Below are 72,089 nucleotides of genomic sequence, written 5' to 3'. Positions count from 1 at the left end.
AGGGAAGGAGAAGGCGGCCTCCACAGCCGATCCAGTGCTCCTATCTGACACTGAGTCAGATAGTGAAGAGGCGGGGGGGAAGCCCGGTGGTGAGAAGACCACTGTTCCGGAGGCTACAACTGTTACCTCTGGAGAACCAATGACAACCACTGTGACCGGCATCAAGAGACCGGCTCCATCGGGTTCGTCCCCGCCCGTCCGTACGTTCAAGCAGAAGAAACCCTGTAAGTACAACTCTCTTAGCTTTTATCTTCATAGTTTAATCTTCAAGTCTTTTTAACACTTTCCTTCTTTACGCAGGTGTGGATGTTGGCGCATTCCAGGGTGAGGGGCCGAGTACAACCTCTCCGCCAATGACGGTAGGCTTGGTCAGCCTACCTGAGGCGTCGACCCAGGCGCCTGCGCCTGCTTCCGCTGGTTCAGTTGCTCATTCTGAGCCGACTGTTCCAGCCGAGATGACGTCACCGCCGGCGGTGAGTGCAATTTTTACAGCATCATTCACCGAGCCGGCGGTTACTGTTGCTGCTGACTCTTCGGCGGCGTCCGCGACGGACACCATGCCTCCGCCATCGACTGCGGCGGAAACCATGCCGCCTCCGCCATCGGCCTCGACGGCTGGACCTTCAGGTACGCGCGGGGCTTCTCGCCGATCTTTGTCACCTTCCCATCTGCCTGACCTTTTGGATGGATTTCCCTTAGGTTCAGGTGATGGGTTCGGTGGCTATCGGCCTGTGATCGACCCTACAGGTGCGTAGGGTTCCTTTGTTCTTTATGTAATTTTTATCATCTTTTCCTAACTGCTTTGTTTCTTTTGCAGTGTCGGATTCCAATGAAGTGTATGTTCCAAGATGGAACATACGCCGAGGAACAACCCTTCGTACACCTGTGGAGTGCGTGGACTGGGCTCGCCACGCTGCTCCCCATGGTGCGTTGGGGGAAGCCATGGTTAGCTACCAGGAGGGTAGGTTAACCAACGAGCTTCGGGTTCTCCTGGCCCGGATGCAGCCACGCGTCGAGCTGCTTTGTCGTGAAAACGACAAGTTGAAAGCAGCTCGTGTTAAAGAAATATCTCAGGCGCGTGCTCTCCGGGAGGAGAACCAAAAACTTACCGCAGTATCTGCGGAGAAGGAGAAGGCCTTCAAGGCCCTCGAGGCTGAGGTTCAAGCGCGACTCGAGGCCCGCTCCAAGGCTGCCCAAGCTGTTAACGAACAGCTTCGGCTAGCTAAGGAGACTGCGAGGAACGCGACCGAGAGGGCCACCAAGGCTGAAGCTGTTGTTGAGCCTCTCCGCCTGGAGAATGAAGAACTTAAAGCTAAGTTAGAGGCTCTTCAACAGGCTCATGATGCCTTGGCTATGGAGGATGCGAAGAAGCTTCAAGAGATCCTGGACCAGAGGGGTGTGCTTGCGCAGACCGAGCGGAAGCTTAAGGGCGTTGAAGAGGCCGCTGCAAAGGATGTGCTTCTCGCCAATCTTAATAAGAACGAAGCTGAACGCGCCTGCACCCAAGCTCTGGCTGCCAAGGAATGGCTTCTTCGAGAAGCGTTGCCTCAGGTATTTTAGCTTTATGTCGTCACGCTTTCCTTTGTAGAATAGAAGTTTATACTTGTACATTTTTTGTAGGTTGTGCATCGGGTCTTTTCAGAGACATCTTACGACGATGCTATGAGCGCAGCCCTCAACGCTTCTCATGAGGATGGGGAACGGACCGGCTTCCTGCTTGGTCTAGGGTTTGCTGAGAAAGGCGTCCCGCCTTCCAACTTCACTCTGTATAATGCGGATACCGAAACTATTTATGACCAAGCAGTGAACCATTATGCTGCCTTCCCGCATCCGGTGGTGGAGAAGGTAAATGAAATTGCTGCTGCTGATGATGGGCTTGCTGTCCTTAGAGCTTTCCTTGAACCGTCACACTCTGCTGATGGTGCGGGTCCAAGTGGGAGTGGTCCTGAAGCATGATCCAAAAGATCCCTTTCCACCACTAGCGTAGATATTTGCTCTTACTTCTTTTGTATGTGGGTATATACCCAGCAATGTTTGTAATATTCAAGTTGAAATAAAGAATGTGTTTGTCCTTTCCTTTATTTAACGCATGTTTACACTTGGCAATTTCTTTAGTACTTAGATAAGTTAACTTTTTGACATGGTAAATTATAAGTTTATTTTTTCTTCCTCTTTCATGATTGTGCGGGTAAGACCGTCACTTGCACTTAGTAGGATGGCTAAACTTACATTTATCCTGCGTGGAAGTTTTCCTTATCTTTTCCTTGAAATTTTCTAAGTGTTCAGAATAAGTTAACCCTTGAACGTGGTAGATGATAGGTTGAAGTTTTGCTTCCTTGTTTGTGATTGTGCGGGTTAGACCGTCACTTGCACTTACAAGGATGACTAAACTTGACGTACATCTGACCTGCGTGTAGGTTTTCCTTATTATTTTTTAGTATAAGTTAACCTTTGAACATGGTAGATGATAGGTTGAAGTTTTGCTTCCTTGTTCGTGATTGTGCGGGCAAGACCGTCACTTGCACTTACAAGGATGGCTAAACTTAACTTACATCTGACCTGCGTGTAGGTTTTCCTTAGAACTTTTTAACATTTTTAGCGTTGTGTTTATGCGGGTTTTGCCGCCTTCCACACGCACCTACTTACTTCTTCACGCATTGGTGCGGTGAATACCGGCACATGGGAAGTTCATAAGTTAAAGGCAAGGCTATCAACACATTGTGTAAGGAGAATCATTTCCATTAGAAGTGGCTCTAGGCCTTTTCTTTACAAGTTTGGAATTGATCTACATATAACATTTGCGTAATTGAGCTCCATTCCATGTTCTTGGGATAGGAGTGCCATCGAGCCTTTCAAGCCGGTATGCGCCTTTTCCCAGGACTTCTTTGATAATGTATGGCCCTTCCCAGATCGGGGCCAGCTTTCCTGAGCGCTCTTGGTTTGAAGCCTCGTTGTTACGCAGTATGTAGTCTCCTTCCTTGAAGTTGCAGAGTTTTACCCGCGTGTTGTAGTACTTTTGCATTTGTCGTTTGTAGTTCTCTTCACGCACTGCGGCTAAGTCTCTGCGTTCCTCGGTTAGCATAAGATCCAACCGTCTTTCCGCATCATTGTCTTCTGGCTGACTCAAGACCCTTGGTGAGGGTAGACCAATTTCGACCGGGACCATGGCTTCAGTGCCATAAGTGAGGCTGAACGGGGTTTCACCCGTACTGGCCTTCTTCAGCGTTCTGTTTGCCCAAAGGACGTGCGGAAGCTCGTCCACCCAGCCGGATCTGTGCTCCGAGAGTCTTTTCTTTATGCCATCAACGATGCTTTTGTTTGCTCTTTCCACCTCACCATTCCCTTGCGGGTGTGCCACTGAGGTAAAGGTGTGGGTGATTTGAAGTTCTTTTAGCCACTGTTGTAGCTTTTTGTCAGCAAAGTTGGTGCCGTTATCGCTCACCAAATTCTGTGGAAGTCCAAAACGACAAATTATAAATTCCCAAATAAATTTTTTGATATGCTTTGCGGTCGTTTGGGCTAAAGGTTTTGCTTCTATCCACTTGGTGAAGTAGTCGATGGCTACCACTAGGAACTGAACATTTCCTGCTGCTGTAGGAAATGGGCCTGTCACATCGATGGCCCACTTCTGAAATGGCCACGAAGAAGTGACTGGAACCAGTTCGTTTTTTGGGAGATGCGTGTTAGGTGCGTAAAGCTGGCAAGACCTGCATTTTCTGATGTATGCCAGTGCATCCGTATGCATCCCCGGCCAAAAGTATCCCGCGTTGTTTAGCTTGGCTACAACAGCGCGGGGACCTGCGTGTACCCCACAGATGCCTTCGTGTACTTCCCTTAAGAGGTAGTCGGCATCTTGGTTGTCCAAGCATCTCAAGAGTGGGCCAAGAAAGTTACGTCTGTAAAGGATGTCATTGACGAGTTGATAATTCAGTGCTTTACAGCGTAGTTTTCTTGCCTGTGTTTTTGACTCTGGTAGTATTCCTGCTGCAAGGTAATTTATTATTGGTGTCATCCACGTTTCTGTACTGGTTTGGATGACACAAATTTCCTTGTGCGGGACTGATGGTGCTTCGAGGAGTTCAATGCGGATGTCCTTTCCCAAGTGGGTGAAGGCTAGTGATGCAAGCTTGCTTAACGCATCCGCAGATTTGTTTTCGCTGCGCTTGACGTGTATGACTTTACAATCACTAAAATCACGTATAAGGGTTTTTCCCTGGGCGAGGTACAGGGCCATGGTGTCGTTCACAGCCGTGTACGTCCCATTTATTTGGTTGGCCACCAGCATGGAATCCACGTGGGCTTCCAAGTTTTTCACTCCCATCTTACGCGCAATTCTCAAACCGGCCAAGAATGCTTCATATTCGGCTTCATTATTCGTACTTGGAAAATCCAACCGAATAGCGTAAGTATATTCTTGGCCTGCTGGGTTGGTTAATTTTAACCCTGCGCCTGAACCCTCGTTACTGGCTGCTCCATCAGTGTAGAGTCGCCAGACATCATTGACGTCTTGTGCTGGGGAGGGTTGAGCCTCCTCCTGGCACTCTTTCTCCCGCGAAGCGGGGACTTCTGCAATAAAATCGGCCAGGACCTGGCCTTTTATGGCTGGTCTTGGCTTGTACTTAATTGCATATTCTCCCAATTCAATTGCCCATTTGGCTAGACGTCCTGATAATTCGGGTTTGCCTAGAACGTTTGAGAGTTTGAAGTTGGTGAGAATGGTGATTGGGTGGCCCTGGAAATATCGTCTTAACCTGCGTGAAGCGTGTATAAGTGCTAAGACTAATTTTTCGAGGGTAGAGTACCGGGTTTCTACGTCTGTTAGTACACGGCTAACATAATAGATTGGCATCTGGATGCCCTTTCGTTCTACTAGCAGGACTGCCCCGGTTGCTCTATCTGTTGCGGAAAGGTATAGGATTAACTCCTCTCCCGCTTGTGGTGCTGTAAGTGTTGGGAGTTCGATCAGGCGTGACCGAATCTCCTGAAAAGCTGCTTCCGCTTCTGGTGTCCAGCGGAAGTGCGTTTTCTTCAAGCAGTTTCTCAATGTTGACACAAAAGGAAACGACTTATCCGCATGGTTTGCCAAGAAGCGATTAAGTGCGACTAGTCGTCCATTCAGTGTCTGAGCCTGTTTGATGGTGGTAGGTGATTCCATTTTAACAATGGCTTCGACCTTTTCAGGGTTCGCTCTAAAGCCATCTTTAGTAACAATGACTCCCAAGAACTTCCCTTCTTCCATCCCAAATGAACACTTGCTCGGGTTGAGCTTCATGTTTATCTTTCGGAGCGTGTTGAAAGTTTCTTCAATGTCTTTCAACATCGCCTCTGGCTCGAGGCTTTTGATGACCAAATCATCCATATAGACTTCCAAGTTTCTCCCGATTTGGGCATGAAACTCTTTGTCCATTAGTCGTTGGTACGTGGACCCTGCATTCTTAAGTCCGAATGGCATCATTTTATAACAAAATGTACCATCGGGCGTCCAAAATGCGGTTTTGTCCTGGTCATCAATGGCCATGTGGATTTGGTGGTACCCCTTATACGCATCCAAGAAGCATTTAAGGTGAAATGGTGCCAACGAATCCACTTTGAGATCAATTTCTGGTAACGGATAACAATCTTTGGGGCATGCTTTGTTCAAATCTTTGAAATCTATGCACATGCGCCATTGTTTGTCATTCTTCGGTACCATTACGGGATTTGCAACCCATGTTTGATATCTACTAACGCGTACGATGCCTGCGTCAAGGAGTTCCTTGACTTGGGTTCTACACGCGTTAGTTTGTTCAGGCCCCATTACTCTGCGCTTTTGTACGACTGGCGTAACAGCTGGATCGCACTTAAGCTTATGCTCCGCCTTACTTCGGGGTACACCAGTCATGTCAGCTGGTGCCCACGCAAAGATGTCAGTGTTTTTCTGCAGTAAGCGTTTGAGTAAGGTGCGGGTGGGATCAACGATTGTTGGTCCAATGGTAACGGCCTGGTCGGGGTATTTGCCATTGAAGGCCCATTTTTCTGGTTCAGTGATGGTTGGTTTAGCCTTTTTCGGTTTGGGTTTAGATGAAACAGATGCAATGCATACCTGGGGAATGCCAGAGATCATTGCTACACCCTCAGCTGTTGGCGATCCCATCATGCCATGGACTGAAGATACCACGGCGTTGAATCTTGCCATCCCGTCTCTTCCGAATAGGATGTCGTAAGTATGATGTGGCTTTTTCATCACGACAAAATCCACGTCTTCTGTGCGTGAATGATTCCCATCAGTAAGAGTAACGGGGAAAGATAGGATACCCAGGGGTGTTTCTGTACTTCCGTCAAACCCTTCCATTGAAGCGTAGACCGTTTCCAAGCGTTCTTTGTCTTCGTCATCCAGCTTATCAAAGAACTGCCTGTACATCACTGTCGACGAAGCGCCGTTGTCAGCAAGAGTGTGTGAAGTGATGTAGTGCCCCAGCTGGCTTCTGATGACGATGGGGCCTTCTTTGCTGGGGCCTCCTGGCACTCGCGGGAAGCGCACCTCAGCTTCCTTCCACGCGCATGGTTCTGCCACCCGTCTTTTTCTTCCTCTGACCTTGCCATGAACCATGTTGATGCTGATATCGACGGGCTTTCGTCCGTTACCTCTGTACCGGTTGTCATTCCTTCCTCCCTTCCTGATCGATGCCACAAGATGTGCAAGCCTTCCATCCTTGACAAATGTCTCAATAATATCCTTCAAGGATGTGCACTCTTCAGTACCATGACCCTTTGTCCCGTGGAAATCACAGGATTTGCTTTGATCCGCATTAGGTTTCTGCCGGATCAATGGGGCTTTAGGCCATGGCAATTTTTCCGTGGCAAATATCTCCGTGGCGCTCTTCGTGAGTGGCGTCCACCGGTGTTTTCGGCTTGAAGGGTGTGTGTTGTCCCTCCGCCAACAAGAGGGCGAGAGCTGGATGAGGTGTCAAAGTTTACCCTTGACTGCCAAATACCTAGCCTCCTCTTTTTGTTCTGCCGGGCGATCCGGACATTGTTCTCTCTGGTCCTCTGCGTGTAGAGGTGTGTACTCTGGGGAAGATCCCTTCCCAGTTGCTTTTCCGTCTCGGCAAAGCGCTTTGCCGCCGTCATGATGGCATCCCAAGTTGATGGCATGCCATCCTTACCCGTCAATGTGCGGATAAGTTCTGGGTATTCGGCGCCTTGGATGAAGGCGGCGCGAACCAGATCTTCACTTATGTTGCCGAGACTAAGCTTTTTGGAGTTGAAGCGAGTGATGAAGTCTAGTAGAGATTCATCCTCCTCTCTCACGCAGTTAAGGATCGTCCACTGCTCTTCAGTGTACTTCCTCTGTTGGCTGAAATGCTGGCTGAACTTGTTCTGAAAGTCCGCCCAGTCATATATGTGGTGGATCGGTAAACGATCGAACCATGCCCTGGCCGCTCCGACCAGATTCATCTGGAACATGTAGCACCACGTGGGTTCCGTCCAGTTGCTGACGGTAGCCCCCGCAATGAACCTGTTCAAATAGTCGTCTGGGTCGGATAGACCATCATAAGTGCCAATGTTGGACATTTGTTTGGCACTTCTCGGGGCGATTGCTTCCGCAATGTCCCTTGCGAACTTTGACTTCCCTGCATTTGTGGCAGTTGGTCTAAAGGTTTTGGAAAAGTCACGCGGGTTTCTCTCCACGATTGGTTTAAAGGCTTCCCCAAAATTCCTTTTTGGTTGGACGTCCGTTTCCTTACGCTTCCCTTTCGCCTTATGGCGAGGGTTCGCGTCGGTGTCGGACTCCAACTCGTCGTCTGAGTACTCGCAGTCACTGCTCATATTGAGGTGTTGGCGAGTACTGGCGAATTCGTCAGCCTGTTGAACTGAACGCAAGCGTTCGTCCAATTCGGCTTGGAATTCTCTTTGCCGTGCTTCGGCCCACGCCTTCACTTGATCTAGTGTTTGGCGAGGAACCTTCGTTCGTTTTTCCAGTTGGGTATCGGAGAACCCCAATGGAATATTTACTCCACTTGCCCCGGCTTGGGTAGTCGGGGTAGTGTTCGTAAGGATTGTATAACCGCCGGTGTTCCCCCCAGTTGCTGGGGTTGTTACCGGGGTTTCTTGGTCGGTTACTGGCCTTTGAACCGGAGTAACGTTAACCATTTCTTCAGAAATTGTGAAAAAACTAAAATAGTTCTAGCTTTTATGCACGGATGGCGCCAATGAAGAAACACTAAGTGACCCGGTACAGATTATAGATAATCTGGGGGTTAAGTAATGTTTCCCACGGATGAGGTCTGGCTGAGAAGGCTGTTCTTCAGGAGACCTGCAAAACAAACACCGTAAGCTCGTCACTGAGAAGGGGGGGTTCCTCCTTGTGACCACCCTCCGGCGTGAGAATCAGACTAGGTTGCTCTGAATATAAGTGTATATTAAGAGATTGCTAGATAACTGGATAGCAGATGATCTTACCATTCCAAGATGTTGGAGTATTTATAGCCGAAGGTAGGTTTCCAAGCAGGTACAGCCGGCTGAATAGTATTCCTGTTCTACCAACAGTGGACTATGCACAGGCCATACTGGTTGGTGGGTAGGTTACGGCCAACAGTGACAAAGTCGGCTGCACTATTCCACCAACTGTAGATTATGCACGTCCCACCTACTGTGGATTGTACGCAGGCCATACTGGTTGGTGAAAAGGTTACGGCCAATAGTAACACTATTCCACCAACTGTAGGCTGTGCATGTCCCACAGTAAGGGTTGGTGAGTAGGCAGCGGCTAATAGTGACAAACAGTACTAGAGGGTGCTCCTCCTCGCACTATTGTCGGTGAGCTGTCACCATGTGATTGGCTCATGGGTTGTTCTGGTCAGATCGTCTGTCCTATCCATACCTTGGTAGGTATAGTACAAAAGATCTTTCAGAATCATAGACTGGCTCATTTAGGCGGGATTGTTCCCGCCTTGCTCATTCCTTCATGTGACTACTGAAGTATCTATTGTCTTGTGCGTGTAGCCCTGCTGTCTGCGGGTAGCCTTCCCTGATGGCTTGTATCCGCAACTGCGGGAACAGGCGGGGTACTTCACCATTGGGAGGCTTTCCCTGCGTGTACAGCTTGCGTACTGCGCGTAAGGTTCTATGAGCATGGTGGGTCCTGCGGGAGCAGATGGTCTTTGCGCAGATGTCCCTGTTCAAGGTGAGTCTTGCGGGACCAACTGGGCTCTGCTGGGACCTGCCTCTTCAGTAAGAATCTTCTTAACCAAATTGCATGACAAGTGGCTACAGTGGAATCAATATATTCTGCTTCTGTATTAGATATAGCAACGGTTTCTTGCTTCTTGGAGCTCCATGCTACTGCACCACTCCCATGGGAGAACACATTGGCTGAAACACTTTTCCAATCAAATCAACCTTTGTACCTTTAGCATACCAGAGACCAAATGAGGTAGTGCCTGCTACATATCTGAGAATCCTTCTTGCTGCTCCAAAATGGATCTTAGATGGTGACTGCATAAACCGAGCAACCATACTAACAGCATAGGCAAGATCAGGCCTAGTGTGAGTTAGGTATATCAGTCCACCTATAAGTTAATGCGTTTGCTTTATCTGCTAGATCTTCTATCATCAACTTCTCACAAGTATTCATTGGAGTATCCTCTGCAGTGCAATTCATCATACCAAACTTCTTTAGCAAATTTTTAGCATACTTCTCTTGACATAAGAACAAGCCATTTGTGGTTTGTTTCACTTCCAGACCTAAAAAGAACTTCAGTAGCCCCATATTTGTCATTTAAAACATTTTATTCATGCCATTCTTGAATTCTACAATAAGATTGGAACAAGGAATGGTGCAGATTATATCATCTACATACAAGCACATACATATTATTTCTTGATTATCACCAGTCTTAACATATAACGTTGGCTCACTTTCACTTCTCAGGTACTAATTATTGATGAAGTAACCATCAAATTTTGGAGTGCCACACTCTTGGAGCTTGTTTAAGACCATACAAAGCTTTATGTAACTTGAATACATTCCCTTCCTTTCCTGTGACAGCATACCCTTGAAGCTGCTCAACATATATTTCTTCAATCAGATTTCCATTCAAGAATGTGGATTTAACATCTAATTGATGCACCGTCCATCCCATCTGAGCTGGCACACTCAGAACTGTTGTGTGTGAAACCTACAACTAGTGTGCAGCCACTCTTGTGGTTTGTCGAAAGTAGCAGCAGAAAATGTGTGTGAAACCTGCAACTATGTTTTGCAGCCTGTCAACATAAGTGGCGGAAGACAACAGTGTGTTGATTCATTTCTTCTGTTGCATTAATTTCTTTGTTTGACAAAATCTTACTTAATCTCTATATAAGAGATTCATCTGTATTGAAAATAAATGCATCACAAGAAGAAAGAAATAAAACATTTCTAGTTACCCACCATGGACGTAGGTCAGAGTTGGATCGAACAACGTTAAATCTTTGTGTTCTTGATTGTGAGCAGAGTGTGTGTGTGATTTGTGTTATGTGTGACCCGTCTGATCCTAACAACTGGTATCAGAGCGTAGGCTCTTTGAATCACACGAACCAGGTAGGAGGAGAAGGTGAAGAAGAAGGACACGTACATGAGGGATTCGGAACCAAGGTTCTGAACCAGCAGCCGCTGCCGCTACTCGCTAGCACCGCCACCGCCTTTGGTGCCGCTATCCGTTAGCACCGCCACCGCCGTCGCGACTGTTTAGGGTTTCGACGAACCCGTCGCCTGCTCCCCTCACCGGAAACCGTGCACGCAACCATAGCCTGCTCGTTTTCTTGGGAGATCGCCAGAAGGAGTTTCTTGTTGTCTGCTCTTTTTTTGTTGTATGCTCAAAAAAGAAAGAAGAAAGGTCTTCTTGGAATTTGGGAAGAAGAAAGGATTTAAAAAGAAAAAAAATAATTTTCATATTTATCACAAGGCCCCTCAAGTTTGAACAAGATCTCATTATCCATCATAATTTATTCCTTGCCAATTAAAGCTTGAAACAAAGTTAATTTTTTGTTTCTGATTATTGCTTTCGCTCGTATAAATTACCACTTAGCACTATGAACCCGTTTGGTTAGTAGTAATTTGGTAATTTTTTTAATGGCAGAGGACGGTAAAATTAAGATTGATAAGTTTGATGGAAGTGATTATGGATTTTGGAGAATGCAAATTGAAGATTTGTTGTGTCAGAAAAGTTTGCATTTGCCTACGTTGGGTGAACAAACGGATGAAATGTATGATGAAGAATGGAAGTTGTTGGATAGACAAGCTTTGGGTATGGTTAGGCTTTCTTTGGCAAAGAGTGTTGCATATAACATTGTCAATGAAACAACCACATATGGTGTATTGAAAGTTTTGTCCAACATGTATGAAAAACCATCCGCTTCAAACAAAGTATTCCTCATCCGACAATTGGTTAACACTAAGATGAAGGAAGGCATGTCGGTTACCACTCACATAAATGAGTTCAACTCGATTATCTCTCGTTTAGCCTCTGTTGGAATAAATTTTGAAGATGAAGTACAAGCGCTACTCCTTTTATCATCATTGCCCGACAGTTGGTCAGGCACAGTCACAGCTGTTAATAGTGCATCCGGCAGCACCAAACTCACTTTCGAGAGTATTCGTGACTTGATAGTGAATGAAGATATTAGAAAGAGAAGCAATGGTGAGACTTCTAAATCTAGTTCTTTATTGCATACAGAAAGTAGAGGAAGAAGAAATGAAAGAGGACGTAGTCGAGGCAGGTCTAAGTCCAGAAAAAGGCGACAGTCAAAGAACAGAAAAGACATTGAATGTTGGAATTGTAAAGAAAAAGGTCACTTTAGAAGCCAATGTACAAACCCAGCTGCAAAGAAAGAAGTAAACAGTGTATCCTCGGAAGAATTAGGTGATGCTCTCATCTGTTCTTTTGAAGATTCAGTTGAATCTTGGATTATGGATTCGAGTGCTTCTTTCCATGCTATCTCATGCCCAGATATAGTCAAGAATCTACGAAAGGGTAACTTTGGTAAAGTTCATTTAGCGGATGATCAAATGCTTGATATTATAGGTATTGGAGATGTAGACTTGAAGACTTCATTAGGAACTATATGGACATTGAAAAATGTCAGGGTTATTCCTAACTTGAGGAGAAAGTTGATTTCAGTTGGAAAATTGGATGATGAAGGGTTTAATGTTCACTTTGGGGGTGGACAATGGAAAGTGATCAAAGGCAATTTAGTGATTGCCAAAGGGAAAAAAAAGCACTCTATACATGACAAAAGTTTCTGCTGAAGGTCATGCAATGACCACCGGTCCGAGTCCATCAAATTTATGGCACAACTGACTCGGACATATGAGTGAGAAGGGATTGAAGATGTTGGCTCTGAAAGGAAAGTTTCCAAACTTGAAGAAAGTGGAAACTGAATTTTGTGAACCTTGTGTTCTTGGAAAACAAAAGAAGGTTACCTTTGTGAAGACAGGGAGGACACCGAAAGCCCAGAAGTTGGAGCTTGCTTACTCAGATGTATATGGACCAACATCAGTTTCATCTCTAGGAGGCGCAAGATACTATGTAACCTTCATCAATGATTCAACGCGCAAGGTGTGGGTCTATTTTCTTAAACATAAATCTGATGTATTTGATGCTTTTAAGATATGGAAATCTGCTGTTGAAAATGAAACTAATTTGAAGGTAAAGTGCCTGAAGTCGGATAATGGTGGCGAATACACAAGCAAGATGTTTGTAGATTATTGTGCCGATAAAGATGATCAAGACAGTTCCAGGAACTCCTCAGCAGAATGGTGTAGCTGAGAGAATGAATAGAACTTTAAATGAGAGGGCTAGAAGCATGAGGTTGAATGCTGGGATGCCTAAGACATTTTGGGCAGATGCGGTTAACACTGCAGCCTATTGATTAACCGTTCCCCATCTGTTCCTTTTGATTTCAAACTGCCAGAAGAAATGTGGCAAAGGAAGAAAGTAAGTCTTAAACATCATAAAGTCTTTGGTTGTAGTACTTATGACTTGTTGGAAAGTAGTGACAGAGATAAGCTGGACTCAAAGGCCAAGAAGTGTACATTCATTGGCTATGGGTCAGAAGAAATGGGTTACAGACTTTGGGATAATGAAGGCAAAAAATTAATCAGAAGCAAGAATGTCGTTTTCAATGAAAACGAATTATACAAAGACAGAAACACCAAGATACAAGAAGTTCAGAAAGAAAGTGTTAAGTTTAAAAGTGGTGGAAAAAGAAAAGAAGCTTCAGTCGACATTCCAGAAAATGGGAATGAGTCAAGTGACGGTGGGATCTTAGGGAATGACTCTAGTAATGATTATGAGGAAGAAGAAGTTGCTCCTCAAACTCCAGAAAAACCTCAGAATCAACCAAGGAGGTCGTCTAGAGTCACTAGACCACCAGAAAGGTACTCACCATCAGTCAACTACATACTCTTGACAGATAATGGTGAACCCCAGTGTTACTCTAAAGCTATGGGGTTGAAAGATTCATTGCAGTGGGAGCTAGCAATGAAAGATGAAATGAAGTCGCTTGAGAAGAACAAGACCTGGCACTTGACAAAACTTCCATCTGGGAAGAAGGCTCTTCACAACAAATGGGTTTTCAGGGTCAAGGAAGAACATGATGGTGGTAAAAGCAAGATTAGTAGTCAAGGGTTTTCAACAGAAAGAGGGAATAGATTTCAATAAAATATTCTCTCCAGTAGTGAAGATGTCTACCATCCGGCTCGTTCTCAGTATTGTAGCCGAAGAAGGCTTGGATCTAGAGCAGCTAGATGTCAAGACAACTTTTCTACATGGTGACCTAGAAGAAGACATCTACATGACACAACAAGAGGGTTTTCAAGTTAAAGCTAAAGGAAACCTAGTGTGTAAACTGAAGAAGAGTTTGTATGGTCTGAAACAAGCACCAAGACAATGGTACTTGAAGTTTGATAACTTCATGGGAAGAGTTGGTTACAAGAGATGTGACAATGATCCTACGTTGTTACATTAAGAAGTTCAAGGGTTCTTATATCATTCTACTACTTTATGTAGATGATATGTTAATTGCAGGTTCAGATTTGTCATAAATCAAGAAATTAAAGAAGCAAATGTCTGAAGAATTTGAGATGAAAGACTTGGGAGCTGCAAACCAAATACTCGGGATGAGTATTCTCAGAAACAAAGACTGCTCTTTGACACTCTCACACGAAAAGTACATTGAGAAAGTGTTAGAGAATTCAGTCATAAAGATGCCAAGATCAGAAGCACACCTTTGGGAAGTCACTTTAAGCTTTCTAAAGATCAGTCACCCAAATCAGATAAAAACAAGAAAGAAATGGCTAAAGTTCCGTATGCATCTGCAGTTGGTAGCCTCATGTATGCAATGGTATGCACGAGACCAGATATTGCTCATGCAGTGGGAGTCGCTAGTCAGTTTATGTCTAATCCCGGAAGAGAACATTGGGAAGCAGTTAAATGGTTGCTGTGATACTTGAAGGGAACCTCAAAGATGGCATTGCATTTTAAGAAGAAAGATGCTATTCTGAAGGGTTTTGTAGATGCAGACCTTGGTGGGTGTAAAGAGTCATTCAAGAGCACCACATGGTATATCTTTACAGTGGGAGACACTGCAGTAAGTTAGATGTCCAAACTACAGAAAAGTGTTGCCCTTTCAACCACAGAAGCAGAGTATATGGCAGTTGCTGAAGCAAGCAAAGAACTTATATGGTTGAAGAATTTTCTCAACGAACTTGGCAAAGAACAAGATGATTGTGTGCTATTCTGTGACAATCAAAGTGCAATTCATCGTGCAAAGAATCCTATCTTCCATTCGAAGACGAAACACATATAGCTGAGATATCACTTCATCAGAGAGCAAGTTAGTAAAGGCACTCTAAAGTTAGAGAAGATCAAAGGAAGTGAAAATCCATCTGATATGTTGACTAAGGTTGTCACCTTAGAGAAGTTGAAGCTTTGCATAGCTTCAACTGGCCTTCAGGATAATTGAAGAGAAGGACGGGTAACTAGGAATGCGCTAAGATCAAGAGTTTTTTACAGAAATACAGATGCACAGTTGAAGCACAAGTGAAGATTGTTTCGTGGCTTCAAGTGGGAGATTTTTGTGTGTGAAACCTGCAACTGGTGTGAAGCCACTCTTGTGGTTTGTCAAAAGTAGCAGCAGAAAATGTGTGTGAAACCTGCTACCATGTTTTCCAACCTGTCAACATAAGTGGCGGAAGACAGCAGTGTGTTGATTCATTTCTTCTGCTGCATTAATTTCTTTGTTTGACAAAATCTTACTTAATCTCTATATAAGAGATTCATCTGTATTGAAAATAAATGTATCACAAGAAAAAAGAAATAAAACATTTCTAGTTACCCACCGTGGACGTAGGTCAGAGTTGGACCGAACCATGTTAAATCTTTGTGTTCTTGATTGTGAGCAGAGTGTGTGTGTGATTTGTGTTCGTGTGACCCGTATGATCCTAACAAGAACAACTCTTATAGTTTTGAATCGAGCCACCGGAGCAAATGTCTCTTGGTAATCAATATCATGTTTTTGGGAATAACATTTAGCCACAATTCTTGCTTTGTGCTTAAGGATATTCCCATCTGGACCAACTTTGGTTTTAAATAGCCACTTTAAACCCACCAGATTCTTACCTTGGGGCTGTTTTACCGATTCCCATGTCATGTTTCTTTCAATTGCATATAACTCTGCAGCCATTGCTTCTTGCCATTCTTTCTTCTCTGTTGCCTCGTCATAGTTAGTTGGGTCTGTTACATTCAAGGCAAATTGGCAATTATAGAAGTCTACATCAACATCTATCTTTTTAGCATCTGCAATGACATCTTGCAGTTGTCTAGTTAGGGGCCTGAGTGGTGGAGTGCTAGTGTTGCTTTGATTAATTGTGGCTAGGTTGAGTGTGTTTGAGATGGAGTTTGTGAATTATTTTGGTTTGGAGTTTGATGGCTATTTTGGCTTAGGTTTTGAAGATCGTTTTAGTTTGGTGTTTGGTTAGACGTATGAATTGGTGAAGAGTATGTAGAACTGTTAGGCTGGTTATTGGTTTCAGGTTCAGTTAGAGGAGGAATGGGAAATGGATCAATGTAGGCTTAAGGGTGTTGAGTCGGATTGGTACTCCATTGCCACTTTTCTTTTTGTTGGTACATGTGTGTCAGTAGTTCATAGTCTAGCATTTGTAATCGAGTCTGTAATGTAATTATGTTTTTGATTATGTTTATGTTATTGTACGTGCGAAGTTGTCAACAAGTTCGCTCAGGCGAACTTGTTGAACTAGCGAAGTTATTGACAACTTCGCCTGAGGCGAAGTTGTCGTGTATATAAACTGTTCAGCGGAACAGTTTCGTAGTTGGTTTTTTTAGGGTTTCGTTTCAGCTGTTTCACTTCGAGTGTTACGTGTCAGTGTCTGTAATAGTGACCTCGAGTCACGTGTTCGGTTATCAATATAACGTGTTCGTTCATTGCTCGTGTGTTTGCTTAATACATATTCTGCACTCGTATCTACCTACGCAGGGATTCCGCACCTGCGTTGTTAGCGACATCCCGTGTACGATCCGTCCAGGAACCTACACTTTTTCAATGAATGTCACATCCCTTCTAGTCAAAAACTTCTTTATAAGAGGATTGTAGAGTTTGTACCCTTTACTTTGATAAGAATAGCCAATAAACACACATTTCTCTGCCTTGTCATCTAACTTCCTTCTGAACTGAGATGCAATCAACCCATATTCCACACATCCAAACACTCTTAAATGGCAAACAGATGGCTTTTTATGGTACCACGCTTCCTAAGGTGTTTGGTTTCTTACAGCTTTAGTAGTGGCAATGTTTATAAGATAGAGTGATGTAGCCCCTGCTTCAGCCCAAAAGCAGTTAGGCATGGACATCTGCTTCAACATACTCCTGGCCATTCCCATGATCGGTTCTTCCTTTCTACCACATCATTATGCTCAGGGGTATAAGGAACTGTAAGCTCTCTTTTAATGCCATGATCTTCACAAAACTTGTTAAACTCAGAAGAGGTGAACTCCCCCCTCTATTAGACCTGAACACTTTGATTGTACCTTCACATTCTTTTTCAACCATGAGCTTAAACATCTTAAACTTAGCAAAGGCTTCAGACTTGCTAGCAACAAAGTATACCCAACACATTCTTTGTATAATCATCAATAAAGAGTAAGTAATAGTTACTACCTCCTAGGATGGGAACTTGCATGGCACCACATAGATCAATATGAATCAATTCAAGTCTCTTGGTTTCCCTCCATGAATTGTAGGGAAATGATTCTCTAGCCTTCTTACCAACAACACAACCTTGACACTTCTCAGCATGCTGTATGGTAGGTAGGCCAAACACCATCAGTTTATCATGCAATAGCTTTAGACTTTGAAAGTGATAATGCCCATGCCTCTTGTGCCATAACATAGAAACATCATCAATTGCACAATCATTATTGTTGCAGTAATCATAACTTGAACTTGACTTAGAGGCATCTAAGAGGAACATGTTGTTACTTTGCACTGGAACAACCATTAGAATGTGACCTGCTATTTTACTCTTAATGACACATTGCTCATCATCAAATAGTAATGAGTACCCCTTTTTCATTAACTGACCCACACTTTACAAATTATAACCTAATTGTGGTGCATAATACACATCATCTACAAGTCTCGAGTTTCCATTTGGAGTGATGATCATAATAGTTCCCTTTCCTTGAACTGCTAGTTCTTTCTTGTCTCCCATCCTAACCACCACTTTGAATGACTCATCAAGATGAGTGAACCCTTCCTTGTAGCATGTCATATAGTTGGAAGCACCAGAGTCTACAAACCATAGGTGAGTAGTATTATCGGTTTCTGTAGCCTCAGTCATTAGGGAATAGTGGTATTCTTTGATTGCCATGAAAAACCTTTCATCATCCTCATTTTCTTTATTTTCTTTGGCGACATTAGCTTTTGGTTCATCATTGTACCAACAATCAGGCTTGAGATGCCCATACTTATTGCAATGTGTGCAATCAGGGATTTTGGACTTGTCTTGACTTCTCCCTCGGCCTCTCCCTATAAATGAGAGACGACCTCTGCCTTTGAATGAGTTGTTTCTTGCTGTATCTTGCATGGCCTGTAAGGCCTGTTCTTCACCACCCTTTGGTTTCTCAGGGGTTCGGATATTAATTCTTTCCTCTTGGGATTGAAGGCACCACATGAGTTTAACTGGAGTGAGGCTTGACAGATCATATGCCACTTCAATAATAGAAGGTACCACAAAATCGAATTTTGGTGTAAGGCTTCTTAGGATTTTCTCTACCACTGTTTGATCGACAATGGTTTCCCCATAGGATCTCTTTTGACTTACAAGAGCTGTAACACGCCCAAAATAGTCTCCTATAAGCTTACCTTCTTTCATGGAGAGATTCTCAAAATCCCTCCTAGGACCTTGTAGCTTAACAGCCTTGACCTGTGAGTCACCTTCATACTCCATCTTTAATATTTCCCACGTTTCTTTAGCCGTGGAAGCTGCTGCAACTCTTGAAAATAGATGATCATGTACAGCCTACTGAATTATGGCCATAGCATGAGCATCTCGTTTTTGGATATTCTGGAGTTTGGTTTGACCTTTCTCTAATACATCAACACCGTCTTGAGTTAGGTCCCATAGATCACGGGATCTGAGGATGGTCTTCATACATATACTACAATATTCATACCCTTCACCTTTGAACACAAGGATTGGTATGAGGGCAGTTGGAAGTATGCTGGTTTGTTCGGCCATAAGGCAATTAAGGTAATTAGGGTTAAGTATGTATGAAGAACGGGATCGAAGGCTGGTGCTCTGATACCAAATCTGTCAAATCTGTTGGCATCAGAAGATTAATAATAAAGAACAAACACAATAAGATGAAGGCTATTGATTGAATTGATAAAAAAGTTGCGTACATGAAAAATAAATACAAACTCTCTTTGTATACAGAGGATTACAACGGCTAGAAGCTAAAGACTAGGACTTAATAACTGCTCACAAGAGAACCGGACTCTACCAGACTTTTGACCTAGTGAACAGCACTATTATTCAAATTAAATAAATCAAGATAATTAGATAAATAAAATAGCCTCCATGCATGCATCTCACATGAGTACGGATCACTTTTCATTAGAAACTGTCTGTTCGAATACGTCCATATATTTTAAAGCACTAGCTGTCCAAAACCCATTATAATAGTTTTTCCATCATTTGAAACACGATTTTAACATAAAAATAACTCTTAAAGCTGTGCAGGCCCGTTTGGGTAGCAAAAATACGATTTCGCACCTTCAAATGCATTATACGTGTTCATCACTTAAAATCTGTCTAGGCCCATTTGGAAACAAAAGCCCGTATCTGCTCTCTTAAACGCGTTAAACATGTTCTTAAACGTAGGCTTATGCAAATATCGCCTCGACCACATTATTTGATAAAAGTAAACTGCATATCAAATAATGCTAGGTAAAACGGTATTAACTAACACGTTTGTCACGTCAACACAGGTACTGCTTAAATGCCATGATCACCGGTGATACATGCGACATAGATGCCGTCATCAACGATGAAACAATGACAGACATGTTGAAAACTGAGTGACGTGCTGTGATTCTGGATGAGGGATACATTGGCCAGAAGATTCTACCACCCTAATTCTCTGCAATGTTAAATGTCCCAAACTTACTAAACCCAGACCTGATAGATCGGTGACCGTCAACACTAATATAAATCAAATTATCTCGTAATATATGATGGTATTTGGTTGTAAATAAATTACCTTTTATGTTCTTATTTCACATACCTTTAGAGTCTTGCGTGGCTTTATCAAACGTACCCCCGCAACGCGGGGGTTTACCAACTAGTATAATAGCTATTCTTAACATCATTTTAAAGAAATAAAATGAAATTAATCTTTGGTCACAAAGCTAATGTAAAATGCGGTCGCAATTTTTTTATTTTATTTGAATTAGAAAAAATTGTGGTAATATTATAAAGTAAACAAAATAAAATGTCTGTTTTTATTATGTAATTTTTATTTTTTAAATATTATCCTATGAAAACATTATGACCGTTTAAAATTCTTGACGGAAGCTAATGAAATCAAAGTAAATATATGGGTCAAGATGAGGCAAAAGTGTTAGAGCATTCACATCCCTTTCTTTATACTCGTTCTAAAAATTATACTAAAAATTACTATACTTTATCTCTCAAATTCTAGTTAAATAATATTTTTTTTACCTTTATCATTACCATTTCGATTTCCACCTCCCACAACTACAGACTAATAGTAACATTTCTTTTTCATCAACTTATCACTACTCCCTAAATTATAAAAACCACACTCACAATATGTAGGGAAAATGATGTGAATGCTCTAATTAGTAATTAAATAATTAAAACTAAGGTAGAGATGAGGAGATAAAATTGTAAGTATATTTTAATTTGTTGGATGCTGTAGCTAAAAAAACAAATTTACCCTTACAAGCTCTTAACAAGATGCATTAAGTGTTGTACTATTAGCATTAAATGTTGCATTAATTCAAATATAAAATGTTCATGGATCATGTATCTATATTTATATCGATACTATATTATAATAAATATAGGAAGGCAAAACCGTCTTTTACTCAAAACTCTTAAAATTAAGAGTTGTACATTTTCTTATGCATGTAGTACAACTCAAAATGCATTTCTTCCTCCCCCTAAACAGCATCTTATCCTCACTTTTTACCAAAATTCAAAACTCTTTTCATAAAGTTGTACATTTTCATCACTCATTTTTTAATTGATTTCTCTCTCTTGGCTTTCTCTCATCGCTCATCTACGACGACTCATGAAAATATGTGTACAATCTCTTGGCTTTCTTTCATGGCTCACTTTAATCAAACAAATAGTTTTGTTCATTTTCTCTGCTAATTCATATTCTTCTTTTGAGTCGTGGTGTACCAGCGTAGTTAAGAAGGCATCATTTTCGTGTCAAAAGGGGGCGTTTTAAGAGGTATCAGTTTGGTTCATGTTAAAAGAAACCATTTTAAAAAGGTATTGATTCAGTTATGGTCAAACGGGCTATTTTAAAAAGGTATTAGTTTGGTTCGTGTCAAGGGACCATTTTAAAAAGGTGTCGCTTTGGTTCAGGTTAAAACGAGCCATTTTAAAAAGGTGTCTCTTTGGTTCTGGTCAAAACGAGCCATTTTAAAATGGTATTAGTTTTGTTCGGGTTCAAATAGGCTATTTTAAAAAGGTGTCTAGTTGGTTCAGGTCAAAATGAGCTTTTTAAAAAGGTATCGGTTTGGTTTGGTTCGGTTCAACCCGGGTCGATCAGGAGGTCTGTCAAAACGTAAGTCAGTGATACCCTGCAAACCGAACCATTTTCTACCATTTGAAAATTTTAAAACCGTGCGACCGAAAGTAAAAACAAAAACCGACCGTAAAACCAAATCGATGACCGGTTTTATGGTTTTAAACTAAACCGTGAACACCCCTAAAAATGAGGAATATGTGTATTTGATTTATGCAACTTTTACCCCTTTTTTGTTAGGTTCTTATAAGATTCGTTTATAAAAATTAGGATACATTATCTTCTGATATATCATTATCATTTTCTTTCATCATCACTAGAATATATTTTTTGTGTTTTAGGTTTTTCATTCAAAAAGGATGTGAAAACAACAGGCTAATTGCTCTTCAATGGTTTTTTCGGTTTCTTTTTGTTACCCTGCTTTCTTTTTCTTACAAATCATCATAGTAGTTGGAAGTTTTCATTTTTATTGTCTTTTGTTTAATTGTTACGATGGTTGTTTTTTAAATGCTTTATGGTTGTAAATAATGTGCGTTTTGAAGATGCTTTATGGTTATAAGCAATGCTAGAATATTTTTTAAATTCAAGGGCATAATTGGTATTTTGGTAAATTTTTAATTGCAGCATCATGAAAAGTTTGATATTACAATCTGATTTGTATTGTGCTATTTTCAGATTTGTTTTGTATTTTGGGGTAAACTAAATGGTCTCTTTTGGATATTACCATTAAAAAATGTTGATTTGACTTTAACTTTAGAAAACACAGTTTGACTTTGTCTTTAAACATAATGGCTAAACACTGGCTACGTTTCATTAACAAAGATGTAGTACAAGATTACATCATTTGCAAAACCAGCTACATTCCTTTAACAAAAATGTATTACACGATTACATCATTTCCTTGCAAACATGTAGGGTCAATTGGCGGAAAAAATAGATGGAAAACAACCATATAACACCTATAGTAAACTTCAACACATTACTATGATTTGCAGCATTTCGAGCCAATTCGTCATGACTGCTAATGGCTCGTAGAAGGCCGCTAATGATTTCAGCAGATCTCTTGCATAAAGGAGAATAAACCCATCTAATAAACCACAGTTTGGTAATTCATGAATTAGGTCAATACCACTCTTTCGCGAAAGAAGAATTGTCGACGGGAAAATTGTCGTCCCCGCTGCATCACGCGAACACCTAGTAGTTATAATATAATATAGATAAAATAAATTACACAAATGACCCCTCTAATCAAATAGATTTAATTACATAAATGTCACTTTAGTAATAAAAATTTATTTGGGTTATTTCATCGTAATTTAGCAAAAAAGTAAATGTCTATTTCAAATTCGTTAAAAAAAATAAAAATACAAACCTCAAATGTGTTGCCCATTTTTACTATTATTAAAAAAATAAAAAAAAGAAAAAAAGATAGCAATATTGTTTGAAGGGTCAAGTTATTCTACAAAAAGAGACAAAAATTAGAATGATGAAAAGGATTTATAGTCACACAAAAAAACCTTTTAAAAAAATAAATAAAAAATCATAACACAAAATTTAATAAAAAAAAGTAAAAACACAAAAAATTTTCCACCGTCTTTCTCGTTCTTAAAAAAAACAAAAAAAAACATAATGTTGAGAGGAAAAGGCCGGTGTGTCTTTTTGTTTAGCATTGTGTTTTTTTGTTCATTTTCATCGCAAGTTCCTTCCTACGATCCTATCTTCAAGACCACAAAAGGTATATGTTTTCCTGTTTTACATGATCGTCGTAGTTGCTTTTGGTTAATTGCTGATTAGCAGATCATTCTTAGCAATCATACCTGATGACGAACCATAAAGTTGCCCACCAAGTGTTTGATTAAATGTCTGTTAGAAGGAATACATATTTGAAGTTAACAGACACTAAAACAAAGTTCGGTTAATGATGTTTAGTTGCTATTTCCACTCACATAATTGTTGTTTTAGCCTTTTAGATTGTTTACCGAGTTGTATTTCTTTCGTCAAAAGGGCATTTTGATGGGTTTCTTGTAATGTCTTGAACCTGACGTGGCACTCAAAATACTCGCGTGTCTTGATGATTCAGCTGATCTTGTTCGTGCATCTGCTGTTTCTCGGTGTGGGCAGAACATTGGTACGTATTGCGCTTTGTATATTCGTTTCATTAATGATGCATCTTATTATTAATAACTTGGATGTATGAAAAATATAGTGGTCTCTAACGGATTAGTAAGCAACTCTGTATGAGAACATTTCCCCAACTCGCTAGTATCACTCGTGTAGTTGAACCGAGTTTTCATGACAACTTGGGTGAGGCTCAGAGAGATCACCGAGCCTATGCTTCTCTTTTCCGGGCCATCACAGCATTTCCTCTAACTTATTGCGTTGCGAATCCCGTGAGTGCCTCGAGCACCGATCGCTATCCAGATGAAAGCATCATAAATACTATGGTCCCGATGAACTCTAAAATAGGTCGGGGTTCTTATTGGTCGAGCCAAGGAACTGATGATCCAGACACTCCCGAGACACTCGTATATAGTTTGACTGCTAGTTTTTGTGTTATAACAGAAATTAACTTGCATCCATTTAAAGGTTTGTTTTCTTTCTTTTGTCGTCATCTTTTTTACTTTTTGTTCACACCATCTAACTGCATTCATAAGCACAGATTTGCGTGATTGGAATTTCTCGATATACTCATCTGAATTTGTGCGGTTTCGAATGGGTCGCCCAAAATCTTGGAAAGAGTTAAATTATGATTTCATTGAGGCACAAGAATGTGCAGATGACAAGTTTATTTGGACATATACGTCACCATTGTTCCCCGTGGCACAGGTGAGTCGTGTCTCATTTATTATAACTCCCCATAATTGTACTGATATTTTCATGGCAACAGAAAAATCACTTACAAAGGTTCAAGTTGTATTGGTGGTTATTTGCAAATTGAGCTGTCGGGTAGGGTTCAGAAAGCATGGGATGACAAATATTATGTTTGGTGAGTAAAATATTCTTAATAATTTAAATAATAAGTTCTTGCAGAGCAGTTAGTAAAGTTACTTGTTTTTACAGTCTGTCTCATGTTCAAGCAATAGGGCGCAAATTATCACCTGCATTTAGTGTTGAGTTTTCTGAACCATCAAACGGTGTGTCTCTCATGTATGATGCTGAGGAATTTGGATCTGTTCTTTTGTACGCGTAATAGCATCAGTCGATTGCAACCACAACACAAGCTTGGTGGAATTTGCAAGACCTCACCTTCAAGGTTGTTTTTTTGTTTTTTGTGTGTGTGGTGGATTTTAGCTATATCCTTCGTTTTCACTTTCTACTCTTTAATCAGTTCAATTTATAATTACAGTTTTGTTCTTTCAAGTTTGGTTGTTGGAGTAGTAAAAAATTGAACATGTAGATTACATATAGATGCTAATATAAAATTTTGCGAGTGTTGATTCTGTTTTGGCTCTGTTTCGTTTCCATATTTGCTATCTTTGCTAGTGCAGATAAAAACAATTTGTTGTTTCGATGAATATTTTAGTTAGATCTGCCTTTTAAAATCATAATTCTACATCTTTTATGTTTGATTCAATTACTAATACCAAGTTATATTGAGTTGTTGCAAATCACTTATAGTGTTTGCGAACACAAAAATCAAGATTATTATCGCTTTAGTCTATGTTCATTCTGCTTCAATTTATGTTTTTGTTATACTTTCGAGTTACAGTTTGGTGCTATCCCCAAATCACACAAACTAAAAAGGGATTTGCAAATGTCTTTTGACAACGTTGTACATGATACTCTTGATCAGTAATACCAATTGGGTTGATTAATTAACAAATATGAATGTAAATGTTTTTGCAAAGTATTTGTAATGCAGTGGGTTGAGCTTTACATTCACTTGGGCTGCAGACTCATAGAGGCTACAATTCCCAACCCATTTACCTAAATATGGTATCGGTTAGTCTGATGAGTTGGGCTTTACCTTTAGAGGGTTGGGTTCCAGAACAGACCGCGCTTTCGATTTCCCTCTTTACCTCCCTTCTGCCGGTAAAGGGTGAAAGATAACTTCTGTAAATTGGGAAGCAAAGATAATGGTGTTTAATACATTTTGCAACCCGAGAATGCAAAATCTCAAAAGACAATCATGAGGCTTGAACAAGCTACTGATGCATTTATGAAAACATATATCAAATCACATGGATCTAGCTTTTGCTATTTTACAAGGGAGGCATATGAAGTATTATGTTTAATTAACAAATAACCTGATTTCTTCTGTTATGCTTGCGCATAGACCTAAAGTATCTTGTGTATTTTTAAAAATAGTCGAAGACCGTATATATTATCAATTTATGTTTAATTAGCAGATAACCTGATCTCTTCTGTGATGCTTCATAGGCCTAGAGTATCTTGTGTATTTTTAAAAATAGTCGAAAAGACTGTGTATATAATCTATTTATGTTTAATTAATAAGATACCTGATCTCTTTGTTATGCTTGCATATAGACTTAGAGTATCTTGTTTATCTTTAAAAATAGTCGAAAAGACTGTGTATATTATTATTTATGTTTAATTAAGAAGATGACCTGATCTCTTCGGTCATGTTTGCGCATAGACCTAGAGTATCTTATGTATATTTAAAAATAGTTGAAAAGACTATGTTGTTGGACTCGGTATGCCCAAGACACATATTATTATTGATGTGGCTAGTATGTCATGATCCAAGTCGGGTCATACCCAATAACAAGCTAGACAAACACCGATAATATTTGTTTATATATGATATGATCATAACAAATGAATATTAACACTTGAGTTATTTGGATAGGGGTTTCTAAATAATATGCACTTGTGAAATAAATAAATCATGTGGATGATTTATGATTTGAGAAAGAGCATTCCATATTGTTATTTAAAATGGTTAAGTAACAATATGTTTAACATGTTGCCTATATATTGTGTTACAATTTATATGTTATAAAGTTTTATAACATAAATATGTAAATAAAACTTCGAAATAATAATAATAATAAAAGAGAAGGAAGCCCCCCCCTTCCTCTCTCCCTTTGTATTATTTTATTATTATCTCATTGTTAGTGGGTACATGCAAGTAACTTGATTGGCTCCATGGGTGGTGTATTTTGAATTACCACTTTGACTCTCTTCTCTTCCATTTCATTCTAACACAACACAAGTAACACACTAGAGGAAAAATCCTCTCTATTCTTCTCTTCCTCTCTTTGGACGGCCAAGGAAAAAGGAAACAAAAAGAAGATACAAGTGTAAAATCCTAGCTACAAGGGTGTATTGTCGGAGGCTTGGGGGTATGCAAGCTTGAGGGAATACTCATTGAAGTTCTTGCCTTCCAACCATCCTCTCCTTCATCCGGGTTTTACCTCTTGAAAGGTAGTTTGACATGCATGAACTTTTAGTGTCATGCATGTGTTAGATAGTATGTATTTCGTATTTGGATCCGGACTTGGGTTTTGCATGTGTAAAATTGGTTTTATACATATCAAATTAAAAAGATTTAAAACTATTTCCGTTGCGTTTTTCATAAAATTGGGATTTTATGACTTTGATAATCTTGTTAAAACCCAACAATGGCATCAAGAGCCGCTTATACGGATGCATGAATGCTTCATTAGACCCAAAAATTTTCGGGTTTATGGTGGGGTTTACCATATGGCCGAAAATTTTAGAGGTTTTGGTTACCCCATGTTTTTTTAAGGTTATATTTTACATGCATGTAGTAATCTTGAAAAACTAAGTCATTTGGATGATTAATTGTGTTGTTTGGACAAAACCCGGAACTTTCGGTTTTTGTTTGTTTTGGCCGAAAGTTTCAAGGGTCAAGGGGAACCATTTTGGGTCTTGTATTATTGCATATATCGATATGTATTGGATGTTCATAACCTAGCCATGGCCTTTTGTTTGGTTGAATGTTTGTGTTGTTTGTTTGTTCATTCGATATGGTTGTAATATTTATTTGGGTTTGTAATCTATTTATTCATTTCAATTGGTTTGTAATAATAAGTAGATTAGATGCATTTCTTTTACTAGAAAAATGTATTAGGATATATTTTGTAAAAGAAGATGCAAGGAAGGAAGCCCAAATAAAATGATGGAGACCACAACACAGGGGTGAACACTTGGAGCATTTGGATGCAGGATCAAGTGGGATTTCACCGACACAAGCTCATGTCCTTTTGAGTCCCTTAGGAGAGACCTTTTGACACACTTGTCTTTGGTCAACAAGTGTGGTCAACATTAGGAGGCTATGGTTATGAACTTGTGGTTGTGTATGTTTTATGCTTGTGTGGTTGTTTTAATTTTGTTTGTGTTATTGCAATGTGGTTTGCTAACATCTTAAAATCAACAACTAAGCATAAAATTGGTTCCTTAGAAATCATTAGGTAATAAAATTGGTTTTATTAAAGGCCAATGATTTCATAATAAAATGGGTTTTATTAATAGGAACTCTGAAAATGGGTTTTTCAACTTAGTACCATACATTTGAATGCATGCAAATGGAAGGTATATAAAAGGTTTTCCAATCTAGAATTTAGAAAACTAAAATCCCTTTTTTGAAATAAGTTGAACACCATCCTTTTATACAACACTCGAATCACTTGGGAACTCGATGTGGGATAAAGGTCACCTAACCGCATTGGAGGAAACTTGTGAGTTTGAGGTGGATTTACAATATTTGATGGATAAAGGTCACATAACCGCTTGTATGTGTAAACTCACATGTGTGTATAAGTAGGACGACTTAAATTGAAACCATGTGAATAGGGTCACCGAAGCATGGCGTACAATGGTGTTGATGGGATTAAATGTGACGACTAAACATGAGATGTTTAACCGATCCCATAAAACTAGAAGTTGCAAAGGGTTGCAATCGTCAAACGTTGACTACCTTGTTAATTTAAATAGTAGGATAAAGGTCACCTAACTACTATTTGAATGTAACGTTGGGTTCTAGATTTTAATCATTAATTGTCTTGGAGACATAAAGGGTATTAACGATTAAAATTAATTGATATCGAAAATACTAAAATTGAGCTTTGTTATATTTGTAGATGGCCGCAATCAACAATCCACCTAACGTTATTATCCCACCCGTTAATAACCTATCACTAAGATCTATTCTTGATAAGGATCGTCTAAACTATACCAACTTTATGGATTGGTATCGAAACTTGAGAATCATTCTCAAGCAAGAAAAGAAATACTACGTATTAGAGGATCCTATTCCCGATGAACCTAGTGTTGACGATGTCCAAGACCATAACGATTGGGTTAAGCACAATGAGGATTCGGTGCAAGTTGCTTGCCTCATGTTGGGAACTATGATTTCCGAGATTCAAAAGGATTTTGAACTTCATGGATCATACAACATGATCAGCCAACTTAAGGAAATGTTCCTTACACAAGCTAGGGTGGAACGCTTTGAAACTGTTCGAGCGCTTCATGCATGTCGTATGGAAAAAACCCAATCGGTCTCATTTTATGTGCTTAAGATGAAGAGCCACATTGATCGTCTCGAACGGCTAAAATGTCCCGTCTCAAAAGCGTTAGCCACGGATTTGATCCTAAATGGCTTAACTAAAAGGTTTGAGACATTTGTTATGAATTATAACATGAATGGGTGGGACAAGAGCATTGGTGAGCTTCATGCAATGCTCAAGACGACCGAGACGAGAATGGGTAAAAAGGTTTTACCCGTTCTCACCATCAATGAGGGAGACAATAGGAAGAGGCATCACCCGGAACCAAAGGTAAAGGTTGCCAAAGGCAAGGGACAACACATGGGTAAGTTCAAGGGAAAGTCTAAAGTGGAACCACCCAAACCAAAGAAGCTAAAGGTTAGCTCGGAGGATCCGTGCTTTGAATGTTGGGAGATTGGGCATTGGATGAGGAATTGCCAACCCGTCTCAAAGAGTTGAAAGCTAAGAGGGATGCGGGGCAAACCTTGGGTACAACTTTCATGATTAATGTTGATCTTAATATTATTTCCTCTAACACATGGGTATTGGATACCAGATGTGAAACTCATATTTGCAATTTATTGCAGGGGTTCAAGGGAAATGAAGGATTTAAGAAAGGAGATATTAGTCTCTTCATGGGCAACGGCGCAAAGGTTGTTGTCGAAGCCTGAGGAGACTACACATTGAAGCTTCCAAATGGTTTGGAAGTTATTTTGAAAGACATTTTGTATGCTCCTAGTTTGACTAGGAATATTATCTCCGTTTCTTTGTTAAGACAATATGGTTATGATTTTAAGTTTATGGATGATTGTATTTGTGTTTTCATGAATAATGTCTTTTATTTTAAAGCAATGCCGTCTAATGGCATTTATGAATTAGTTCATGATAACACATCCTTTGAAAACATGTTGTACCAATCAAGCACCAAGAAACTCAAAATGGATTTGAGTAAGACTTATCTTTGGCATTGTCGCCTTGGTCACATAAACAAAGATCGCATACATACACTTCAAAAGAATGGAATCAAGTGGAGATGATTCATTTGATAAGTGTGAGTATTGCTTACTTGGAAAGATGACCGAGGACCCATTTAGTAGAACAAATGAAGGGGCAAAAGACTTATTGGGTATCATACATTCGGATGTATGTGGTCCCTTTAAGGCAATGACAAGGAATGGTGAAAGATACTTCATTACCATTATCGAAGATTATAGTCGTTATGGGTATGCGTACTTGTTAAGACACAAAGATGAAGCCTTTGAAATGTTTAAAGTCTTCCAAAATGAAGTACAAAATCAACTCGATAAAACCATCAAAGTACTTCGTTCGGATAGAGGAGGTGAATACCTAAGTGATGGTTTTCAAGATCATCTTAGAAGTTGTGGGATTATCTCACAACTTACTCCACCCGGAACACCATAACACAATGGTGTGTCCGAAAGGAGGAATCGAACCCTATTAGATATGGTTCGATCTATGATGGTTAGAAGCACATTGCCTCTATCATTTTGGGGTTTCGCTTTGCTCTCCGCGGCCCGTATTCTAAAAGTGGCCCCAACCAAGAAAGTGGACAAGACAATTTTGATATATGGCATGGAAGGGCTCCATCGTTATCATATTTAAAGGTATGGGGTTGTGAGGCTTATGTCAAGAACAACACCCAAAACAAACTTGAAAGTCGATCCACTAAGTGTATCTTTGTAGGATATCCCAAGGACTCTATGGGATATTATTTCTACAACCCAACCGAGCAAAAGGTGTTTGTTGCTCTAAAGGCCAGGTTCATGGAAACTAAGTTCCTTATGGAAGGTACTAGTAGAACGGTGGAACTCGAGGAGGATCGAGAACCACAAGTCGATACACGTTTGGTTGGTACTAGCAATCAACAAGAGGTTGTTGAAAATGATCAAATGGTTGATCAAGACACACAAAATGTTCGCAAATCCGGTAGAATTAGTCATCCACCAGAAAGATATGGATTTTTCATGGATGGGAGCTATGTGGTAGATTCGGATGAACCCACCACATAACGTGATGCAATGTAACAATCTGATTGTGACAAATGGCTAGAAGCCATGAACGTTGAGATGCAATCCATGCATGATAACCAAGTATGGGACTTGGTTGTACTACCTCTTAATTCCAAACCGGTTAAAAGTAAGTGGGTTTTCAAGAAGAAAACCGATATGCATGGAAACTTGGATACTTATAAAGCTATACTTGTACCAAAAGGTTTCACTCAAACTCAAGGGGTTGACTATGATGAAACCTTTTCTCCCGTAGCAATGCTAAAGTCTATTAGGATATTGTTTGCCATAGCCGTATATTATGACTATGAGATATGGCAAATGGATGTCAAAACCGCTTTCCTAAATGGGAATCTTGAGGAAGATGTCTATATGGTTCAACCCGAACGTTTTGTCGATCCACAACATCCTAATAAAGTATGCAAGTTAAAAAAATCAATCTATGGATTGAAACAAGCATTTAGAAGTTGGAATCATGATGAAGAAGTTAAGAAATTTGGGTTCGTCAAGAATGGTGATGAAGCTTGTCTGTATAAGAAAGCTAGTGGGAGCATCATTACCTTCTTAGTATTATATGTTGATGACATACTACTATTTGGGAATGACATTCCAACCATGGAGGGTGTAAAAGCATGGCTTGGAAGTTGTTTTTCAATCAAGGATCTTGGTGAAGCCGCTTATATTTTGGGAATAAAGATCTATAGGGATAGATCAAGGCGGTTGATAGGTTTAAACCAAAGTGCATACATTGACAAAATCTTGAAAAGGTTCAAGATGGAGAACTCTAAGAAAGGTTTGGTATCTATTCAAAGAGGAACGATATTGAGTACATCTCAATGTCCAAGCTCAAAGGAAGTGCAAGATAGAATGAATGGAATCCCATACGCATCGGCTATTGGATCCATCATGTTTTCAATGGTATGCACTAGACCGGATGTGTCATGCGCTTTAAGCATGACAAGTAGATTCCAACATAATCTGGGAAGTAGCCATTAGATGGCGGTTAAGAGTATATTGAAATACCTTAGAAGGACTAAGGACATGTTTCTAATATACGATCCGGGTGAGGAGAAACTCGTAGTAAAGGGTTACACAGATACGAGTTTCCAAACCGATCGAGATGATTCTCGATCACAATCGGGATATGTTTTCATTACGAATGGTGGGGCAGTCTCTTGGAAGAGCTCGAAACAAGATGTGGTAGCCTTATCCACCACAGAATCGAAATACATCGCCGCCTCATTGGCAGCTCAAGAAGCTGCGTGGATAAGGAAATTCATTGCCGACCTAGGGTGGTCCGTACCATTCAGGACCCTCTAGAGATCTTTTGTGACAATGAGGGTGCGATTGCTCAAATCAAGGAACCTTGTGCACATCAAAAGACGAGGCACATTGAGCGGAGGTTCAACTACATAAGGGATGAAGTTGAGAAAGGAAAGATATGTATTCGCAAAGTTCACACTGATCAAAACATTGCGGATCCACTCACGAAGCTCCTTGAAAGGCCAAAAGCATGAGGGTCATACTTGTGCCTTAGGACTTCGATATTCTAGTGATTGGATATGATCGAATTTTGTATTTGGATATCAGAACAATTGTTATTTTGACTCATTCATATGATTATGGTTTATGATTATGACATTTTGAGTTATGTTCCATTTTAGCATGTTTAAATCCATGAATAAGTTACTTATTCTAAATGTCCGTAGTCGCTCATATTTGTGGGAACAAATATGAAGGTAAGACTATTATCAACTTGGATTGGTGGATATTCATAGGGTATGAATATAGAGCAAGGGTTGCTGCCAAGGTTGATAGATATTTATGGGATATAAATATTGGACTGGCCGCTCTCAAATGTTACTACATGGAATCCTTGTGATTGATTATAAGTAAATTTTAGTAAAGGCGAGTATCATTTTATCCTCCGACCTAAGATACATATTGGGTCTTGATATTCACCAAATATTATACTTTGATTTAGTTCTTCGCTACTCTAAAACATGACAGTACATAAGGCTAAGATCAGGTTTAGTACAAGGTGATTGTGAGAGACGTATGTAGTCAAAAGAGGATTTGTCCCTCTTATTCGTTGAGAGTAACATGTCTAAGGCCTGATAAGTTAAATCAACAGAGAATGATCACTCTGTGTCTCTGGATTTGACATAACATCTGAGGCAAAAGGATAAATGATAGATGTACCTAAATCATTTCAAGTAAGAGACTTGAAGGGGATGATGTTATTGAATGGCACCTCGTCATGCGTATTAGGGGTAGTAAACCGTAGTTAGGCGGTATTTGCTACTTGCATCAATCTTCTATGTATCTTGTGCAAGTGGGAGATTGTTGGACTTGGTATGCCCAAGACACATATTATTATTGATGTGGCTAGTATGTCATGATCCAAGTCGGGTCATACCCAATAACAAGCTAGACAAACACCGATAATATTTGTTTATATATGATATGATCATAACAAATGAATATTAACACTTGAGTTATTTGGATAGGGGTTTCTAAATAATATGCACTTGTGAAATAAATAAATCATGTGGATGATTTATGATTTGAAAAAGAGCATTCCATATTGCTATTTAAAATGGTTAAGTAACAATATGTTTAACATGTTGCCTATATATTGTGTTACATTTATATATTATAAAGTTTTATAACATAAACATGTAAATAAAACTTCGAAATAATAATAATAATAAAAGAGAAGGAAGCCCCTCCCCTTCTTCTCTCCCTTTGTATTATTTTATTATTATCTCATTGTTAGTGGGTACATGCAAGTAACTTGATTGGCTCCATGGGTGGTGCATTTTGAATGACCACTTTGACTCTTTTCTCTTCCATTTCATTCTAACACAACACAAGTAACACACTAGAGGAAAAATCCTCTCTATTCTTCTCTTTCTCTCTTTGGACGGCCAAGGAAAAAGGAAACAAAGAGAATATATAAGTGTAAAATCCTAGCTACAAGGGTGTATTTTCGGAGGCTTGGGGGTATGCAAGCTTGAGGGAATACTCATTGAAGTTCTTGCCTTCCAACCATCCTCTCCTTCATACGGGTTTTACCTCTTGAAAGGTAGTTTGACATGCATGAACTTTTAGTGTCATGCATGTGTTAGATAGTATGTATTTCGTATTTGGATCCGGACTTGGGTTTTGCATGTGTAAAATTGGTTTTATACATATCAAATTAACAAGATTTAAAACTATTTTCGTTGCGTTTTTCATAAAATTGGGATTTTATGACTTTGATAATCTTGTTAAAACCCAACAATGGCATCAAGAGCCATTATACGGATGCATGAATGCTTCATTAGACCCAAAAATTTTCGCCATTGTGTTACATTTTGGGGTCTTAATTTTTGGGTCATATTACTCAACATTGTGTCATATTTTGTTCGCCATTGTGTTACATTTTGGGGTCTTAATTTTTTTTCGTTTTTTATTCATATATTGAGTTATGATTTTTTTTTATTATTTTTTTAAGGGTTTTTTGTGTGGTCGCAAATCATTCTCACACTTCTCATTTTTGCCTCCCTTTGCATTTTAACTTTACCATATAAGCATGATCTATGTATCATCATAATGCAACGAACCCACAATTTCAATATACAGAAATCTTGTTTGATCAATTCGTGCTAATATCGATCTTGTTTATCAATTTATGTCAAGAACTGGTATCAGAGCTCAAGGATTTAAACGAATTAATTAACCCTCATCGTTCATGTTTATTATGCAAATCAGATTGTAGATTTAATCCCCTATCCCAATTGATCTCAATCAAGTTCATCAATTTCTTATTGGAATTCTCACAATAGTCTAGAGACACTAATCAATTGAATAGATTGAAACAATGAATTCAATCGGGACGGTTACTGTTTCAAGAATTCGTTTCAATTTACTGTTGGAGTGAAATCCTACAATCACGGTTAATTAGAACAAGGAAGCATCAAATTAAAACCCAAAAGAAGCAAAGAACCAGACTTGGCATAACCCACTGTTCATCGTTTTTTTAAGACAAGTAAACACCATCCAGAATCAACAAATTGAAAATACATACTCAGCGGTTTTTATCCCCATTAATCACTTGTTATTTTTTTGGAAGTCAGGGTATTGCATTCAAGATCAAAAATGGAAGTTAGAAATTTATCAGATTCAAATTTGTTGAAAACAAGTTCAGGAGTCTGAATCATCACAATATGTTTTTCTTCCATAACCTGTCGTCATCATCCAGGTTTATTAATCTTGATTTTTTTTAATTCTTTTGTCACAAGATTGTATTAGACAATAGAATTCCGAATTAGCGTTGGATTATTGCTGAGACAAGAAAGTTTGTTGAAAACATAGTGATTATTAGGTTTCCTCATTTAGAACTGAATTGCTGCAAATAGTTAGTATGGCAGACACTAATCAGAATGTTGGTACCGTGATACAATACAAGGAAGTGGAAATACTTTCAAATTTCCAATGACCTATACTTAAACCAACAAACTATACAATATGGGCAATTCGTATCAAGACCATATTAGAGGTAAATGGCCTTTAGTGTTGCAAAAATGCAAAAGTGCAAAGGAAATATATGACACCGCCTATCTTTTTCAATCATTACCTGGACCTTTAGTGTTGAAAAAAATGCAAAAGTGCAAAGGAAATATAGGACACGTTGAAAAAACTAGACACGCAGGAGTAGATCGTGTGCAAAAGGCACGAGTACAAACCCTTAAATCCGAATTTGAATTGTTACAAATGAAGGAGGATGAATCTATTGATTCATTCACTGCCAAGTTGAATGCTATTGTTTCTAAAGCAAATGGATTAGGATCCACGTCGATGAATCAACCCTAGTATGAAAGTTACTTAACTCTGAGCCTGAAAAATTCATCCTAATAGTATCATCAATAGAACAATACTCGGATTTAGATGAAATGACTTTAGACGAAGCCAGTGGAAGACTTAAAACTTTCGAGGAACGAATCAAGTCAAAGAAGGGAAGTCTAGTTAAAAACCAAGATAAGTTGTTCTCACTGCATGATAGTAATCATGGTCGTGGACAATCAAATGCAAGAAGAGGGAGTTCGAGGTTCAATCCACGAGGTCGAGGCCGTGAACGATTTACACCATCATCATCCCAGGAAGATTCCACTCAAGAAAATTCACCAGTGGCACGAGCAAGGTTAGATGTTACAAATGTAACAAACTTGGACATTATTCTTCAAATTGCTCTCAAGAGGATCATGCACAAGATCAGGCGAATCTAGTACAAGATGACGAAGAGCCATCCCTTTTAATGGTTATCCATAAAGACGTAAGGATCCCCATATGACCGGTTCACGGGAGCATTTCACTGAATTAAATGAGAAGATCACCGGAATGTTTGTTTTGGTGATGGTCCATATGTAGAAATAAAAGGTGAGGGCTCAATATGGTTGGAATGTAAAAACAGCGAGTAAAAAGTTGTAACCAATTTTTATTACATTCCCAGTCTTAAAAGCAATATTTTGAGTCTAGGGAAACTAACAGAAATCAGATGTAAAGTCGTTATGGAATACAATCAGTTATGTTCGTATGACATAGAGGAAACACTTCTCATGTAAGTCGAGTGTCACACCCCGGCTTAGGGCCTAGGCGTATGACCAATAGTTGGTACCTGTTTTGCAAATATATCAGAGTTAAGTTCTTTTAGCATAAATATTTTGAATAAAATATTATTTTATAGAAAACTCGGGCTTTAATACCCATTAAATATTTCAAATACCTGTCATTAGAAAGTATCATTCTTTACAATATTTTGAATAAAATATCTGAGCCATCAGATAACGCTTAATGACTAATCCACCAATCTTCTAATCTGTCTTGCTTGTTTGTTCTAACATTTACTGTTTTCCTGAAATGTGGGAAAAAATACGTCAGCTATATGCTGGTGAATAACACTGACTCAATAAAAGGTCTCATAATTCATCATAACATAATTACATTCATTAATACAAAATCACCTTCATTATGACACAACACCAATAGCGTTCAACGACTCGGTGGGTCTTAATCCCATCTCATCGGAACTAAAAATACCCATAGAACACATAATCGGACTTCACTCGCCCTAGAGACAGTCACTTGCCTCATGGTCAGTGTGTTTGTAGTGTGCCCACTACAAATCATATATGTAAGGATCCAGACACATGTGTATTTTAGTTTGAGTGTTTAGTACTACCTTGTATCAAAATGTTTTAGAGGATTTGAACCAACCCTCATGTAAATACTTTCATAAATCTTTACATATGGATAACCGTCCATAATCTAAAAGAGTAAGCATTTCATAAATATAGAGGATTCGTACCAACCCTCATATAAAACCTTTTCTGACTCTTTATATATGGATAACCCTCCATAATTTAAAAGAGTAAATATCTTAAAAAGATAGTACATAGACGTATTCACGTCATAAAACATATTCATACTATTAAAAGGTTGAGTGTATTCACCTTTGTTCTTGATCAGTATAACTTACTGATTTATGATTTGTTTCTATCTCGAACCTATAGTACGAGAATAATATTAATATAAATATCTAGATCAACGATCTAGCTTCAAACCTATAGTCTGTTTCATATAGCTTTAACCTTGATAGATCATTTGTTTCTATAAAACATTTGGACCTTTAGTCCCTTTGTCTATTCATCAATCATATACTATGTTTGTTCTTCAGGAAGAAACAGATCTTCTTCAAGAAGAAACATTAATTTAACTATAACCTTTTCATACATTTCTTAATCATAAAGAAATATTATTTTATTCCTTACGTTTCTTAATCATAAAGAAACTATACTTTGACTATAACATTTGCTTATGAAAAGTTATGTTATATTTTACAGTAAATCAAGGTTCGGGCTATACCCCTGACTATGGTCTTAGCCATAATAAAATAATACTTAAGCGGAACCCCTACCTCACACGGGTATTCAGAGTTAGACGCCTAAGATTGATCAAGTAGTACTTCTACTCTCTATCACGTTCTAGAGCTTAAACTGTCGGAACCTTGGTGCTTGGCACGTACTACGAGAACTGGCACGCAAAATGAGGCTATACGTGTGAACGTGGAGTGATTTTGGTGTGTGTTGGAATGTGCTGTGAACCCTTCTATTTATAGCTGATTCTGGACTTCTTTGTGACGCGTGAAGTATCCCTTTGCGTCTCGCGAAGCGACTATATTTAGCTGAGTTTTCAGCCGTTATAACACGTGTTGCCACGTGTCCAAACATGTCATGCATGCAGAATGGATACTTCGCGTAGCGCGAAGCTATACTATGTCGGTTTAACTATTTTGTCTTTCGCGTAGCGCGAAGACTTGAAGCCTAATCCTTTGCGTCGCGTGAAGGAATGAATTTCATATTTTCATTTTCAGTCCTTGTACTATCCAAAAATACTAAAGCGGCCCTTATGTGGCGATGCGAACGTGCGAAGTGCGCCATCAGAACGCCACATTACGCCCATCGGCCGAGTCCGAGTCCATGCGCATGCGCGTCGGGTGCTTCGCACCCTCCGCTAGGACTAGTGAGAGTGGTCAGCCACATAAGAACATAACTATGGAAATTCTCTTCCTTATAAAGACCTTCCATTTTCTTTCTTGTTTCCATATGGGATGAACTTCTCTTCCTTATTTATACCTGTGAGAAATACTTCCACTTTCTTCCATCTTTCCATGTGGGATGGATTTTTCTTAACATGAGATCTTACCTCATTTTTTTCCCATTAACTGTCTTTAGAATAATTTTAGTCCCTTAACTTTCAAAATTTACATCTTTAAACCAAAATAAGTATGGAATTTCTCGGGATATTACATCAAGCGTTCAAAGAATAGACTTTACATAATTAATTTAAGGATTGGTACACGGTTAGTAAACTTACAAGATGAAGCATGGTTATTGCACGCACGACTTTGTCATATGAACGCTAACATGATTAAAGACATGACATGGAAGAATTTAGTTAGAGGAGTACTGATGTGTGTCGGGTGATATGTCTAAAACAATGGATGACCCTCACAACTAAGCTTTATATTTAAAATGAAAATCCTAAAACCATACACAACCGGCAAGTGTACCGATCGCAAGTAGTATAGACCTAGGAAGTCCGAGTTTCGAACTCGAGGACACGTAAGGATGCTAATGATCACTAACCCTAGACAAGACCTACCAAAGAATAATATTTAATTGATTTTTGATTTTTAATAACTTAACTGGACTAACCGGACTGACTGACAAAAGTTACCAAAAATAGAAGACTTAACGAAAACTTGACTGTGTTGACTTTAGATGGAGAAAAACGTCTACCTAGGTTTGAATAAAATTGTAGGTCTAACAAGCAAATGTATTGGATGATATCAAGACACCGGTTCCTAAAGATGACACGACTAAGGATCGCTCAGGCTCACTGGATTACCTCTCGGTCTCACTCCACAAACCATAACTACTCTTAATCGGCTAAAACGATCAAACCGGAAAACAATTGTTAACGTTTTCTAATGTTGACTCACCTCTCGGTCTCACCAACACTCGACCCAAATGGTAATGAATACTACACAACCAAGGATAGAGGAAAAATTTAATTTAAACCAAATAGATCAACTAGTCGCTCAAAACACCTAAACCGGGCAAGAAACAAACTCGCTCTCGCGCAATTCTAATTATAGCATGCAAAGGCAATGAGACAACCCTATCTTCTTATCACCTCTCGGTCTCTAAGAAGGTGTCTAACCGCTTTACTTTAACCAATATATCACGCAACAAAACCCTACGGTTGTACCGACCGCAAACAAACCATAAACACAAAGTCTTGGATCAAACAAGCACCGATCAATCAATACAAAACTAATTAATCAACGCAAGGGGTTTAAGCAATGAATTAGTAAAATTTCCAGCCATCAAGCACAACCTATTTCATGTCTAAATCAAACTTTACAGTAACAATTAAAGTCTATCAATCAAACAATCCATAAAACTCATCAAACTCTAACAATAATCATCATTCCTAGGTAGAACCGACAAGATTGGCCTAGCATAATTTTTGGACAGCCGTGAATACTCAATAAAATCATCATATAACTCATTCCAATCATCAATTCAATCATTCAACAATCAACAAGGATCATAAACAATTCAATCTTTAAAGCAATTGCAAAAACTAGTTAACAATTGAACAAGAATATGAATGTTGATGAACAATGGTATAAAAGAAAGGATATGAGATGTCACTTGGCTGCACTTGGCTGTGAAAACTGATGGTAAACGATCCCGAGCCTTTGTTCTTGCCTCCTTCTTCCTTAGCCTCCACAAGCTCCAAAACCTTAACTTTTTTTTTCTTTTTCTTTCTTGCTGCCTGCTGGTCCGATCGTAACTAGGGACTGCCTAGGGGTTTTTTTTTTTTTTTTTTTTTTGTATTCTAATATAAAAGTAGGCTTGGTCTTTTTTATGATGTAAACAGGCCAGGCTTTGAGTTGTTTCTTGAAATTGTAAGTGTAAAAGGTCTTTAAACTCCTCGAGAAGTCCAGTTTTTCTTCCATTAACCCATAGCCTACATAATAAGCATTATTATGTAAACCAATACAAAACAAGTTAAAATACATAAAATATAATATAATAACGTAGATAAAAGGTGCGGAAAATAAGTGTGTTTTACAACACATCAAATATCCCCACACTTAAGACTTTTTCGTCCCCAATAAAGAATTCTACACAGGATCATAACCGAGTTTTAACCGACAGCTCTTGGTTTTATTTACTATTATTATTATTTTTTTTAAGGTATTAGAACAAGTGACCCGTTACCCAAATATTTCTTCCAACTTTCACCTAATAAGCTAGATCAAGTTGATTGCCGGTATTGCTGTCTACTTAAACCCATGCCCCCAATACTTAACAAGGCAAATAAGGCGCGACAATTTTGTCAGTTTGCATGACTAAGTGGGACCCATAATTAAGAACTATACCGGACCCGAGACACCCCAATTTGACTTAAAACTTATATCTAGTTGATCAAAACATGATGTACCATTTTTAAGAATAGCTAAAGACAATCAAGGGTATTGTTTATCCACCTAAGCTTAAGCATTAAGGTCTACTTAGCAGCCATTAGATATGACTAATGTATGTTTAAGTAGCTAACTAGTAAGTGTTCCCCACTACATGACATACCTCCGTTATCAAGCAATACCCCAAAGTCCATCTCCAAGGATGAGTATGCACAAATTCATCTGTAGGGCTTACATATGACGTGTCCCTTGTGGCCCGTTTCTTAATGGTAATAGGGCGCGAGCAAGGGGATGCCATATGACTAACAGCGTGGATGATCAAGTCGGTAGTGTATTTGTACTTTGAAGTACGAGGTGATCATGTTTATTGACTTATGTTTGGCAGATAAACTGCGGGTTTGCTCTTTGAGCTCTTTTAATATTCATAAATCCACTTAGGAGATATGAATACCCAGATGATATATCGCATAAAGACCCATGGTGTCCGTCCCCCGGAGCATTCCATCAATACAGGATTTAAGGTTATAAAACCATACGCCTATGAAGTGTTAACCACTAAAACTAGAAGCATGAAATTTATGTTTATATCACAGGCTACTTTGGCATACCTTAATGTTAAACCTACCCAAGCATCGTATGATTAGTCTATTCCAATTTCTATAAAATTTTTAATTTTTATGATCAAACTAAACATAAGGCTTGAGTATGACCCGACTTTTCATTCCATTTCTATAGTCAAGTCAACAACCAAACCGCCCTTTCATTCTTGGAGGCTGAGCCTACCAACACATCGAAAACTGAGTCTAAACTGTTCGGTTACAATACACTACGTGAGGGTCTAATGGGCACTGTTCTTATTTATTATATATATATTTTTGAAAACACCAAGAAGTTATAAAACAAACACTACTAGGTAATAATATCATTTCATGTTTAACATAGAGAAAACAAGTTTCAAGGAACAATTTTTTCAAATTTTTTTTTATTTTTATTTTTAATTTTTCCACAACTAAGTAAAATAAATACCATCCCCACACTTAGAACGAAATCGTCCTCGATGAGAACAAGGAAAAGAAATAAAATAAAAATAAAACAAAAACAAAAAACAATATACAAAAATAAAACAAAGAATGGGTTACTCCCCTGGTTTGTGTGCAGAATCTTCAATAGCTGTGTAGCAACCAAGCGATCGTATAGCATTTCATTCGTGGCCGCAACCATCAGGAGAACCAGTTCTAAAACGCCATCGTATGTAAGGCCTCGTTCCCGGTAACCCTACTTGGGTGTTGGATTTACTCATAAACACAGTTCTAAAATCAAAGTTAATTAAAACTTTCGCAGAACAATTTAAAACTTCAAACATCACATTACAAAACATTCGTTCTTGTCATAAACATACAAATTGTCTTTTCATAAACATTAATATAAGACGGTCATAACACTTTTTCGTAGATGCCAGTCTCTTTAGCTCATGCCATGTGTCCCTCCTCAAGCTAGCTGCCTCAACCTATTTGCCTGCATGCATACTAAAAGTCAGCTACGCTGAGTGAGTTCTTGATAATCTAATAACATACATTACATTCGTATCCGTACCCATACGTTTCCGAAGATACGTATTCATATCTTCCTTACTATTACTTCTTTCATATATACTTTATATACATACATACGTACTTACATACTTCCTTTCATAAAACCCTATGGTATACGATAAGCTATTCTATCTTAGACATCACAGATATTATAAGGGTCTGGTCCCTAACATCACAGATATTGTAAGGGTCTGGTCCCTAACATCACAGATATTATAAGGGTCTGGTCCCTAACATCACAGATATTATAAGGGTCTGGTCCCTTCTGTCTCGAACAACCATACAACCACACATTCTATCATACGTGCATACTTTACATACTTTCTAGTTATAAAATATATATATATATGCATACTCATTCATATGAATATTCAGTAGTAGCAACATTTAATACACCATCATACACGTATCATATACTTTCCATTCCAGTATGTATATTATCTATCACATAGGAGTATGCACACAGCCCCGAAAACATAACAGATAAAGGGGGCCAGAACTCACCTGGAGTCGGTTTCTCTTTGAGTTAGTAGTATTGCCCTTCCTTAGCTGTGCACGGCTAATTGTGTAACATATTACGAGTGTCAATTATCTGCTACTACTACTTCATACATCTACATTCATGAAACCCACAACTAACGGGGGTCCGGGGGCAGCGCCCCTGGTAGCAGGGTCCAAGGGGCAGAGCCCCTGACTGAGGTTGAGCTCGGAAAAATTTTATTTTCGCTAATAGCCCTTTATCAAAAACGCATCAGAAAATTGAATCACATGGCCATTTCGCTTCGCATGGCATGCGATGCGAAATTCTTGGATTTCGCATGGCATGCGATGCGAAGCCCTTTTTCATGCAATTTAGGCCCGATTACCCTATTTTGTCACTTTAAAGCCATTTTTACTCCTAGACTCTTCCGTGGAACCCGATTTTACCCTTTTTATGGGTTTTGGGTTGTACCAACTCGTAGATCTGGACGTGTTCTTGTTGTTTAAACGGTGTTTACACACGAGATTCTTCCTTCTTCTTAACTCGGATTTGGATTCGGGTGGAAGAGAGAGTATGTGTGTGTTTCTTGTGTGTGGGTGTGTTTGTATGTTTAAAAAGAAAAGAGAAAGAGTGGGGAAGTGGTTGATATTTATAGGGGGCTATGGGCCCCACCACCCACTCTCAATTCCAAATCCAATATTTTCCAAACACTATCACACAATTAAATAAACGACACATGGTCAATAACAAATCCTTCTGTTATTTAATATTCTCAAAATACGGAAGTTACATCATAGCTACCATGCGCATAATATAACCTGCAAAAACTCAAAATTGCTCACGTGTAGCGGCATACAAAACAGAAAACAAAAACATAAAGAAATAAACGTATTTTTGTGTTTTTAGTTTTTTTATAATTTTTTTTGTGAATAATAGAACACCCCTTAAATCGACCGACTCGAATGGAGATTGAGTACGAGCGGTTTCATTTTGGATCATCCTGAAATAAACAAACAAATAAAACATATAGCACAAACAAATAACAGAAATACAAACTCTACAGCTCGGGCAGTCTCCCGAGTGATGCATCCAGCACGTCTACGTCTAGGTGAGCGAGTCAAGGTAGAATACCTCGACAGTCTGACCAGCCATCGGCTTGCCAATGTAGTGCTTCAGTCTATGACCATTCACCTTAAATTTCCTGCTTTATCCTCTATCTCAACAGTGCTATACGGGAAAACCTCAGTGACCGTGAACGGTCCTGACCATCGGGATTTCAACTTCCCGGGAATAACCTCAACCGGGAATTATACAATAAGACCAAATACCCACACTTGAACTGCTTGTTCCCCTTCAACTTTCTATCAAGCACTTCCTTCGTCCGCTCCTTATACCTAAATGACTGTGCGTAGGCATGATCCCTCAGCTCCTCTAACTAGTGCAACTGGTGGAAACGAGTCCAACTTGTCGGACCAATCCCGATGATTCGAACCAACTGTTTTCTCAAGAATACGTTTGATCCCCCGATTACTCACCTCCGCTTGCCCACTAGTCTGTGGGTGGTAGGCGGTTGCAAGCCGATGGGTGACCCCATAGCCTCGCAACGCCTTCTTCATCTGCACATTGCAGAAGTGAGTACCCTAATCACTAATCAACGCCTTTGGGACATCAAAACGAGCAAAAAGGCTATTGAGAAAACGAAGTACAACTCGGGCATCATTCGTGGGTAAGGCCTTGGCCTCAACCCATTTTGAAACATAATCCACAGCCACGAGTATGTACTTGTTCCTACGCGAAGATGGAAACGGTCCCATGAAATCAATGCCCCACACATCAAAAACCTCCCAAACCTGAATAGCATTCTGGGGCATTTCATTTCGCGACGAAATGTTGCTGACATGCTGGCAATGATCAAAAATCCTAACGAACGTGTGCGCATCCTTAAAGATCGAAAGCCAATAAAAACCACAATCAAAGACCTTCTTCACTGTCAAACTCGCACCGTGGTGACCTCCTGTCGGTCCAACATGGCAATGGCTCAGAATCTGCCATCCCTCCTTAACGTCAACACACCTCCTGATCAATTGGTCAGCACCTATACGAATAAGATACAGGTCATCCCAAAGGTAGAACTTAACATCAACAAAGAATTTCTTCTTTTGCTGGTAAGTCATCTTCAGGTAGTACCCGTCCGCAAGATAGTTCGCGAAGTCGGAGAACCATGGAAAACCCTCATCCTGAGCTGAAACAAACATGAGACTCTCTGTCGGGAAGTGGTCATTAATCCTGACCCCTGGCTCTCCTAACTCAGCTCCCTCAAGAAGCGAAAGATGATCGGCCGCCACATTCCCGGCCCCCTTTTTATCACGTATTTCAATATCAAACTCTTGAAGCAATAGGATCCATCGGATAAGACGCGGCTTAACATCCTGTTTGCTGAAGAGGTAACGAATGGCAGAATGATCCGTGTACATAATCGTCTTGGACAGAACTAGATAGGACCTGAATTTATCGAATGCAAACACCACAGCTAAAAGCTCTTTCTCGGTGGTGGTGTAACTCTCCTGTGCACCATTCAATGTCCGACTAGCATAGTAAATCGGATGGAAGTGTTTATCCTTCCGCTGTCCAAGAACCACTCCGACTGCGAAGTCGCTCACATCACACATCAACTCAAAAGGAAGCGATCAGTCGGGAGCAATCATGATCGGGGCGTTAACGAGTTGTCTTTTAAAAGATCAAACTCCTTGATACACTGCTTATAAAACACAAACGGGACATCCTTCTCCAGAAGTTTGGTCATGGGTCTCGCAATTTTAGAAAAATCTTTAATGAACCGATGGTAGAACCCGGCGTGACCCAAGAAACTCCTGATGGATCTCACAGAAGTGGGTGGGGGAAGATTGGAAATGGTCTCGACCTTTGCTCGGTTGACCTCTATCCCCGCACTCCAAATACGATGCCCCAAAACGATGCCCTCGCGTACCATGCAGTGACATTTCTCTCAGTTAAGGACTAGGTTGGTGTCAATGCATCGGGCCAACATTCTCTCAAGGTTGGAGAGACACTGATCAAAAGAGCTCCCAAACACAGAAAAATCGTCCATGAACACCTCCATGGAGTCCTCGATCATGTCATGAAAAATAGCCACCATGCACCTCTGAAATGTGGCTGGAGCGTTACACAACCCGAACGGCATACGTCTATAGGCAAACGTTCCGTACGGGCAGGTAAACGTGGTTTTCTCCTGGTCATCGGGAGTAATCGGAATCTGAAAGTACCCTGATAAACCATCCAAGAAGCAATAATGCTACTGACCTGCCAAACGCTCCAACATCTGATCAATGAAATGTAAAGGAAAGTGGTCTTTCCTTGTGGCATCATTCAATGTGCGGTAATTAATTCAGACTCTCCAACCAGTCACAGTCCTACTGGGAATGAGCTCGTTCCTCTCATTGGTGACGACAGTCATGCCACCCTTTTTAGGAACCACTTGGACTGGACTAACCCACGAACTATCAGAAATGGGGAAAATGATCCCTGCATCAAGGAGTTTGATAATCTCCTTCTTCACCACCTCCTGCATCTTCGAATTAAGTCGCCGCTGCGGCTGAACGACAGTCCTGAAATTATCCTCCATGAGGATTTCATGAGTGCAGAACGAAGGGTTGATACCCTTATTGTCGATAATCTTCCATGCAATGGCCTCCTTGTGCTCTCTCAGCACCCTCAACAACTTCTCTCTCTCGACCTCCATCAACGCAGATGCAATAATAACCGGCAACTTCCTCTCCTCGTCCAAAAACGCGTACTCCAAATGGGTGGGCAAATACTTAAGCTCCAAGGAAGGAAGGGGACTCTCGACGAAAGGTCCCTATAGAGAATCTGATGTCGGAGGCAGATCCTCCATAGATCTCACTGAAAAATCTCCAACATGTTCCATGATGGTATCGATGAAGTACAAGGTGTCATCAGCAGACTTGGGGTGCTTAAGTGATTGTCGAACGTCAAAGGTGACGTTCTCATCCCCAACTCTCAAGATCAACTTACCCTTGCAGACGTCGATCAACGCCTGTGCAGTGGCAAGGAATGGTCGGCCTAAAATAAGCGGTACACTATCATCATCGTTCATGTCCAGAATGACAAAGTCTACCGGGAAGATGAACTTGTCGACACGAACAAGCATGTTCTCGACCACCCCTCGAGGGTATTTCATAGAACGATCAGCAAGCTGGATACTCATCCTGGTAGGCCTCGGTTCGCCTAAACCCAGCTTGCTGTACATGGAATACGGCATAAGATTAATACTGGCACCAAGATCAGCCAGCGCATGAATCACCGTGTCATCACTCAAGATGAAGGGAATCGTGAAACTCCGTGGATCGGACATCTTCTCTGGTAACTTCCTCTGTAAGACAGCAGAACAACTAGCACTCAAAGGAATGGAAGCGACCTTAGCTAACTTCTCTTTATTCGAGAGAATATCCTTAAGGAACTTCGCATGTTTCGGCATCTGAGTCAGTGCCTCAAGGAATGGAATATTAAGGTGAAGCTACTTCAAAAGATCAAAGAATTTGGAGTTCTGCTCCTCATCTCTATCTCTGCGGAGTCTCCCGGAGTATGGAACTCTAGGTTTGTAGACTCTCGGTGGCTCGCTTGGTAACTGCTGTCTCTCGGCATGTGCTGTACTCCCTGGGCTGCTTCTATGATGCACCTGGGCCGGAGGAGACTCCATCTGAATCTCCTCATCCACCTACTCATCTCTATCAACAACTGCAGGTTCCTCGGCCACTCCTCCTCTAGACCTCTCTTGAATCACGGGCTCATCTCGTGCCCCTTCACCGCTCCTAGTAATCACAGCTTTTGCGAATCCTTTCGGGTTTTGCTCGGTATTGCTCAGAAGTGTTCCCGGCTGCCTCTCATTTAAACGATTAGCTATCTCTCCCATCTACTGCTCTAGATTTTGAATTGATGCTCCCTGATTTTTCATGAAGGTTTCGTGCTCACGGATTTTCTCTTGGGTTTCCTTATGACGGGAATCTTCTTGTGTCATGAGTTGGGATAACATCTGTGTCTGCTGTGCCATCATCTCCTCTAAGGTGGGCTTCTTCTCTCCACTGTTCGGCCCCTTCGCTGGAATCTTGGAATAGGCTTTGACGTTGCTGGAAGCCGGACTTATTCCTGCTTCTCTAGTTGGAGTTCTGATTGCCTCTCCATCCCGAATTATAAGAATTGAAAGAATTTTGATTTCGGTTTGGATTGCCTACATAGTCTACCGCCTCCTCCTGAGAAATGACTGGGCACTGAACGGTATCATGCCCACCTCTGTATATCTCGCACAAATTACTCTTTGTCTGCAAGTCCTTCACAATTTTCGCCAACGCCTCGACCTGTGTCGTAAGTGCGGTGTTCGTGTCCACCGAATGCATGTCGCGTGATATCGAATCGACGGTCTTACCACCTCTGGCAGGTGGTCGCTGGTATCCACTCATAGCTAACCCATTAAACAAACTATGCACTCATCCGGGTCCTTCGTCATCAACAAATTCCCTCCCGCCGCCGTGTCAATCATGTTCTGCGTCGCGTACATCACTCCATTATAAAACTTCTCGACAACCACCCAATCTTGCAAGCCGTGGTTCGGGCATAACTCTAACAAATTTTTAAAACGCTCCCATGCCTCATAGAAACTCTCAGTGTCCTCCATCTGAAAAGAATGAATTAGGTTACGCAAACGAGCGGCCTTAGCCGGAGGATCGTATTTCTCAAGAAATTGGGTCTGCAAGGCAGCCCAAGTAGTTATATTGCCCTGTGGGAGGGACTCGAGCCATAGACTCGCATGATCAACGAGTGAAAACGGAAAGACGCGGAGCTTAATGGCGTCTTCGGATACGCCGGCAAGATGGAAAGCGTCGCAGATACGCACGATGCAAGTAAGATGAAAATGCGGGTTCTCGAGAAGTAACCCGTGAAACTGAGCAGAATGAGAAATGGTATTCAGAATATTTGACAGAATCTGCCAGTTTGTAGTAACTCCAATAGCGGGTGATGCGATGCTGGATCTCGCGCCAGCAATGGCCGGACGGGCCCGGTCTGCAACTGTCCTTCTGGGTTCGGCCATAATCCTATCCCTATCGTAGAAGTTGGAAATCGTAGGAGAAGAGGATCGACTATCAACGGATGAAGAAGTGGACGATGGTGAAACGGTGCGACATCTCTCATGAAACTCTCTCTCTGGCTCGGGAAATGCTTCAGTGTCAGGTGGTCCACGAGATCGAGTATGTCGCATACAACTATAAATATCAATAAAATTAGCCAAACTATTCTAACAAATAAGCAAAGCAAAACAAAAATAATTACAAGTAGCACACAAGGTAAATCCTAACTTGAGTCGCTCTTAAAACCCCTAAAACCGTGTCCCCGGCAACGGCGCCAAAAACTTGATGTGTGTCGGATGATATGTCTAAAACAATGGATGACCCTCACAACTAAGCTTTATATTTAAAACCAAAATCCTAAAACCACACACAACCGGCAAGTGTACCGATCGCAAGTAATATAGACCTAGGAAGTCCGAGTATCGAACTCGAGGACACGTAAGGATGCTAATGATCACTAACCCTAGACAAGACCTACCAAAGAATAATATTTAATTGATTTTTGATTTTTAATAACTTAACTTGACTAACCGGACTGACTGAAAAAAGTTACCAAAAATAGAAGTCTTAACGAAAACTTGACTGTGTTGACTTTGGATGGAGAAAAACATCAACCTAGGTTTGAATCAAATTTTAGGTTTAACAAGCAAATGGATTGGATGATATCAAGACACCGGTTCCTAAGGATGACACGACTAAGGATCGCTCAGGCTCACTGGATTACCTCTCGGTCTCACTCAACAAACCTTAACTACTCTTAATCGGCTAAAACGATCAAACCGGAAAACAATTGTTAACGTGTTCTAATGTTAACTCGCTTCTCGGTCTCACCAACACTTGACCCAAATGGTAATGAATACTAAACAACCAAGGATAGAGGAACAATTTAATTTAAACCAAATAGATCAACTAGTCGCTCAAAACACCTAAACCGGACAAGAAACGAACTCGCTCTCGCGCAATTCTAATTCTAGCATGCAAAGGCAATGAGACAACCCTAACTTCTTATCACCTCTCGGTCTCTAAGAAGGTGTCTTACCGCTGACTTTAACCAATATATCACGCAACAAAACCCTACGGTTATACCTACCGCAAACAAACCCTAAACACAAAGTCTAGAATCAAACAAGCACCGATCAATCAATACAAAACTAATTAATCAACGCAAGGGGTTTAAGCAATGAATAAGTAAAATTTCCAGCCATCAAACACAACCTATTTCATGTCTAAATCAAACTTTACAATAACAATTCAAGTCTATCAATCAAACAACCCATAAAACTCATCAAACTCTAACAATAATCATCATTCCTAGGTAGAACCGACAAGATTCGCCTAGCATAATTTTTGGACAGCCGTGAATACTCAATAAAATCATCATATAACTCATTCCAATCATCAATTCAATCATTCAACAATCAACAAGGATCATAAACAATTCAATCTTTAAAGCAATTGCAAAAACTAGTTAACAATTGAACAAGAATATGAAAGTTGATGAACAATGGTATAAAAGAAAGGATATGAGATGTCTCTCGGCTGCACTTGGCTGTGAAAACTGATGGTAAACGATCCCGAGCCTTTGTTCTTGCCTCCTTCTTCTTCCTTAGCCTCCACAAGCTCCAAAACCCTAACTTTTTTACCTTTTCTTTCTTGCTGCCTGCTGGTCCGATCGCACTAGGGGCTGCCTAGAGTTTTATTTTTTATTTTTTTGTATTATAATATAAAAGTAGGCTTGGGATTTTCTATGATGTCAACGGGCCGGGCTTTGAGTTGTTTCTTGAAATCGTAAGTGTAAAAGGTCTTTAAACTCCTCGAGAAGTCCGGTTTTTCTTCCATTAACCCGTAGCCTACACAATAAGCATTATTATGTAAAACCAATATAAAATAAGTTAAAATACATAAAATATAATATAATAACGCAGATAAAAGGTGCGGAAAATAAGTGTGTTTTACAACACATCAAGTACCTTGAATAACACACTCCTCACAAGTTTGTGATGCCTGCTTTCTTGGAAAACATAGTAGACCACCATTTCCAAGACAAGCCGAATCCAGATCAACTAAACCGTTTAATTTAGTTTCAAGAGATCTCTATGGTCCTATCTCGCCATCAACTCATTCAGGCTAGAAGTATATATTTTTATTAGTTGACGAGTGTACAAGGTACATGTAGGTATACTTTCTTGAACCAAAAGATCAAGCGTTTTAGATGTTTAAAGAATTTAAGTTGATGACAGAAATAAAGTTAGGACCAAATTGAAGATGTTTAGAACTGACAGAGGTGGAGAATTCACACCAAATGATTTCTCCAAGTTCTGTAAAGAAAAGGGAATAGCAAGACAACTTACTGCACCATACTCCCCATAATAAAATGGCATGGTAGAACGAAGAATAGAGCAATTCTATCTACTACAAGGAGCAGTTCTATCTACTATAAGGAGTAAGGCATGTTGTCTACATCCTAAAATGAACACCGACAAGAGCTTTAGTTAATAGCACGCCTTTCGAAGCACTTATGGGAGATAAGCATAATTTGAAGTGTTTTAAAATTTTTGGATGTAAGGCATATGAAAAAGTGTTACGATAACACTTAAAGAAGTTGGATGATAGAAGCACTGAAATGGTATATTTAGGTAGTGAACAAGTATCAAAAGCCTATAAACTTTTTAATGCTAGAACTAATAGAATTTATATTAGTAGGTATGTACATTTTGAAGAAAAGGAGTTTTTGAATTGGAAGGAGGATGAAGAATTAATCTTGATTTGTTAAGTGATTAAAGTTCGAGGTTTATTTTGTTAAGTTTGATATTAATATTTGTTTAGTATGGTAAGAATATTATGGATTATTCTAGAATAAGTTTGGCTTGTTTCCCAAGTTAGGTTTGTCTTTGAGAGCAAGTTTAGTAGGTCTATAAATAGGGCCTAGATTATTAGTTTTGTTTGAGAGAGTCAAGAGGAGTCTCTTCTTTATGTAAGTTTGGTAAGCTCGTGATGTTCGTTTGATAAGTTTGTTTAATTATATGAAAAGAGTCAAGGGTTGTCACCCAATATCTCGTGTTCGTTTGTTTGTTTGTGTGTTTGATCTGATTGTTTGATCCGTCTGGGCCAACAATTGGTATCAAAGCTGAGGCTCGAAAAAGTGGTTGGTTATCTATTTTATTTCCGTTCGATCTTCGGATTGCCGTTTGCTGTTTGAGAGAGGAAAAGAAAATGATATTATTTGTGTTTGATTTCTTATTTTCTTTTACGTGGAAAGCCGGTGCCACCAACATATTATATTGATTATTTGGTGTTGAATTATCCTGCTGCTATTTTATTAGCACCATAAGAAGTAGAAAAAAGAATTCAAAGTAAGTGGGTACTTTGAATTAATTGAATTCATTAGGAATCTTGAATTAAGAATTAGAGTGAAGTCGGTAGAAGTTTTAGACTAGTTGGTGAATTATTTCAAGGCACATATTCAAGCAAATTAATTAAATCAAGATAGTAAGCATGTTAGTATAATAGAAAAGGGTGATCGCAGAAAAAAGGTAAAGGTGTTTTGAAGGCAAGTAACAAGTTTGTTTTGGGTTGAAGAAACCGTGAGCAAATAGGAACTGGTTTCGCAAGATTGTTTCCTGGTAAGTAGGAAATCAAGATTTTTTCTTGATGACTTAGAAAAGAAAAGTTTATGCTGTTTAGTTATTTATTGGAGATTGGTTTCAGGATTGGGAATCAATTCCAACTAGAATAGCATACAAAAAGTAAAGATAAGAAAGGCACGATGGTGAGTGGAGGACTCCCAGAATTGACGAAATCGAACTACAAAGTATGGTCGACCAAGATGGAGGGATTTTTGAAAGCTTATGGATTTTGGGAAGTTATTGAACCTACAGTCGGCGTAGCTGTAGATGAAAGGAAGATGTACACTGCGTTGGGGTTCATATGTCCAACCTTACCGGAAGATATCTTGGTACAAGTTGGCATACTCATGAATTCTAAGGAAGTATGGCGTGCTTTGAATATTCGATTTCTTGGAGTGGATAATGTACGAAAGGTAGAAGATGAAATAGCAGCTCAAGAAGCCGCCGAAAAGGAAAGATTGTGTGATATCGCTGAGAAAGAAAGGTTAGATGCAATTGTTCAAGAAGAACAAGCTCGTAAGAAAGAAGAAACTTTGCAAGCTGTTTTGAGAAGTGAATGAAAAGAAAGATTGAATAAAGAAAAGGAGAGAATTTCTACGAAAGAAGAAGAGAAGATTCTGAATCTTCAGGTATGTTTTTCTAACTCAGAAAACCTTGAAGATGAGAAAGTTGTTAAGATAAGTGAGCAGAAGCGAAGTAAGAAATCTGCTACTGAACATGATTATGAGAGTAAAGGATATATGGTTTGGCACGATTCAAAATGATTTGTTTGGAGTTCGTGAAAGTATTGGTAAAGAACAAATTGATGAGAAGAATCAAGTTGAGAAAGAAAGTAGCAATGTTGCTTTAAAGTTAAGCACGGAAGGAACGAATGCTAAGTTTGATTAATCGGTGAAGCAAGTATGTTATGGTCTGCTGAAAAGAAGGAATAAAAGCGAGAAGATGAACAATTCAAGATTAAGCGGGTGAATGAAGAATTAATCTTGATTTGTTAAGTGATTAAAGTTCGAGTTTTATTTTGTTAAGTTTGATATAAATATTTGTTTAGTATGGTAAGAATATTATGGATTATTCAAGAATAAGTTTGGCTTGTTTCCCAAGTTAGGTTTGTCTTGGAGAGGAAGTTTAGTAGGTCTATAAATAGGGTCTAGATTATTAGGGGATACTGTGACATTTGTCAATTTCGGGTTATTTTATACTTGTATTCTTAATGTAAACCCGACCCGTTTTGTATCCCGAACCTTTCGATATTATCAAAATGATGAATTTTATGTTATATATTTGTTTTATAGTTGTCGGATCTAAAAAAAAACCCTTTTCGGTTCTTAAAATGCCCCGAAAACGCTCAAAACGAACTCCAGGGACTAAAACTACTAAAATGAAGACTTGAAAGACCCATTTTTGGTTTGTGCTTTCTTGGGTCTATAACCAACCCATTTTCATGAAACACCCTTTATGAAAGACCCATTCAACTTACCCTATATATACACACCCATCTTCTTCATTTGTGCTTGTTCATTTCCTCACTTCTCTCTCAACTTCTTGAATTCTAAGGTTGTTCTTCATAGTTTGACTCTCAAGGTCAAACTAAGCTAATCTTTCATTTTAACTAACTTCTCGATACTTAAAGCTTGATGTTACAACATATATATAATATAAACTCCTTGTTTACCTTCGGTCTTTCATTTCTCCGGTCTCGGCCGGTTGAAATGTCGGGCTAGTAAGGCAAGGTTACATGGAGGACTTTGTACTTGTTTATATATTTAACAAATCTAACCATATAACTTGTTATACTTGCTTAACTTCTGCATATTTTAGTTTATCGTTCATATTTTTCAAGTTCCATGGTATTGGGTATGTAGTGACTAGCCTCGGTTTCATCCCGAGTTGAGAACCGAACCAAAAACCGAACTTTCGTTTAAAAGCTTTATTGTTAACTTTTTGAATGTAAAACTTGAGTATTATTATTTATAAGTTATTTTACAAGTTCCATGGTAATTGGGTATGTGGTAACCATCCTCGGTCTTATTCCGAGTCAAGGACCGAACCAAAAACCGAACTAAACCGAGTTCACTCGCTTAAGACACACAAGTGTGTTTTTAGCCACCAAAACTCATATTTTACTTCGAGATTATATTTTAAATCAATTTTAGTTAATTTCTAAACATACTTGGCATGTCGGTAACCAACTTGATCTTATAACAAGTTCGGACCGATAAAGTTGCATACTCGCTTAACGAACGTTAAGGTTCTTCACAATAGAACTACATACTTGGTTAAGTCTATTTTGATTTTATTGAGTTATCTCATAACATTTGTTATTTTGGGAAGTTAACTTTGAGCTTTGTCAATTATCAAGTCTCGAACTGACAAACCCGAACACTCGTTTAAACCTTGTTTTGGTATTCTTATAACCAAGGGTTTTGCAATATTGCATTTTAACCCACATTATTACTTAACATAGGTTGAGTAAAAAAAGGAAAAAACTAATGAATAGAATACCGAGACCCGGTTTTGAGTAAACTTATTTTACAAAACTCGTTTCTTTAATTTCTCAAATATTTACATTTTAAATCCAAAACTTTATTTATTTACTTTATTTGTCATGTATTTTATTTTAAACCCTTCCAAGACTACCTACTAACACAAAACCCGTTTAATATAGGTCTTGCTCGTTAAACGGATCTCTTCGATTATTCATGACACTATCTTTCAAGTTACTTGTTAATGTGAGTAATTTTTCATCCCCCGTTTTCCATCTTTGGTTTTGGGGGTGGCATTGCATACTTATTCAAATTCAAATGATTTATACTTGAGTCTTAAACCACAACACTTATTGTATATGTTTACTTAAATAAATACTCGATTTGGTGTTATATGCTTTACATGATTATGTGCAAATTCTTGAATGCTAAGGCGGGTAGCCTCATCAAAGTATGATCATACGTTAATTCCGAGTATATATGGTATCCCCATATAGAAAGGTGTCGTCAATGTATTCTTATTGACGATTTCGTTATTTTCGTCAATGTATTCTTATTGACGGTTCTTCAATGTATTCTTATTGACGGTTTTATTATCTAAATTGTTGCTATTATTTATTGTTTTCATATACTAGTTGTGGATTTCATACTATATACTTATTGTCCAAAACTATGAAAATTGCTCACCAACCTTTGTGTTGACAAACTCTATTTTATGCAATGTTACAGGTTTGATGTTAGCTTGATTGGATTACTTGAAGAAACTTATCATCTTGGCTTTAGGATATTAGAAAATAAAAGAACATGTTATTTGTTTATCTATCTATTTGACATTTTGTATAAACAATTGTTGTGTTATTTATGATGATATGGATTTAAATGAGATGTTTAAATATTGTAACTTTATAGTGTCGTTGTGCAATGAGCAATCATGTCGTGCCTCGACGTTTCCGCCTTCATTGGTTGGGGTGTGACAGATTGGTATCAGAGCCATCGACTATAGGATAGGTGGTTAAACGTAACAGCCTAGTATAGTTTATGATCTAGGTTCCCTATACGTGTGCTCATACGTGTTTACCCTACTTGATTGTTTATTGCATTTATTTAATTATTTATAAACTTGTTTAAAAATCTATCTCATCATAAATGTACACATACACACACTTTCAATAGTATTTTAAGGTATTTTTACCTTAAAACTAAACATTAGTTTTTATATTATGTTTTATGGATCACAATCTTAACTTGGATCTTGTTGTTTACAATCTCCTTAAAGCTAGGTTCTATAATTTGCTTTGTGATGACCGTAGGGAACGAAACACTTGATTCGATCATTTGACAAAAAGATTCCAAGAATCGAAGGTGATTTACTTACCTGGGATGATTGGGTTTAGTGTTGGTTTCTAGGTCAAGCAACTCGAGTTATATGAGCCGACACTTTAAGTTGTCGAATGAGAGCGTTCCGGTCGCCTCCTTATTTTTGGTGTTGAAAACATAAAAGCCACGGTGATACGTGGACAAGTGTTTTTAACATCTCGTTGCATCTCCGTTTTATTGTAAGTTATTATCATGATTTGAGTCAACAACATGTAAGACGCGGTGATACGTGCACATGTTCGACTCCATGTATATTACTTTTACATAAGTTTTTATTGCCGGGATATCAAATCATGGTGGTTCATGTACGATTTTTTCGACTGTATACAAATTTCAACACTTCAAAACGTCCAAATTTTAAATTCTCGAAACTTTGAAACATATACTTATATATACATTTTTATCATTTGGTTTATGTATCAACTTAATTTCTACTAACATTCTCATCCTCATGACACTAGGATTCACGTAAAAAAAATGGTTACATACATCTTCTATTTTAAACTCAATGCCCTCAAACTCACTACAATTCTTTATAATTTTTAGAATGCCTCCGCTACGATGCCACTACCGCAAGGACTCCAAACGTAAGATGGCCGCTTTAGTAGCCGAACAAGTCGCCGCTGTGATTCCCGAACTCCTAACTCACTTGCAAGCAAACCAACCTCCACCCGTTGTTGCACCAGTTAAACCCAAACCCGCTCCCTACTTGTACAAACAATTTACCGGTGCTAACCAACCAAATTCCTTGGTACGAACTGTGCGACTACCTTGTTGCAATGGTTTGAAAAGATGGAAAGTGTGTTCCGACACAGCGAGTGCCCCGAAGCGAAGAAAACTAATTTCGGTTCGAGCATGTTTGAGGAAACCACTCTTACATGGTGGGGTAGTGTTATGCATCTCCAAGGGGCGGAAATCGCCATGGCTCTCCCATGGACCGAGCTTAAAGAACTTATGATGAAGAAGTTCTGCCCAAAACATGAGCTCCAAAAGCTCGAAGCTGAGTTTTGGGAACTGAAGCAAGAAAGTGGTGATAACGCCGCCTACTCACTCCGTTTTCACGAGTTGAGCACTCTTGTACCTCACTTGGTCACCCCGCTCGAACGGAAAATTGACAAATACATCGGGGGTTTGCCCATGCTAATCCGTGACTCGGTAATGAGTAGTAAACCGGCAAACCTTGAAGACGCTATTATGCTAGCTGGAGCCCTCTCCGAAAACCATGTCAAGGCGGGTACACTTTCAACCAAGAAAATGAATCTGAACATGCCAAATAAAGATAAACTGTATGCTAAGTTTTCAAAGTGCGTATTTTGGTTGTGTGAGATGCAGTTTCTAGGTCACATAATCAATCCTAAGATTGAGGTGATAGTGAATCGGAAGACTCCTCAAAACCCGAAGTGATACATTGTTCCTAGAGTTGGCATGTTAATTAGGAGATTCATTCAAGACTTCTCCAAGATAGCCGCGCCATTGGCTAGTTTGACCCGAAAGACTATAGTATTCAACTGGGATAAATTGCAAGAAGATACCTTTGTAGAATTAAAGAAGAGGCTCACGCAAGCTCCTGTTCTTGCTTTACCCAACGATAATAAATATTTGGTAGTTTGCAAAGGATTAGGTTGTGTGTTTATGCAAAGAGGTAAGATGATTGCTCATGAAATTTCATGCCATACGCATGACTTAAGCTAGCAATAGTAATGCATACTTTCAAGATTTTGAGGCACTACCTATATGGTACCAAGGGTACCATTTATAATGGTCATAAGAGTTTGAAGTATTTCTTTGAGCAGAAAGAACTGAACATCAGACAGTGAAGATGATTAGAGCTGATAAAGCATTATGATTGTGAAATCAAGTATTATCCTGGTAAGGCTAATGTGGTCGATGACGCATTAAGCCATAAAGGTGAAAATTTTCTCACAATGATTAAGTCGTATAAATTAATTATCACGTCATGGAGATCTTCGAGGCCAAATCCTAGATGAAGCTCATAAGTCTAGATACTCTATTCATTTCGCATCCACCAAGATGTATTAAGACTTGAAGAAAGACTATTGGTGACCGGGCATGAAGAATGAGGTAGTAGAATATGTTAGTAAGTGTTTGCCTTGTTTGCAAGCCAAAGCAGAACATCAGAAACCGTATGGAAAAATACAACCGTTGAAGATACCATAATAGAAGTGGGAAAACATCACTATAAATTTCATGACTAAGCTACCACGTACAGCTAATAATCCTTATACCATTTGGATAATTTTGGACCGTTTAACGAAAAGTTCTCACTTTGTGCCTATATGAGAGGCTATCTCGACATAAATGTTGGCTAAGGTGTTCATTAGAGAGATCGTGGCAAAGCATGGAGTGCATTTGTCCATTGTGTCAGATAGAAACACTCGCTTTACTTCGAGATTTTGGAAGAAGTTTCATGTAGCTGTGGGAACAAGACTATACATCAGTACGGCGTATCATCCTCAAACAGAAGGACAGTCTAAAAGGAATATCCAAACCCTTGAGGATATGCTATGTGCTTGTGTGTTAGACTTCGGTGGAAGTTGAGATGATCACTTGCATTTGGCAGAGTTTTCATACAATAACAGCTACCATACAAGTATTGTTATGCCACCCTTCGAGAAGCTATATAGTAGGTGTTGTAGAGCTCCTGTATGTTGAGTGGAAACCAGTTAGAAAGAGCTTGGAAGCTTAAAAGTTGTGCTAGAAACCTCCTCAAGGTTTGTCAGATCAAGGCAAGAATGAAAGCTGCTAAAGACTGTCAAAAGCCATATGCTGATAAGCGGAGATGATCGATTGAGTTAAACGTTGGCGATAACGTGATGCTTAAAGCCTTACCTTGGAAAAGAATTATCCGCTTTAGAAAGAGAGGAAAGTTGAGTCCAGGGCACATTGGACCATTAAATATCATATATCGTGTAGGTAGGGTGGCTTATAAGCTTGAGTTACTTGCCGAATTAGAAGGAATCCACTCCACATTTCACATTTCTCATTTGAGAAAATGCCTAGCTGATGACACATCTCTCGTGCCGTTAGAAGACATTGAAGTGGATGTGCAGTTAAACTATGTTGAACAACCTATGGAGATAGTTGAAAGGAAAGAGAAGTACCTTCGTCACAAGGTCATTCTTTTGGTTAAGGTGATATGGAAGCATTGCAAGGGATCAAATGCGACTTGGAAGCTGAAGACAATATGAGAAAGTTCTACCCGCATTTGATTATTGATATTTAGGTTTTGGGGGCGAAACCTTTTTAAAAGAGGGTTGACTTGTAGCATCCGCTTGCTTGATAAAATTAATAAAAGGATTTATTATTTTATTTTGTTATGTAACACCACTACTTTAAAAAATAAGAGGAACTATTATTTTACGACTACCAATTATGATTTTATTATTTAAATAATGAATATGGTCTTGGACAACCAAGTGGGCTTAACAACAAATAGATATCGACTTAAGGATGAGCAATGGGCTTAGAGCCCATGAACCTAGGAATATATAAACAACCTAAAACCCTCCACAAACCTCATTGTCGTCATACTCACCTACGCCTCCAAACGCACACACTCCTTAATTCTTCTTACCTTTGAATTCAATAGCTAGATCCAAGACCCGTTTACACGCTTCTCACGTATAGAACGACATGAATCAACAAGAAACAATTTAGTTAACTCTTTAAGAAGTCAAGTCCAAGCCAAACTTGTTTAAGGAGAGGTAAATATGATTCATTGTTGTCGATTAATTTCGTAAATTTATATGAGCATGGATCAGGTGCAGAGGATTAATAAAGTACCAAACTTTTCTTAAAAAGCAAACTTAAGGAATTAATATAAAAGAAAAGATCAGCGCTGCTAGTGTATAAGTGCAAAACTAACCGTATTGAGCATAATGCTCATGTGGTGTGGATGGTTAGTGAGTGCAGAGAGCAAGCCGGTTAGCGCAGGTACAAACCCCGTCTTCAGCCGATTTTCCTTTTAATACACCTAGCAGGTGGAGAGGATCATAACAAGCCCTTAATCCAATCAGCGAGCCCATAATCCGAACAATGAGTAACTGGGCTTTAGGCTCGAGCAACAGATCTGTATAAGTGATTAGGCCTGGCTCAGGGGTGAATAGCAAACAGCGGGCATGTTCCAGTTCAACTGTTATAACTTTTGGGCATGGAAAGATGGATTGTTTGAATCGATTTGCGTAATAAGGCCTTGGGCTTGGCTGCTTATTGATAACAAATCCAAATAATGATTTTTAAACCAACGAACTCACCTCGTTAGTCATTTAACAAAATCTGTTAAACCCAGTAAATTAATATCATAGTTAACTCCTAATAACCACGTAAATGAAAGGAAGTTAATTAATTGTTTTATAGCTTAAGTTAATTAAAGAGTTACCTGTGAAGGAAGTTAGACAAGTTTACTTACCATGGTTAGTTACCAACTTAACTTGGTTAACCTTATTAACTGTTAGCGTAGCAAATCGTGTTACTTAAAGTAACTTCGCTAGATCACTTAGACTACAGTAAAGAGGTTAGCTAATCTAATTAGCTTAATTAACCTCGTTAACTCGGTTAACTTAGTTTATTATGTGAATTAGTTGTGAGACTAATTAACACATGTATATGCTAAACAGTTAGTCGTGCCCAGTTTAAAAAGGAATTACCATTAACTCAAAACGCTTCAGGATCCAGGTGAGTTTTATAGCCCCCTTTCCTTGAAATGTTTTTTTTGGGCTGTGTGCATACTTGTAACAAAAGAATTTATACATGTTATTTTGATATAATTGTATATTGTAAGAGCATGTCGTATGTGTTTGTTTATTTATTGCATATATAATTGTAAGACACATAGAATGGATAGAATGCAAGAATTGGGGTGGCAGATCCTTATAATATATGTGCAAGAGTTAGAATGACTGACTCTATAATATCTGTGCAAGAGTTAGGGTGACAGACCCTTATAATAAATGTGCAAGAGTTAGAGTGGCCGACTATATGATATCGGTGCAAGAGTTAGGATGACAAACCCTTAAATTATATGTTCAAGAGTTAGGGCTGTAAACCCTTCTAATGTATGTGCAAGACTGTAGGAGTATAATGTAAGAATAAGTAAGAAGTAAAAATGTCAGTATAGATTGTATGTAAGAAGAGTATCTTCGGATACAAACGTGTATGTCTGTGTAAGAATGACCCGTGACTTGTTTAAACTAGAACTCACTCAGCGTAGCTGACTTTTAGTATACATGCAGACAAATAAATTGAAGCGGCTAGCTTGAGGAGCACACATGACAGAAAAATAAAGAAGCTGGCATTTTAAGAATGAAGCTTTTATTGATGTTTTATTTTATGTTTGAATGATTGAAGACAAGTTTGAGTGCTTGTTAAAGCAAGAATTGAATGTTTATGTAGCGAATGGTTAAACTTTTAATATTTCGCAAAAAGTTTTAATTAATTATGATATTTAGAACTATGTTTATGAGAAATCCAACATCAAGTAGGGTTGCCAGTCCGGGCTTTGCATGATTTTAACTAATTGTTTACTTAAAATGTAATGCAAGCGTTGTGTAAGCAAAAATGAATTTACTAAAACTCATTTTAAATCAAGTATAGTGCTTTGAATAATTGCATTTACTACTCAATCGTTTTGTATTTACTTTTTTTCTCGAACGGCGACTTTCTTATTGTGTTTAAGCCACCGCACTCTTCAATTCGGAGAGTCCCGTTGCCCCACTTGGAGTTGAATATGTTGTCTTAACTGGGCCCACGCTAGCTTAGAGTTTGGCTTGGGTGTTCCCTGGGAAACCATACCGCTGGCTGCCACTTAACAATCGTTGTGCCGTCACAAGAATGAACTCTCTGGCGTAACACACTGTGGGACGAAAACCCAGGTGGGCTCGTGATCCAAATTGACAACCTTACAAGGCCTAGCTCAAACCAGTCATTATCAATATCCATCCAAAATGATACAAGTGGGGATCGAGTTTGAGTTTCCACTGAAGAACCCAAGCCTTTCTACCACTACATCACAAGTGAAGGGTCATTTTCTATTTACTTAATAGTTAATATTTTATTATTCAATAAAAATATAAAAAGTTAAATAATGAAACCACACAATAAAATACTGGAATATTTTAGTAAATTAAAAGTTACAAGCACGACTCCTCCCTCATAATGTGGGAGTTTAGTTTATATCACATTTTCGCCACAGCACATGGTTGAAAGCAACTAGTTGTGTAATTAACTCAATAATAATAAAATGAGTTTGGATCATACAATTAAGTTAAAGTGTTAACCGTGGAAATTAGTGTAGTTATATATTATATAATAATGTAATAATAGTGTAGCGTAATATATAATTACTAGGTTAGAGCCCGTGTTCAACACGACTGAAAAATAAAAAAAAATTATTATGTGTAATATTTAAATTCAGTTATTTCATATATTAATTTTTATTTATGATTTTTTAATAAATTTTTGACTTATTATGCACTAAAATTTTAAGTTGAAAACAAAACGTTAGTGTTAGATTTATTTTTAAAATAAAACTGATATTGTTATATTAAATATTATGTGTATAAAGATGATATTTATGACAAAATGTTGTCACATATTTAAAAACTAAATTTACAAAAACTAAGGTTTGGTTGTAAAAGAAAATAAATAAAAATATATTATATTTTAAAATAAAAAGAGAAATGATAAACAATCTTAAATGGTTGTGTTAAAAAGATATGAGAAGGCAATGTGATATTGTGAATTGTGAAGATGTTAACAATTAAGTATAATTTTGGTTTTATACTCGAAGAGAAATTACATTTACATATGTCAAGTTAAAAATTCTAACACAATTACCACTTTAGTAGGGTTGGTAAGCACATTTGATTTGAAACATGAGGTCTTGGGTTCAAAACCCGTATCACACAAATATATATTTAATTGAGATTATAGTTAGAGCATTCACAACCAATTTCACAACCACTTGTAACTATAACATTCCTAAGGAATAATGAGATTATAGTTAGATTAGATAGTTAGAGTATTCCCAACCCATTCCCTGTCCTATATCCATATATATCATATAACACTAAAAATCACTGTTTTTTCCCTCTGCTGTTTAATTAAACAATACTTTTTATACCATTATTATTATCTTTTCTTCACTTACAACCATTTTTAGAAAATATTAAAACTAAAAAAAACTTTTTATACCATTATCATTATATTTTCTGTTTCATTCACTCACAACCACTTTTAGAAAATATTAAAATTTAACAATACCTTTTATACCATTATTATTATTATCTTTTCTGTTTCATTCACTCACAACCACTTTTAACAAATATTAAAAAAATATACGATATAAACAGTGAAACCACAAATTTAACTTTCTCCTATAACATTTTCTCTCTCTTTTGCTCACAACCACTCGTATATTTTTAAGGGGCTCTTATATATTAATTTATTTTCCCCGTAATAAAATATCCAAATTGGTTTTGGTCTGAAAATGGTGATATTACAAACGGGCTTGAGGTTATCGGATCACTCATTTTCTTTCGTGCTCTAGGGTTTGCCGATTCGTCCAAGAACACAAAAGGTACATATTTTCCTCTTTTAATTTGCTTTATTATTTCCTCGATCTATATGTCGGTTATCTGAAGATTCATGTTAATTGCCGATTATGCGTTTGTTGTTTGTTGCAATTAACCTGGGTTTTAATCGAATCAACCAGAATTGAGATGTTTACACATTTAACCCTAAAGTTGCCCACCAAGTGTTTGATTAAATGTCTGTTTAGAGGAATAATACATTTTTAGGTGATTCGTCCCTAGCATCGTACAGATTATAAGCCTGTCATTTTTATCCGAAACTCGATCTGTTAACCCGCACCCGAAAGTACTCCTATCCATCGAACCTGAATCCGAATTTACCAAACCTGAACTCTTTCAGTTAGGTTCGGTTAAGGGTTACTGTGTCAAGTTATAGTCACTTATTTATTCTACTAGTTCGTTCGAGAGAGGTTGTTCCATGGATTCGACATGTGTTCGATAGAATCCACCGTTTTTCTTATTCGATCGCATCTATTGCTTTAATTTTAGCATTTTATTAATTTCTTTTGTTTTAGTTTTCTAGGTCAAAAACTAGAAACCTGATAAAACCTGAACTTAAAAAACCCAGGATAGAGTAGGTTCGGGTTTCGATTCTAGATTTCAATTTCTCAAACCCGAGAAACCCAAAACAGGCAAGTACAACTCAAAAGAACACCCCTAGTACAGAACATGGAGTAATGGAGCAGTTTCTGAGTAATCAAAGTTAACAACCACTGAAGAGAGTTCATTTATCGATGTTTAATATCTGCCATTCTGCACGTAAAGTAAAAGTACATAGTGCTTCACTGATAGATACTGAATTAGGTAATATAGAAATGATGAAATCTACAATGAATAACTAACCACCGAAGTGGTCCTAGGGCTATGCCCTTCTCATGCTAATGCAATGAGCCTAACAACTATCTAATACCCCCCCCCCCCCCCCTAAATGACTGTTGATCCTTATTAATAGAAATAGAAATTACACTTAACCCCTCCCACAATTACAAAAGACTATTAAGTAACCAAACTAGAATAAGATCTCTATCATTCACTGTGTTAATTGATAATAATTGCTTATTGTATGACATTCTTTCTCTCTATATTTTTGTTTATATATTTGCATCTTTCTTTTTGTGTTGTATTAGAATATGGAGAACGCATTTTTTACGTCTCATTATCTTCTCATCCATATGTATAATTTGGTGTTGCCATATTTTTTTTTTCAGGTCCATCAGATAGCATGGAGACTCGCATCGATTTCTTGGAATGGCTTGAACCTGACATGGCGTTCAAAATTCTTTCGTGTCTGGATGATTCAGCTGACCTCGTTCGTGCATCTGCTGTTTCACGATACTGGCAGAAGATTGGTGTGCATCATACATTATAACCTGCATAGGTAGTTATATATATTCAATTATTCACACGATTAATAATTTGTTGATTGCAGTGGTCTCTAACGGACTTAGCAAACAGCTCTGTATGAGTACATTTCCTCAGCTCGCCTGCATTACTCATGTAGTTGGACCGAGTCATGAAAACTCAAGTGAGAGAGATCACCGGGCCTACGCATCACTGTTCCGGGCCCTCACATCATTTCCACTAACTTATTGCATTGCTGATCCCGTGAGCGCCTCGAGCACCGACAACTACCCGCAAGAAAGCATCATGAATACTCTAGACCCGAGAGACACAATCCGTAGCCGGGGTTCTTATTGGTCAAGCAAAGGGAGTAATGATCCCGAAACACTGATATATAGTTTGACAGCTAATATTTGTGTTATAACAGAAATTAACTTGCATCCATTCCAAGGTCTGTTTTTCTTCTCTTCTTATTGTTATTATTATTAGTTATTTTAATTTTTTTTTAACTTTTTGTCTGTCAACTGATATTCATGTATGCAGCTTTATTTCAGTTTGATTTCCCAATATACTCGTCTCGATTTGTGCGGTTTAGAATGGGTCATCCGAAGTCTTGCAACGAGTTAAATTATGATTTCGTGGATGCACAAGAATGTGCAGATGGCAAGTTTATTTGGACATACACGTCACAAATGTTCCCCGTGATACAGGTGAGCTCATGTTTCGTTTATTATTACTCTCGAGAAATGCAGTGCTACGGTTAAAAATCATTTTCGAGCATTAAAGAAGGGGAATTTCAATTCAAGATACAACTTTTATGCATATTTTATACTCGAAATTAATTTATTATCATCATAACAACAGTTTTTATAACCATATTAAAAACATAAATGTTTTTAAACTTTGGAGAACAGGAAAAATAAGTGTTTACAGTCATAACACACCTATTTTAACATGTTACATGACAACCCATTTATCCACTGTTGCATTCATGTATCTTTTGGTAATATATTTCATCAATGATCTTCATGGTAACAGCAAAATCGCTTACAAAGGTTCAAGTTGCCTGAGCCCGTGATCTGTATTGGTGGTTATCTGCAAGTTGAGTTGTTGGGTCGGGTTCAGAAACAAGCATCAGATGACAAATACTATTTTTGGTGAGTAAAATATTCACAAGACTTCAAAGAGTAAGTTACAGACTGTTGTTTTAACAATATATGAAATTGCGAGTTTTGTCGGCTTCAATAATTACCCTAGATGTTCTTTTTTGAAAACTTTTGCACATGTTGAGTCCTTTTCACTAACTGATTAACTGATGTTATCTTATTTTTTAGGTGAATGTGAAATGAACAAATTACTCTTATATCAAAAGAAAAAAAGTGGGCCCAAGGTATTTGCTATATGAAATAGTAGGTGGGGCCCATCAGATTTATATATTTATTTGTTTTTTTTAATCTAAGGGTACTTCGGTCATTTCAGATTCACCCAACGTGCATGGGTCGGTTTGGGCTAAAACTGAACCAAAAACAAAAATTTTGGTTTTTGAGATTTTGAAAACCGTTTGGTTTCAGTTTTTTGGGTTTTTGGTCGGGGTTCTGTTCCTTTCGGTTTTGCTGTTTTGGTTTCAAAGATTAGGGCAAAAAAAACTGGCCAAAAATAATAAATTTTGGTCTTTAAGTTTTTTTGTAAGTTAATAATTGATTATTATACATTTGGGCTAAAATATTTGGGTTAAAGCATATATTAGATCATTATAAACTACTTAAAATTCAAAATAAAAATGAAAAATCTGAAGGTTCGATTCCGTTTTTTGGTTTTAGTTACACGCGAAACCGAAAGTTCGGTTTTTACAAAAACATAAAACCAAACCGTTGGTTTTTGGTTCGGTTCGGTTCGGTTAATTTGGGTTTATGCACACCCCTAGAAGAAGATAACACCAGTGAGTGGAAATGATTGAATGCATGCATAAGTGAAAAAAAAAATAATTATAATAGTAAGACACCCAGTGTAATTGTTGAAGCCAAAGGTGAAAAAGTCCAATTTCATATATTGCCAAAAGGACATAATCTGTAATTTGCTCTAATTCAAAGCATAAAGTCCAGGGTTGTCATTTGTGTTGGGTTGGCGGACCCGTATATTTATTTGTGTCAAAGACATTAAGCTTAAGGTCACTCGCTTTTAAAGTGTGGCTCATGTGCAAGCGATAGGGCGTCAGCTATCACCTGCATTCAGTGTCGAGTTTTCTGAACCATCAAACAACGTATCTCTGAAATATGATGTGGAGAAATTTGGACTTACCGTTTCCAACAGACAGAATGCTTCACTTAGCACTGGTTTACTTCCAGTACAACCTCCGAGACAACTTGCTTGGGGTAATTTACAAGACTTTATGCAGATCGTAGAAGCACACGACGATGGTGTGGAGTATGATGTATGGGTCGATGAGCTTGATCCTATTTTATAATCTAGGTACAATATGTGTTTTTGTGTGTGGCGTATCACTGTATATGGTTTGTGGTCTCTTATGCTACAAGTTTCTTTTGTATGATTTCGTGTCGATGATTGGCTTCTCGAGCTGTAATGTTTGGTTATGAGGCTTGTTGACGTTTGTGATCGTGAGGTTTGGTTTCAAGTTTTGGTTATGGTGAGGTTTAACTTTCAAGTCATAGCGGGAAATGAATCAGAGTCTCAAATCTGGGAAATCAGGAATTCTATCTCTGTATCTTCTATTACTTTGGAATCTGAGTCAACCGCTGAATTATAATCTTTGTTTGAATCAATAAACCTATTGAATTATAATCTTTGTTTGAATCAATAAACCAAAAGACTAAATGTTTGACTATGTTGATCTTTAGAACTTAATCCGAATGATTGAAACGGCTAAACCATAATCTAATTGATTGTTAATCTTAGGTAATGATGAACCAACTCAGTATTATGGTTAAAAATAACTAGGTCAATGACACTAAGAACTCAATCCCAATTGTTGATGACCAAAATCATTAACTGATAAACTGCAAATCTCCTTGATTACCCAAAAACACTTTCAAACACCCATTCAAAATCCAAAAGTTAAGGTTTAGAGTACTAACAATCCAACAAACAACTTAACCCTACGCCCGGAGATGGTCATGAGCGGATTAGCCTTGCATAGTCATCTTTATTAGCTCTCTTGATTCTTCAATGGATGATGGCATGGATGATTATGATGATTGAAAGGTGTTAGGATGGTGGAAAAAGGCTTCAAATTCGTCTAAGTATTGTTAGGGTATGAAACATAATCGTTCTAGGGCTTTACCGGGCTTAAATATGGAAGGAAAAACCAAAAAAATTGCGTTTTTTTCGCCCAGGGGACCGTAGCCTACGGTCTCCCCACCGTAACCTACGGTGGGGACCGTAGCCTACGGTCATAAGCCACTGCTTTACGGTGACCGCCCCACCGTACTGTTTTGCCCATAGCTTCTTCGTTATGGCTCCGTTTTACGCTCCGTTTTCGGCCACGTCTTTTTCTTCAAATTCTCTACCACCCTACATAATAAAATCTTCATTTCCACTCCATTTCAAATACTCCAGTTTAGCTCCTTTAAGATTCACTCACCTGCAAACGTAAAATCACCCAAAGTAATCGTGTCCGAGACATATACACACAAAACACACTATATAGCTCACTTAACACACATTATTTCACCCACACATCACATTCCCACACTTGTCCTTTTTCGTCCCGAAAAAGATTAACACCCGAATCAGAACCAGCAACTGTTTTTACAAACAGCTCAAATTATTTTTATTATTGACAAATAACACAAAAACTGCAATTGCCGATATTGCTAGCCACTTAAACCCATGCCCTAATATTTACCGGGAGAAATAAGGTATGAAAAATTTATTAGTTTATATGATTAAGTGAGACCCACACATCAAAGCCCTGAAGCCGCCTTACCATGCTTCATTATGGTTTTACCGAGCCAGATCACCCCAGCTTGACTTAAACCTTAAAATTAGATGATCAAAACTTTGCACATCCAATTGTATAATTTTAAGCCCAAATGTAATAGCTAAAACAATCAAGGATATTATCACCCAACCTAAACTTAAGTATCAAAGTCTACCAGAATTGCCATTAGATACAATTAAGATGCAATTAGATAACTATCTAACAAATGGTCCCCACTACATGGCATACCCCCATTATCAAGCAACACCCCAAGGTCCATCTCCGTAGGTGAATATGCATGAATTCATCTATAGGGCTTACATATAACGTGTCCCCTGTGGTCCGTTTCTTAATGGTAATTGTAACACCCCGACCGATGGCGGATTATACATCGGGGCGCTACGAATTGTTTCATTACTCGCGACACTATTTGGGTGTCAATATTTAATAAATACATTTCATTGCGCATGCGCATAACACACCAGAAAGTAACATAAATCACATATCATAACTCATAATATTCAAATACATAATTTTGTCTTGTTATATTTTAAACTAGGTCCAAAGTAAAAGAAAACATCATACGTGTCCTCGAGTTTCCAAAAGCAGCTACAGCAAACCTGAACATGTGTTAAAATAAAACGTCAACACTTGCGTGTCGGTGAGAAATCAAGTTTAATAGATATAAATGGATAATAACAAAGCACTGCGCGCAACATGTGTATAACTGGTGTTCAACATAGTGTGTAAACAGATTGTGATCAAGCCTAAATAGATCATAGCTCATAGTTCATAGCGTGCTCCAAATCGAGCAAAAACAAATAATCATTCGTGTATGTGCAAACAAACCAAGAAAATCGTAACAATAGGTCTCCCGTGTTCATCTAATGGATCCATGAAAACTTCGGAATAGGCCGATCAAAGCGGTTAATGATCAACACATACAAATATACAACACTAGTAAACGTCCATAACACATGGGTTTTGCGCACAAAATTTCATAAACAAGTTTAAGACTCAAGTTGTACGAACACATGAACATCCCAAAACGTTAAAAATAAAAGGGGATTAGGTACGAGATTACTCACCTGTAAAAGGTGCGTTGAAAGATAATGCAAGAACCAACTTTTAAACAAGCGAAAGTTAACCTATAAATAAGAGGTTATTGGTTTAACGATTGGTTTTTATGTCTTGAATATATGTAAGTCACTTAAACAAATTATAAAAAAATTATATATTATATATTTACCGAGATTTCTGGGCAGAAAAGAAGAGAAGACGGATTGCAAAGAGGGGAGTGGAGGCGTTGCTGAGGATCTTCGGCTGAGAGTAAGGGAGAAAGATTTTTGGGGAGTTTTTAAGTGTTTGAGTGTAGTGTTTAATTATCCAAGAAATTAGTTTTATTTATAGGAAAACCCTAGGGAACACATCCCTTGAATTAGGGAAAAAGATCTTATCAAATCAAAGCAAAAGATATCAAAAGCAAGAGATATGATGGCAGCTACAGGGGATGGGGAAGGCTGACAGGTTACTGTTCATAGCATGGGAGAGGTCAGTCAAAGTACTGTTCAAGACATGGAAAAGAAGATTTTAAAAGATTATGCCAGTTACTTTTTCTAACAACCAAGAGGGTTGGTAAGCAAGCTGCGCCGAAAGTGACTTTTCGGACAGATGTCAGATCTGGCCTACTGTGCCCATACCTTGGCAGGTATAGCACAGAAGATAAGATATTTCAAAAGCATACAGGCTGGCTTAAACTGGAGAAAAGACTTAAGTGTCTAGCGCGAGAAGGCTTGAGTGCGCGAGGGCGAAGGCAGACAGAACAATCCTTAGCGCGCCGCGGGAAGAACTACAATCCTTAGCGCGCCGCGGGAACAGTTCGCCTCGCGTATCGCAGGAACAGCTGGTCTTCACGCAGGCTTCCTTGTAAGGAGTCTGGCGCGTGGAGCTGCGCAGACATCCTTAGGCGGGAAGAACCAAAGGACAAGCAAAGAGTTAAGAGAAAAAGGGGCGGGACGGCGGAAGGGAATAATTATTATCATTATTATTATTAGTAATATATATATATATATATATATATATATATATATATATATATATATATATTTGAAAAATTTATAAAGATTATAATCAAATTTTAAATCTTAAAATCGGATCCGAAAACGGGTACCTGGGTCGGGTCCGATTGGGCAGTTGTCACAGTCTTCCCTACTTTAAGAAATTTCGTCCCGAAATTTATCTCGAAGTAGGATGCGCAGGGAAAAGGTGCGGGTATTTGATCTTCAACTGATCTTCCCTTTCCCAAGTGAACTCGGCTCCGCGCTTGGACTCCCAGCGAACTTTGACAATAGGGATGCGACTGCGCTTGGTTTGCTTCACCTCGCGATCCATAATCTCAACAGGCTTCTCAACGAAATGCATAGACTCGTCAACTTGAACTTCATCAAGTGGTATGTGGAGGTTTTCGTCAGCTAAACATTTCTTGAGATTGGATACATGGAACGTTGGATGCACATTGCTGAGCGCGGGCGGCAGGTCCAGTTTGTAGGCAACCTTTCCCACTCTCGCAAGAATCTTGAACGGACCAACATAACGAGGTGCAAGCTTACCTTTCTTCCCA

General features: G+C 38.8%; 2 protein-coding genes and 1 pseudogene across 2 annotated transcripts; all 3 read left to right on the top strand.

Annotated features, from left to right (window-relative positions):
• The first annotated feature begins 23,351 nt into the window (after positions 1–23,351).
• On the top strand, positions 23,352–25,254 carry LOC143546036 (F-box protein At4g00755-like; annotated as a pseudogene).
• Positions 25,255–58,900: 33,646 nt separating this feature from the next.
• On the top strand, positions 58,901–59,790 carry LOC143546035 (uncharacterized). Its single transcript, XM_077037788.1, has 2 exons — positions 58,901–59,114; positions 59,516–59,790. Exons 1-2 carry the CDS (start codon positions 58,901–58,903, stop codon positions 59,788–59,790), a joined length of 489 nt encoding a protein of 162 aa, XP_076893903.1.
• Positions 59,791–64,137: 4,347 nt separating this feature from the next.
• Positions 64,138–68,203, top strand: LOC143546029 (F-box protein At4g00755-like). The gene is made up of 6 exons (XM_077037784.1): positions 64,138–64,178; positions 65,400–65,540; positions 65,621–65,983; positions 66,076–66,242; positions 66,571–66,689; positions 67,717–68,203. The coding sequence occupies exons 2-6, from the start codon at positions 65,414–65,416 to the stop codon at positions 67,994–67,996; spliced, it is 1,056 nt and encodes a 351-aa protein (XP_076893899.1). The 5' UTR covers positions 64,138–64,178; positions 65,400–65,413; the 3' UTR covers positions 67,997–68,203.
• Positions 68,204–72,089: the final 3,886 nt, after the last annotated feature.

This window comes from Bidens hawaiensis, unplaced genomic scaffold (assembly GCF_021521415.1).
Source record: "Bidens hawaiensis isolate Kalapana, Puna unplaced genomic scaffold, B.hawaiensis_p1.1 tig00014196_1, whole genome shotgun sequence".
Classification (NCBI taxonomy): domain Eukaryota; kingdom Viridiplantae; phylum Streptophyta; class Magnoliopsida; order Asterales; family Asteraceae; genus Bidens; species Bidens hawaiensis.
The sequence above is the reverse complement of the archived record's forward strand: the minus strand, read 5'-3'. Positions and strand labels throughout refer to the sequence as shown.

Coding starts and splice junctions, on each gene's coding strand:
- LOC143546035 (XM_077037788.1), top strand. CDS start 58,901: ATGTTGGCTAAGGTGTTCATTAGAGAGATCGTGGCAAAGCATGGAGTG. Junction 59,115..59,515: donor TGAGGATATGCTATGTGCTT/GTGTGTTAGACT, acceptor TATATCGTGTAG/GTAGGGTGGCTTATAAGCTT.
- LOC143546029 (XM_077037784.1), top strand. CDS start 65,414: ATGGAGACTCGCATCGATTTCTTGGAATGGCTTGAACCTGACATGGCG. Junction 65,984..66,075: donor TAACTTGCATCCATTCCAAG/GTCTGTTTTTCT, acceptor TCATGTATGCAG/CTTTATTTCAGTTTGATTTC. Junction 66,690..67,716: donor GATGACAAATACTATTTTTG/GTGAGTAAAATA, acceptor TCGCTTTTAAAG/TGTGGCTCATGTGCAAGCGA.